Source organism: Ixodes scapularis, unplaced genomic scaffold, assembly GCF_016920785.2.
Source record: "Ixodes scapularis isolate PalLabHiFi unplaced genomic scaffold, ASM1692078v2 PGA_scaffold2__306_contigs__length_199485367, whole genome shotgun sequence".
NCBI classification, from domain to species: Eukaryota; Metazoa; Arthropoda; class Arachnida; order Ixodida; family Ixodidae; genus Ixodes; species Ixodes scapularis.
In genome coordinates, this window is record NW_024609857.1 from 99,952,714 (window position 1) to 100,024,802 (window position 72,089).

Sequence of the window (72,089 nt, forward strand, 5' to 3'; positions counted from 1 at the left end):
ATGTAGAGTACTTTCGCGTCGTAGAGCGATCCTTTTGTTCGCGCGTCACCGGCCCAGTAGACCTATACACCTTGTCGTCTTCAACTACACCGCTAAAGTCCCTTACATCGTCGGAACTCACAACAGGCTGAGTCTTGTCGAGTAGAAATTCTACTAAAACATAAGACATTGTAGAGCCCGGGCAGGATCGACAGGTTAAAGCAAGCGGGCAAACAAAACGAGTCGAGACCGATCGTTCATGAAAGCTCGGCGAAGTCTCTATGGGCGAAGCGAAGTCGGCAAAGTGTCGTGTTCGGCGCTTCGGCGGGCTTTTGATCAAGGCTGTCGGTCCGTTGCGTGCCATATCTCTAACGTCAGCGGTTTTATGGGCTCACGTCCCGAAATCGTTTTCTCGTGCATAGATTACTTTTTGTATTCATAGATTTGACGAAATAATGGTATCCGAACGAACTTTACGTCCTTTGACCGTACGTCTGTCTGCCCCTCAAAGCTTTTCGACGTACAGTCAGAGACAATCGATGTACAGTCAGAATCGCCACCAAGACATCCTGATGGCATTTCGCGGCGGCCGACTGCCACCAGGAAACCATCAGAAAGCCGACAAGCGGAGTCTGACTGGAGTTTGACTGTAGGTCAGAGTAACTTGTTGGCCAATCAGACATGCTTGACGTACAGTCAGGCACAGTCAGCGGTCCGCTAGAAAACATTGACTGCCAAACAGGGTTACATTGATGGATTTTTCCTTCGGGTAAGAAAGGTAGCGACATCTTCTCCCTCCTCCTCTGACGCGCACACGTGTTTTCTTTATGTTTCGCTCTTTTACACCCACGTGTTTGTAACAAGTATGTAGCGCCCCCCTCCAGTCCGCCCGTCTGCGGCCGCCTGGCTCGGCGGGCAACATTGATCACCACATCAATAAACACCGTTGAGCGCACGCGCTCCGGTCAGACATCGTCCACCCTCACAACCAGGCTGCGTGTCGTCCCTCCTCGGCGGGTGCTTCGGCCCCCTTCGTCCACGTTCGAGAAAGATCGTGACACTGGCGACGAGGAACCGTGGCACTGGAGGCCACCAACGTGCACGGTTCGGCCCACGCCGCCGAGAGAGTCGCTACACCGCACCCCGCTCCTGTCGCCATGCCGCTGTACGGGAGGCTCGAGCCGTTCGACGGAGATGGGTCCGCCTGGCCAGTCTACGAAGAACAAGTCCACGTGTTCTTCCGGGCGAACGACACGCCCGAGGGGAAACAACGGGACATCTTCCTGGCCAGCTGCGGGACCCGCGTCTTCAGCCTCCTGCTCGACCTCCTCAAGCCGGCCACGCCGCACGTCAAATCGCTGGGTGAGCTGCTCGCCACGCTGCGCTCGCACTTCAGCCCGGCGCCGTCCACGCTTATGGAGCGGTTCCGCTTTAACAACCGGAGCCGCCAGGACGGGGAGACCCTTGGGCAGTTCGTCGCTGCGCTACGAGGGTTAGCGAGCACCTGCGCCTTCGGCGACCAGTTGGACTCGCTACTCCGGGACCGGTTCGTCTGCGGCATCAACAACCCTGCCATGCAGACGCGACTCCTGGAGCTCCCCGACCCCTCGCTGGACGACGCGGTGAAGGCAGCGCTGGCGATGGAAGCGGCAGCGAAAGACGCCAGCGAGATAGCGCGTGCGGCCGGCTCACCGTCGACGGAAGCGGCGGTGAACAAGATGGCGACAAGGAGCGGTGCCTGCAGCCGCTGCGGTGCTGCCCACTCCCCCTCACAGTGCCAGTTCGTCCACGCACAATGTTTCACGTGCGGGAGAACTGGGCACCTCGCACGTGTCTGCCGAGGGGGGAGGACGAGCGGCGGCCAGCAGCAGCAGCAGCCTGGTTCAAGCCCGGGTTCCAGTCAAGCCCGCGGCCAGGGTGGTCGTCGCAAGAGAACGCGGCGGGGACGAGCGGCACCAGGTCCGGGTTCGTCTTCAGCCAGGGTCCACGTCGTGGCCGAGGACCCGCAGATTTTCGACGTGTGGCACACCAGGAGAATTTCATCGTCTGTGCCACCATACATGGTGTCTGTCGAAATCTGCGGCCACCCCATCACCATGGAGCTGGACACAGGGGCCAGCGTGTCGGTCATGCCCGGGAAGCTGTTCAAGCGGACCTTCCCTGGCGTGTCCATCGAGGCGTCTGACGTCATGCTGCGCAGCTACTCCGGGCAGCTTTCCCAGGTCCAGGGTCGGGCCCAAGTCAGCGTTCGCCTTGGCGACAGGGAGGCAATCCTTCCCCTTTACTTAACCAAGGGGTCGTCGCCGACGCTGCTGGGCCGAAACTGGATTCACTCGCTGGGTGTTCGGCTGCCGGAGTACCAAGAAGCTGCGCTGCACGTGGTGCAAGACGTCCCGAGCCTCCTGACCGACTTCCAGTCCCTGTTCCAGCCAGGGGTGGGCACCATCGCCGGCACGACGGTTGGCATCCACGTACCCGAGGGAGCCCGGCCTCGCTTCTTCAAGCCGCGTCCGCTGCCGTTCGCCCTGAAGGACGGGGTCACCCAGGAGCTGCAACGGCTGCAGCGAGAGGGTATCCTGGTGCCCGTCAAGTCTTCCGAGTGGGCTGCACCGATCGTTCCAGTCCTCAAGCAAGACGGCCGCGTCAGGATCTGCGGGGACTTCAAGGTCACCATCAACCCCGTCGCTACCGTCGAAAAGTACCCGCTGCCTCGGGTAGAAGATCTCTGGTCGGCTCTGTCCGGGGGACAGAAGTTCACCAAGCTCGACCTTCGAGATGCCTACCAGCAGCTGGTGCTCCAGGATGCCGCCCGGAAGTATGTCACCATTTCGACTACCATGGGACTCTTCCAGTACACGCGCCTACCATTCGGCGTGGCCTCGGCCCCAGCCATCTTCCAGAGAGAGATGGACAACCTCTTCAGGGGCATGAGGCACGTGGCGGTGTACTTGGACGACATCCTGGTTACCGGTACCGACGACGGGGACCACCTGCAGAACCTGCGCAAAGTCCTGACACTACTACAGGACGCCGGTCTCAAGCTGAGGCTGGACAAGTGCGTGTTCCTGACCCCCAGCGTGGAGTACCTGGGACACATCATCTCCCAGGCTGGCCTGGCCCCGGCACCTCGCAAGATTGAGGCCGTGCTCAAGGCGCCGAAGCCCAAGAGCAAGAAGGAGCTACAGAGCTACCTCGGCCTCATCAACTTCTACAGGAGGTTCCTGCCCAACCTTTCGACGCATCTAGAGCCGCTGCATCGCCTACTTCGTGATGGGCAGCAGTGGGCCTGGAAGAAGGAGCAGGACTTGGCCTTCCAGCGCAGCAAGGAGCTGGTCGTTAAGGCTCCAGTGCTGGTGCACTTCGACCCGGCAAAGCCTGTAATCCTCACCGTGGATGCGTCGCCGTACGGGGTAGGAGCCGTCCTGTCGCACCGGGGTCAGGGTGGTCAGGAACGCCCTGTGGCGTTTGCTTCTCGTCGACTTCATGCGGCGGAGCAACGCTACAGCCAGCTCGACAGGGAAGGCTTGGCCCTCATCTTCGGGGTCCAGCGCTTCCATCAGTACCTGTGGGGCCGGCAGTTCGAGGCAGTCACGGACCACAAGCCGCTGCTGGGGCTGCTGGGACCTGACAAGGCGGTCCCAGTGCAAGCCTCGCCTCGTGTGGTACGCTGGGCCTTGACGCTGGCAGCCTACAGGTACAAGCTGGTCTACCGGCCTGGGAAGGACCTGGGACCTGCCGACGCCCTGAGCCGCCTGCCCCTGCCGGAGGTGCCTGCTGCCGTTCCTGAGCCAGCTGACGTTTTCCTGCTGGAGCGGGCCTACCCGGGGGTGCTGACCAGGACTGCGGTGGCGCAGGCGACCAGCCGGGACCCGGTGCTGTTTCAGGTGGTCAAGGCGGTTGCCCGAGGGGAGGAGCTGCGTCACCAGGCATACAGCCACAAGACCGCCGAGCTGAGCTTGGAGCAAGGCTGCCTGCTGTGGGGTTCCAGGGTGGTGATTCCACAAAGTCTCCGGGCCAAGGTGCTGCAGTTGCTGCACGCGGGGCACCCTGGCATCGAAAAGACCAAGATGGTGGCACGGTCGCACGTTTGGTGGCCTGGCTTGGACCAGGACATCGTGCACCAGGTGCAAGGCTGCCAGGTCTGCCAGGAGAACCAGCGAGCCTCGCGCCACGTGGAGATCACCCCCTGGCCGTTCCCACAGAGGCCGTGGTCCCGCCTGCACGTGGACTATGCGGGACCCTTCAAGGGCCACTACTTCCTGGTGGTAGTGGACGCCTTCTCCAAGTGGGTGGAGGCACTGCCAGTCACCAGTCCCTCGGCAAGCGCGACCATTGCGGCTCTGCGGCAGGTCTTCGCGGCGCAGGGATTGCCGGACATCATTGTGTCCGACAATGGTCCCGCTTTCGCTAGCGCCGAGTACCTGGACTGGCTGCAGAGGAATGGAATCCGCCGGATGCTGGTTCCCCCGTACCACCCCGCTTCCAATGGTGCGGCCGAGCGAGTGGTCCAGACCATCAAGGACAAGCTCAAGAAGAGCCAGCCCGGGGATTTCCGAACGCAGGTGGCCCGGGTACTGTTCCAGTACAGGACCACACCCCATGAGGTCACTGGCCGTGCCCCCTGCGAGCTTCTGCTGGGCCGGATGGTCAAGACACCCTTGGACGTCTTGCACCCAGACCTCCGGTCCTCGGCGCTCCTGAAGCAGCTGAAGCAGAAGCTGGCTGCTGACCGAGGGTGCCGTCCCGGGCCTTTGCCGGAGCCGGGAGCGTCGGTGTACGCCAGGAACTTCCGTCCTGGCCCACCCTGGTCTGCCGGACATGTGGTTTCACCAGCGAGCGCCTCATCGCTGCTCGTCCGCATGCCCAACGGGACCACCTGGCACCGGCACGCCGACCATGTCAGGCCTCGCCTCGGGACCTGGCTTCCACCCTCGGCCGTCGCTTCAGAGGACCAGCCTGCAGGGGGCCCAACAGCACCAGTCGTGGCCAGCGGAGCGCCACCCACCCCGGAGGCGACAAGCGTCGCCACTCCTGTGGCACCAGTTGCATCGGTGCCACAACCAAACCCGGTCCCTGCAGCTCCACCGGGTGGAGCGCGACCGGGACAGGCAGCGTCCGGCGTTGCCACACCTGGCCCGTCGACACCAGTGCCCAGGCGGAGTGCACGGCAGCGGAGGCCACCTGACCGCTACTCGCCGGGGTGACCTTCATCGTCGACAGGCCGGGACTTTGCATGACCAGACGCCGAGATGGTGTCGGTCGTGCGCGTTGTTTATTCATTTATTTTGTTTTAGGAAAAACAAACTGGGGGGGAGGAGTGTAACAAGTATGTAGCGCCCCCCTCCAGTCCGCCCGTCTGCGGCCGCCTGGCTCGGCGGGCAACATTGATCACCACATCAATAAACACCGTTGAGCGCACGCGCTCCGGTCAGACATCGTCCACCCTCACAACCAGGCTGCGTGTCGTCCCTCCTCGGCGGGTGCTTCGGCCCCCTTCGTCCACGTTCGAGAAAGATCGTGACAGTGTTGACTGTAGCGCCGCCTGGATCGCTCCAAGATAGCAGATGGCCTTCCTATACTTGAGTCAGAGCGCAGTCAAAGGCTGAAAGACAAGCAAATACATACACACAGGCTAAACGCGCACTGTCACTGTCTACCAACCGCGAAGGATGTGCTCAAAGAAAGACGATGAAAGCCATGACGTTGCACTATCGGCGTTATTTGATTGGCGATATGAGCTTATAGCGCGCACTGCACTCCGACAGCATAGGCATTCCTTCTCCCTTCTCGTCCCTCATGCACACTCTTATTGTTATATTTTGTTCTTTCGCGCTCTCGCGTCGACGGTAGCGCCGCCTGGATCGCGCCAAGATAGCAGGCGGCATTCTTCAAATGATGTCGCTACTTTTCCGTATAAAGGGGCTTTAGCGTGGGAGTCCGGCTACGGCGGTTATATTATTGCAAAGGCCACCGCAGTTTGAGATTTTCAGAGCCAACGAAACCCGCTAGATTTAAAGGCGAGACATCACCCGTCCAGTTTAAGAGGATTTGGTCACGTGACCACATCCCGTTAACAACGGCATCACTTCTACGAAAACGTTTTTGTTTCTGTTTGTTTCGGTCACTTTCTTTTTTTTTTCCTACAAACCCTTCCTTATTTTGTTTATTCCTAAATAAAAATCAAGGTAAGGCAACGGTGGATTTTTTTACGAAAATCATAAGTGAAATACGGATCTGTATGTAACTATATGAAAAAGATCAAGCAGCCAAAAGCCTACTTTAGACGCTTTCGGAAGACGTAGACCGCTCGGATGCCTGGAACAGCTTCGTTAATGCTGGCAAAGGGATGAATCCAGGATTAGAACTACTGTAGTGCACCATGGGCTATTTCGGTGCATATATAAAAACTCTCATTATACTGGGACAAAATACACCCGAGAAAGAGCAAAGCCTCCATCGAACTATAAAAATTCCGCTCTAGTAACCAGATACGATATATTAAAAAAAAAAAAAAAAACAGTCGAGACAATACTGTGGGGCCTTGAGTCAACCCGATTTTCGCTTTATCTCGTTCTCCCGAACAAAAGATTAGATCAACTAGATTCGTGTCACCTGCTAAAACAAAGATAAAAATGCGACGTCATTAAACACTTTCTAAAGAGCTCTTGGAGTAAAAAGCGATTCCTATTTCGCCTTGCTTGCTCAGTAATTTAGGGCGACTTTTGTGAGTCGCATAGACGTGGAAGAAAAACTCATCGTGCGAACAATTATCTTACGCCTTTGCGTTTGCTCGCTAGTTGACAACTTCGGGAACGTTTCTGTTTCCAAAAAAACGATTCTGAAAAAGAATTCACAAATTGGCGGAGGTAATAAAAGCCCCCGGGAAAAATAGGATTATGCAGCAGCGAAATATTACTTTTCCACATTCAAAGGCTTCAACTCGTTCTACAGGTACCGGCGTAATGATTAGCAATCGCAAGTAACGTAAACACCCCGCTCAACTAATAAAGATCACCACTCACTTTCCCAACGCATGCCGTCAGCAAGAAGATGAAACACAAAGTGAACTGTCGTTCTGCTTTGTGACGCTAGGCGACACAAGCCATTTCCACAGCTACTCAAAAGTTTGTTTCTTTATCTTGTTGCGGAGCTATTCAACTCTCGATCAGTAAATACTGTCCCGTACGTTTTGCACTCACACGCGTTATACTATCAGCAGCGTGAGAAGTTTGGCGGTCGGCTACGATCAGGGACACGATGAGGACGTCAGGGAGGTTTTTCGGCAACTTCGGCTCCCGCGCTAGCTTTCCCAATTTGGATATATAGTGGGTCGCGTGGGCTTTAAGCGTGCTCGAGCAGCACAATGCATGACCAAAGGCAACGAGGGCGTGCTGGAGGCTGTGCGTCCCCAAAGTGGCGCCCCCCGACGTTCCCAACTCCGCCACTGACTGTAATGGTTTGGCACGGTGCAGAGCGACGTTCCAGATTCGGTGGAGTTTTGAGGACTATGCCACATCATTGTCATCGTCATCGCTTACGTTGGCATTGTCCTTTATACGTCTGGTCCAGTTTTACCGTTCGCTAAAAAGATATAAATATAGCGCATATATACGCGGAAGAGATTTAAGTTAATTGATTTTAGACGATGATTTAAAAAGCGCAAATGACTAAGAATAGAAGAAGGGGACAGGACAGAGCGTTTGCTTGCAACTGTCAGTTTAAAAGAGCGTGTAGAGAAAGACAAGGTGTAGTGAAAAAGGAGGAAAAAAGATAACAATAAACTCACTGCCGCTACTAAGAAAGCAAATTTAGTTTTAGAAATCGAAATAAAAATAATTTCACTTCACCTAAAAACAGAGTATCTGTCACTTAAAAATTGTCTATAAAACAAAACAAAAACAGTGATAGAAAGAAAAGGACACAGAGCAAACGACTAAAACATCTTCAAGAAAAACACCGCTTGAACTGAAGGTCTTTTTGTGTTTCGTTTTCAAGGAAAACATCGAAGGAACTGAAGTTTTTTTTGTGTGTGTTAGGGTCACTGATGGAACTCCTATGCATTTTTCACCACTGGTGAGGATGACTTGAGCCTCGTACAGTTCTCTAATGTTTTTTGTTTTTTTTTGTCTCGGAACCGCTTCAGAACTTTAGTGTGGTTGAATAATGGTAAGCATTTCCAGTCCCTGACATGCACCGCGAGATGTCCGACTGGTGTTGATTTCAATGTTTGAGCATGTTCTCTTAATCTCGTAATAATACATCGCCCCGACTGACCGACATATACTTTCCCGCAAGTAAATGGTATTTGGTATACCACTCCACTTTGACAGTCTACATATCTGAGTCGATGTTTGGCACTGCACTCTGCCTGTTGATGCTGTTGGCAGTTGATCTTAGGGCAGAGCCTTTTTTAGTTTGCCCGGAGCTGAAAGCACGACTTGGACTTGAAACTCAGTGACGGTTTTCTTCAAGTTGTGGGACAAGCGGTGTATATATTGTCACGAATGAAGGTGACGAAACGACGAACCGTGAACTGAAAATAAAGGTTTAATTGGCGTACTTGTGCCAAACAAAATAAGTAAAGAAAGAGCGTCGAGGCAGCAGAAAAGCGGGAGGTGATTCGGCGGCATCACAGAGAGCAAGAGCGAGACTAACTCGACAAGGTCGCGGGTAGCTGCTTATCTACAGTGCGTCCCTATCTCGAAATTTTGTCAAAGAATGTTCGAGCGTCGCGCGCTCGGGGCAAGGATAAACTGGGATTTTCGGAAACAAGAAAACAGAGGGAAACTTACGTCTGCCGCGAGAACGAACGCGAATCTTCTCGTAGTCCCTGACCGAGCGTTGCTTTCTCGGCCCTGCGGGCGGCAATATGGCAGAACAGTCAGTCGGTGTTTCTTGTATTTTTCCGTGTCACGTTTTTTATTTGGGGTCATTAAGGATTTCGCGACGTCATATGTGATCGAACTGAGTATCCCGATGCTTTCAGTCTTTGTACTTGAGCATTGAAGCTTTCCCCCGCTGAGTGTACGCAAGATTTTTTTAAGAGCTGTACTCAGGCAATGTTTTTTGCAATTCCTCTTTTAATAATTTTAGAATGAGCCGAATCATTATGTAAAAGTCCTTTCTTTGATCGAGGGGAATACATCCAACAAGTGTGGTTGTCACAGAGCACCAGTCTTAGATCTAAATACTGGAGGATGGAGTTCACTGGTGACGCTTGGGTGAACTTGAGGCCCTGGCCATTTTCTAACAAGTTAAATCGAATGACGTTGAATATTTGCGTCTCATTCTCACCTTGGCGATGTTCAAAGAGAACGAGGTAATCATGAACATATCGAAATATATGAGATACATGGCTGTTGCAAAGTATACAGGCTATTTCCCGATCACATTGCGACAAGAAAATATCACATAACACAGATACCACACAGGACCTTATAAAGATACCTTTCTTTTGTAGGAAAGAATTACCATCAAAAGTGACGACTGTAGAAGAAAGGTAGAACCTTTTAAGTTCTAAGAAGGAATCTACTGGAATGCCGGAATTGTTTTGAAAGGCTTCAACACATTCACTTACTGCAGCAAATAATTTGGTGTGTAGTACTGAGTAAAATAGATCCTCTACATCAAGTGAGAATCCAAAGCGCACCTGATGTGGAGGATCTATTTTACTCAGTACAACACACCAAAATGTTTGCAGCAGTAAGGAAATGTATTGAAGCCAATAGAACTATTTCCTTTCAAAACAATTGAGGCATACCGGTAGAGTCCCCCAACTCGTGGCTAAGATAAACATTGGCGGCATATAATCGGCTCAAGATCACCACGTGGCCGCTCGTTCCGGTTGCGAGCTGACTGCGCAGCAGCATGAAAACCGCAGTATATGCGGTTATACGCTCACGCAGTTATCCAAAAATACGTACAAGATGTCTATAATACCTTTTATTTTGTGTAGCCACATATGTCTACGTAAGCTACGAATGAATACTGGATGAAACGAGGGATTTTGATTTTTCTCTCAAAAATATGCTATTCCAAATTGTACACACGAGGCACATCACTCGTGTTTTTCGTGCAGTTCTGTTGATCTTACCTGCAATTTTTTTATATGATTGTTCAGTCGTCTTTTGAGGGAGTAGAAGGAACTTTCTAGGACGCTTTTATTTCTATAAAACAAGATCATTGTAAATAAACACGCCTCTGGTTGACCGAAACGTTCATTTCCGTGCGAAGTAATAAAGAATAAAATATTAAAAAAGGCAGTTGCACTCAATATTTAAAGACTTTAGAAGTTAGATGACTCCTTGTGATGCACAGCCAGCTTAAATCATTGGGTTGTTTACACGACGAACAAAACTATCAGTAAAAGTTTTAATAAAGCGAAATTCACTTCGTTGCTATAAAACACACGCTCGTGTTTTTAACGCCTCCTCTTTAAAACAAGGTATGTTTATCAGAAATGATATTTAAAAACAAGTAAAATATTTACCGACATCGCGCTTCTCTTTCGAAATTCGAAGTAGCCTGAAATTAGCAGCAGCAATTATAAATTTTTCTATATTATTAGAATATAAAAGTTACAAAGATGTTTACAAAAACAAAGTTTGCAATGCTTTTGTGTCAATTTATGACTCATATGACACAATCGGAGCGCGAGGATATTTAAGTTTCGTGATTTCGCGAGTGCGCGGACAAGTTTAATGTTGCCTTTGCTTTCTTTTTTTTTTTTTTTTTATTAACGCTCATTTCTTACTTCTGCTGAGGCGTGTGTTGTACAAACTTTGTTAAAAAATATGTTTCATCAAAATTTAAGCGGCAAAGAAATAAAAAAAAATTGAGAACTCTAAAGTCCAAATAACGGGATAAAAGAAGAGCGCCACAAAGAATGAAAGCAGGACGAAACTTCCCCGTAGCTTACCAGCACGCTCCTATTTGTTGAGTCCAAATACCGCACTTCTTTTTTCGGTTAGGTTTGAACGTTGAAGAGGAAAACAACGTTTAGATTGTACATAGCATTCCATTAGCATCGGAGTGAACGGTTCGCGGGAGGCTGTAAATAATATTACCTATCAGTATAGCAAAGTTCATCACAATGTACACACCGAAACTCGAAAATTAATATAAAAAAAGTAATCTGGTAGAAAGAAAGTAAATATTAATTTCTTCGTGCTCTTCGTTCCCGAGCCTTGCTGGAGTTTTCCAAAAGGCCTTGACGACCAAACACCGGTATTTTTCACGTCTTATCTGTTTCCTGTTACATCTTTAGTGTTTGATTTTTATTATTTTTGGACTGGCTCGTAAGTTTCTAGGGGCACGGAGCAAGGCACTGGGGAATTTTCCACACTTCCCTGACCACAAATGTCAGAGCCTTGAATAAAATTTACTACCAACGAAGACGCCCCGCCCCGCATTCATGCTCACCGAGCAAAATCTTCAAGACAAAGTGTTCGAACAATGTTGTCTTTTGTTTAAATAATGCTCAAGATGCGCTCCGGTGGTTTCAAGTTTGATGGTGTAATGGTCGTGTGCAAACTAAAAAACGAAAAAAAAAATATTGTAATCGTGCACGTTCATGGACTGTCATTATCTAGGTTTTCTAACGCCAGGAATCTAGTTGCCATGGTTGGGAGGAGTTGCGCCTCACTAGGGTTTTCCGCTTTCAAAATCACCCAAACTGGCGTCGCAATTTAATTATTTAAGTTAAGATTATGCTCATATATTCGCCGCTGCGGCGTTGTTTTTTTGTTGTGGTTTTTTTCTGTACGTCCATAACAAACGGAGAGAGAGCTGTACCAGCTGTGGCAGTCGATCTGTAAGTGTCTTGATAGAACTGCTCAACCCTCCAAGTATCACCTTGAAATGAAGGTACACTATGATTTGATTTTGTTACTAACTTCTCAGTTTGTAAAGTGGTCACGACAAAGAGCATTATAAATGTTCAGTGAAACTGCGCCGAATATACGTGTGATTGTCCTTTGCAAATGTTCAGCTTCGGGATGTTACTTGCCGCTGTTCTTTTTCTATAGAAACGGCATAATAAAGCTAATTTGATAGCGTATCTATCCGAATGTTCTGCATGTCGCGGGCGTGTTCATTCGAGTCCGCATTACACCAGCCACGAAACTCGTATGCCTCTAAACTCACTTTTTTTTTTCTTTTTTTTTTTTTGGGGGGGGGGGGGAGGGGGGCGGTGCAACGATAATCAGTACGGATGTTTTCTTTTTCCATGAGCTTACTGGCAGTAGTGGGGACCCAAGTATAGGGGGTACTGTAGAACTTGTAGTAGGTCTAGTTGGTAAACGTTATGAAGCATGGTGTAAGGCGCCAAAAGCAACGGACAAAAGGAAGAAGGCAAACACAGAGGCGCCACTCACAACTATATTTGGAAAGTACCGAAAAGAAATACATATATTGTCACCTTCATCACGTACACGCATGCGTTTGGCTGGGAGATGGACGCTTCATCATCCATTCACAGAATCTTCTAAACAACTGTTATCTCAGCATGTTATAGTGCAATGGATGTTTCACTAACGCATTGTGCGCCCTTTTCTCTGATAAAGTATTCTTCCATTATCTCGCGCGCTTTCTGGCTTTGCCTTTACCCAGGATTTTAGAAGCTTTTTTGTGAATAGATGATAAATCATGTATCCCCCGTCCTAGCGCATGCGTGAAAGTCATGAAGGTGACGAGATATGTATTTCTTTCGTTTCTGCACTTTTCTAATATAGTTGTGAGCGGCGCCTGTGTGTGTGTCTTCTTCCTCGTGTCCCTTGTCTTTTTGTACCTAGCTTACACCATGCTGCATAGGGGGTATTCACTAGAAGCCATATTTAAGCGTGATGTTTAGAGCGCATGCGCAGAACGAACTCACAATAATAGGCCGCCAAGTCCGGCAATCTTGATGGTGCGGAATGCACGTTGTAGAAGAACTGTGGAAGCTCGTCGTCAGCATGCACTCAGCAGTCGCGCACACAGCTGTGGCCCGTCAGTGAATACTCCCTATACTCGCGCGGAACGCCATTGGCCGAGAAACCTCTTTTTTTCTGGTGTAAATGCAAAAATAAAAGCGCACGTAGTTTTCTCCTCTTTTTTTTTTTTGGGGGGGGGGGGGGCGGGAGGGGGGCTGATCTTTTTTTTTTGTACAGCTTTATGTCTTAGTATGGATGTGGCAGTGCCCTCTCTCCCTCCCCCAATTACGATAGTTGACTACGACTCAAAGCTTATACCCGTGCGTTGCGTGAGCACTCGGTTTGTGCTCGCCGTAACTAATAGTTCGACAAGCATTTGGGTATAATATCTCGCGCCCAATCGCTTTACTGACGACAGGAGATGAATCCTAACAATGTCTTCAGCTCACTCCATGTCCCGTGCTTTGCCAGCCCCAGAGCCAGATATGTGATAAACATTGCTGGCATATAATCAACTCCAGTTCATGTGACCGCTTCTTCAGGCAGCGAGTTTAGGGGAAAAACGCTGCTGGTTTTTCTTTTATTTATTTCGCGATTACAATTCCACAGGGACAAAAACTAACACGTGTTTAATGGGTTATAAACGTCAGGAAGTTGTTCTAAGTGGTATTTACGCAAATGCAAAATTCGTTTCACCGCCCCTATCGACGATTCCAAGAAAGGCAACTGGGCTTCACCATATCTCTGCTCGTCTGGGCAAGCCCGTGTAATTGCGAAATTGCCAAAGCTTGCTCAAGCGCAAGCTGCATGCGCATGCACGCATGGGGCACCTGTCGGGGCGCCGTGCTTGCAATTTTCGATAGAGGATATTCACTGGACGCAATATTTGAGGGCGATGTTTTGAACGCATTGTTAGAACGAGCTCACATTAATATGCTGCTAAGACCGGAAGTCTCAATGGTGCGGAATGCTCGCTGCGAAATGACTCTGGAAGCCTGCCGTCAGCACGCGCTCAGCAGTCGAGCAAACAGCTATGTCCGCCAGTGAATGCTCCCTATAAGTTGTGGGAACTACGTGTTTTCCGTCTCTCTATCTAGGCCTAGCTCAGGCAGGCCGTGGGGCGCTGCAATGCCGGAGCGTGTCCCAGACGCGAGGCGAGGCCATATTCCCTTGTGGACGGCTCTCGCTCGCCTTTCTCGGGTGATTTGCCTCAGGTATACCCTTCAGCGCCTGGATATTTCGACGCGTCCACCTTTCTTGGGAGCGACCCCACTACCGACAACCTAGGCGCGTCCATTCCCCCAGGCTATAAAGCCGGCCTTAAAGAACGGCGTGGCGGCTCTCGTTAAGGGGGAAGGGGGGGGGGGGGGGGGGCGGGGTTTGTTTTAGGGGAACTCTCTTTGGGGCTTTTTCCACTTCCGTGACTCTGTCTATGGCGACAGCGCGGAGTTCGACCGGTGATCCTGTCACATTGTGACAGCACCGATACTTCGGACCCTTTGAGGGCAAAGTGTGTTGGCATACCGAGTCAATAAACACGTCGCTCTACGAACCCAAAGGACAACTGTGCGCCACGTGGTAGGCGCACAAAGGGGAAACTCACAAGGTTTGTTGCGGCCGCGTTACACAGCCGTACATCGAGATGGAATCACAATTTGGTCAATATTTGATTGAATATATAATTCAATCAAATATTGACCAAATTGTGATTAATATATAAAAATTTAGACGCGTATTCTGAGCGGAGGTAGCTCGACCAAGGTAAACAACACTTTTTTCAATGCCACATGCCCCGAGGCGCATTGGCAATTAGGCATACTTCGTTTTTGTGGCCGTCAACATGGTAGCAAGGACGCTGACACGCTCCTCCATTTCCACGACGTCATAAGAATACTGTTTTCTTATTGAGTAGCATAGTGACGTAATCACCTGCGAATTTGGGTGGCGAAGCCTCTCCTGCAGTTCCAATGGTGAAGCACGCCGTGAATGGCTTGCCCCGCATATCACCAAAAACGCAGTCAGGGACGGCCTCGTCCCAGCTGCAGTACTACACCCCCATTGCATCCAAGGCGGGACGTGTGCTAAGCGGTGTTGATCGTGCGTCATTCTGCCTGGCTGTGTCAAGTGTTAACCCCGTCCAAGGATGGTTGCCTCTACAAACAGGAGCCACGACCGTCCAGAGTGAGCAAGAGCGTGGTTCTTAGGGTTACCAAAGAACCACGCACTTCTTTTCTTCTATTTTTTTTTTTATATATAAATCGCACTGAAAAACGCGGTGGTGGTCTAGCAATTCTGACAAAGTGTGTTCTTTGTGCAGTAGAAAGTGATTACAGTGTTATCAATTTGGATTATGAAATGCTGTGTATACGTAATAATAAGCATATTTTTGCACCGGTTTACAGACCACCAAACGGCAACGTTGAGTCGTTTATTGAATTTTTTTAATCTTTTTAGTTTTTTTCTTAGTAAATAAAAGTTCATTGTAATATGTGGTGGGGATTTTAACATCGATATGAGTGCTGATACCGCTGTTAAAAGGACTTTAGAATCGCTAATCAGTGCAAATGGCTGCGCAAATGTTATCAATAGACCTACACGTGTTACTCGTTTATCGGAAACGCTAATAGATTTGTTCATTTCGAACAGCTCTGTTGAATATATAAAGGCCGGTGTCATTGGTTGTGATCTGAGTGACCACCTCCCTTTATTTATTTCTCTTAAAAACGTCCCGAAAAAGGTCTGCAAAACGAAGCGGACACTGATTTAAATAATAACTTTGGATTGACTAGACGCCTTCGAGATCGCGGTCTCAAAGACAAATTGGAATAGTATACTTGCAAACTTAGCGCCGATGGTTCTTACAACACTTTTATTAAATTATTTCTTAGATTGCATGAGACATACTTTCCTTTCGCACTTATAAAAACAAATAAACGCCTAAGAAAACCTTGGATAATACAAGAGCTACTTTGTAAAATTAGCACGAAAAACGTCTTATATGGTAAATTCGCAAAGTCAAAAGACCAGAATAATCTATCAATATTCAAAAACTATCGCAACCACTTAACGAAAGAACTACGGCGTGCGAGACAGCGTTATCATATCGATATGTTCAAAGCCACACAGGGTCGTGCAGACGTGTGGAAGCAGCTAAACCCTCTTTATCATCATAATCGCCAACCAGTTCTATTGAAAAAATTATGCATAACTGCACTGAACTTAATGGTTGCTCATTGACAAATGCTTTCAACGAACATTTTGTAAACCTTGTGAGTACATCTGCAACAAATAATCCTGCGGTTTTTAGCGATAAAAGAAACAGTGACACGATATTTTTAGACCCTGTGGTTGAACCAGAAGTGTTGAGTGTATTTTTTCAGCTTAAAAATAGTGGAAGCTGTGACGTAGATGGTATTCAAATAAGGCCTGTAAAGCACGTGATTCATTTGTTAGCACCTGTGATAACTCACATATTTAATATTTCTCTAGCCACAGGAGTATTTCCTAAGCGAATGCAGATTGCTAAAGTCAATTTCCCGTCTCAATATTGACAGTGCTTCCCAAGGCACTCAAAAAGGTCATTCATACCCAATTAACCAACTTTTCTAAGAAGTATGACTTGGTAACAGCGTCGCAGTGGGGTTTTAGAAAGCGCAAATCTACGGAATCTGCCCTACTCGTTCAAAAAAAAATCATTTTGCAAAGCTTTGAAAACAAAATGATGGTCTTGGCGTATTCATAGACTTTACTAAGGCTTTCGACTGTCTCAATCATCAAATTTTTTTTTCTAAATTAGATAATTATGGAATTCGACGGCACGCTTTAGAGTTAATACGGTCGTATCTGGGACATCGGATGCAATATGACAGTATTAATGAAAACTCCTCCACCATAAATCCTATTCTTTCTGGCGTACCACAAGGTAGTATATTGGGTCCTTTCCTTTTTAATATATATGTTGATGATATCACCAATATTAATACAAATGCAAAGTTTGTCAACTACGCTGACGACATAAGTATACTCTTTACTTCAAATAATGCTAATACCTCAATTGATATGGCAGACCTGACCCTGTTTAGATTAGAAATATGAAGCGAGAACAACGCCTTGCAAATAAATGTGAAGAAAACAAAAACCGTGCTCTTTCGCCCTCAAAATAAACTTGTAAACATCACAAAAGGCTTAAATTTAAGTTCTAGCAAAATTGAAATGGTAAACTCCTTTAAGCTGTTAGGTGTTACCTTCTCTGAGAATATGTCGAGGGAAAATCATAAACTACCAATTGTTCCAAAGCTATCCCGGACTGTGCGCATGTTAAATCGTCATTCTTATAATTCGCCATTTTATATAATTCTACTCCCATTTAAATAACTGACACTTAGTTTGGGGAACAACGACTTTTACTAATCTAGAAAAGCTGCATGTGTTGCAAAAGAAAGCACTTAGAGCTATAGGAGATGTCTCGTTTGACTTTCATGCAGCCAGCTTATTAAAAAAATTGCATGTCATAAATGTCCACAAATTACATTATTGCACTCTTGCCACTAGCCTAAAAGTGGAGCAAGTTAGAAATACGAACTTCTTAAAAAATATTGCACAAATCTCGAAACAAATTCAGAGTTACCCTACCCGCGGAGCTGAATGTTGGGAGGTGGTCACACCGAGAACAGAATATGGCACACAAACGCTGAAATACTCTGTTCCTAAATTATTTAATCTGATTTTAGCTAAAGGTGTTGATTGAGACAAGTTGTCGTTGAGTGAAGTGAGGTCACCCTTTTTTCACTGATGATTAGTGTAGTTGTTTTCTTTACTCCGTGCTTAGTTCTTATTACTATGAGGTTGTTTTTTTTTTTTTGCTTGTCATGCCCTATTTGTAACATTGTGATAATCTAAAGTATTGTGTTTAAAATGTTGTGATAGCGATCATTTTCTGTACATTTACATTTGTATTTCTCTTTTGATTGACGTATTCTTTCCCCACTCTGTCGCTGCTGCTGTAGGCGGTCAGGAACCCGTCAATCTGCTCCTCACAGCTTTTCTCCTGATCGCCACCATCATCTTATGGTGGAAATAAACACTATTATTGTTATATTATTGCACGCCGTTGTCACTATGCGCTCAAACTGACGGAGAAGCAAAGAAGTGGCTTGCGAGAATAAGGGTGGACCTTGTAAAAACGGCAACACGAGTGTGCAGTGTACCACGCTGGTGACTACAAAAAGCCGAACCATTACTAATAGAACTTCAATTTTCTTTGGGAGGCGTCGAGTACCCGGTTAGCGTTGAAATATTGCACTGTAAAGAAGCACCATTCGCTAAAGCACAGCCGCTAGATTCTGGTTCCTCTGGGAATGGCCTACCGAGTGCCTATTTTTTACGAAAGTCCTCAGAGCAGCCGCAGTGGCTGGTATTTCTCATCATCATCCTTTTTTTTTTTTTCTTCTTTTTTTTTTCCTTTATGACCTGCAGGGGATATTACACATGGGAGTAGGAATGTATATAAATATAAAACACAATGACCGCAACGATAACTGATGCTTAAACACTGCAGCATAATTTGAGGGGTTAAAAAGGAAGAGTAGTAGCTGCTGAAAATATATTAGCGCTATTTATAGAAATAATGTGGGTGGGGAGTGTATTCCAGTCTTTTATTGCGAGTGGTAATGTAGACATTTGGTAAAAGACTGTGAACGAAGAAATTTCACGCAATTTAAGATAATGGTCAAGTCTGGGGAAAATAGCGTAAGGAGGTGATAGCAAGGACTCTCTCAGATGACTGTTGCGATAAAATAGTAGATAAAGAAAAAGGCGGGATACACGGCTTCGGAGAGAAAGTGTGTCTAAGTTATCTGACTGGCCTTATCCTGATACGCTAGTACAGTGGTTCTCAACCATTCATGTTTCGCGGTTCGCTTGTAAATAGACAGAGATGATGGAGGACCCTGTTCGGGGTGAGGGGCCGGAATAGAAAGGTTTATGTTAATCATGGTAATGATCTAATAAATAAATACAACAACTTTCTACTGTAATGTAGACTTATCTCATTGACATACAAACAAGAAAACGCATCCGAAAACTGTAACGTTTCTTTTCAATGTGAAAAAAGGCAACTTATATATTGCCGGGCTTCACTGGTGAGACAGGGCTTCGCGGACCCCAAGGATTCCATCGCGGACCCCCATTTGAGAACCACTCTGATAGTATATGGAGTTCCATGGTGTTAGTTCGATAGGATTGCCATGAAACCGCGTAGGGGAAGCATATTCTAGTTTGAATCTTACCAATGTAGTGCAGGCTAGTCGTTTCACTGAAGATCGCTGAGGTTACGGCGCACAAATCTGAGAGTACGGTTAGCGACAGTAACGAAGAGGTTATATGAGTAGTCCATGATAGATCAGAGGTAAGATGAATTCCAGATCATCATTAATGATAAACAAGGCGTCACCGCGGCGGTGGCAAGGTGATATGGAAATTTGTTAATAAGTGAACGGCGTAAAAATGAGAGGGAATTACATGTATTATTATATAGAGCCATTTGCCATTTTTGGCACCACTGAGTTAATAATAAGAGATCGTTCTTTAAAGTTAGTTGATCATTGTAGAAATTAATAGGTTTGTAAATTACGCAATCGTCATCAAATAACAAATAACCGCACTGAGGAAGAGATGTCATTATTAAAGTCATTATTTCATATTATGAAGAAACGAGGGCCTTGCACCGATCCTTGAGTGAGTCCGGACGATACCGTACAGGTTGGAGATTTCACGATGGTAATAGAAGAGTACTGAGTGCGATTCATCAGGAATTCAGAGATCCAGTTGACAACAGAGGGGGGAATGTTAATATTTTGAAGTTTTAAAAAATATGTTGATGAGAGACTTCGTTGAATTCATTGGAAATGTCAATGAAAATGGCGTCAGTTCGAACATTCGAGTCAACCTGAATGGATGTCGGTGCGAAATATGTTTCATTTGGTTTCGCACAAATCTGGTTTTTGATATCCATGCTGATGCTCAAAAAGAAAGTTTTTCGAATCTACAAAATATATGCTCCAAGTGTTGAGACGGAACGCTGGTGAGTAAAATAGGGCGGCAGTATTAGCGTGCGAACGAGGATTACGTTACCTGTGAACCTGTGAGCCCTGTGAACGGGGATTACGTTAAAATTTTCCAATCACAAAAACTTTCGGAAAGCCTGAATGACCGTGAGAATATGTCGCAGAAAACAGTTAAGGAGATGTTTATTAGTGTTCATTAATTCTTTCGAGTTAATTTTTCATACCCTGAACTAGACGACGCTTTCGGTTGATCGATTGCCTTCAGTACACTGGCGTGGTCAATTATGATTGCATTCATATGAAAATAAAACCATCGGCATGAGTTAAAAAGGTTTGACAGATCTTCGTTAGCAAAAAAAGAACGAAATAAATTGTTTAATCTAACAGCGCTATGCTCGCCCGAAAGGGAAGGCCGTCGTCGTCTACAAATTAAAATGGAGATGGGAGTGCTGGGTTAATTATTTTCTAAAACTTTCTTGGCTTGCTAGTCAGAATGTTGGAGAGGCCATGTGTGCAAAACTGGTTTTGCGTCATTTAAGACGGATTTGTAAGACTTAGCACAGTCGTGGTAAGCGTTCCAGGAAGCGTCAGTGTTGGTTGGTTTAGCTCTTTTGTAAAGTATTTTTTCCCGGTTGGAGAGAGTATAAAATGTTTTGTTGTAACAAGTTTTAAAGTTATCATATATAATGCGAGTCTATGGAACGTAAAGCTCGACAAGATGGATTCGTTTATCTTTGTATAACGTACAGTTTTATCGAAAGTCCTTCCAAATGCCGTTCATAATAAAGGAGACTAAACCAAAAATACATGAAGTTGGCACGAGACTCAGAAGTGCTGCCATTTCTTGCCGAGGAGATGTCAACTTGATGCCTAAAATTAAATTGATATCAGTCATGTGTTTCTCTGTTTTCCCCCTTGCACTATCGGTAAAAATAATAGTTACAGATTAAAATTTGGAAACACTTGGTTATGGCACTTTTTTATTAATTGAAAGTTCCTATGCAAGTCAGTAAACTTGTTTGCATATGGACCCTGTGTAGTTAAATGCCTACTTCAGGCTATTAATCATTATTTCTAGTCATTTGACTATTTCTCTGTTAGGTCACTTTCAAGTCGTCGTTATTAGCTAAAATTGAGCTATATTGTGTTATTCGTGTTAATATAGGTAAAGTTGGCTTCAAGCGAATCATATTGGTCTGTGGGACCTATTTTTGACCAGATCACTTTGACTTGCCTATGAATAACTATTAGCAACTATTACTGTTACTTCTGAGGCATTGGGATTTATGGGGTGGGATTAAATTCAAGTGGATATTATTGGCTATCAAAATAAGTTCTTGGTCAGATTGATTTAAAATGGCGATACACAACTCTCAGTCGCTATTATTTGACTTTTTATGCAATTAGTCTGTTCATAGATATGATTGACTTCAAGTGGTTATAATTGGCTATAGGCCACTATTACTGACCTGGTTGACTTTATGACTATTATTGCCCGCAAGCATCCATTCCTGACCTGGTTGGTTGGAATTGGCAAGAAATGGATATTAATGCTTATAAATCGCAATGTTCTGCTATTTCCGTACTTGTGAATGAAAATGGCTTCAAGTGGCTATTGCTGGCAATTAGCATCTTCTCTTAACAAAATCGCCTTAAATCGCTTCAGAATGACGATTAGCGACTACTATTGGCAATGTACTATTCATGACTTTGTGAATACGAATGGATTCAGTGGCTACTGTTGGCTATGATCACTTCTTGGACAAATCGGTTTAAAATGGCTGTAGCCATTTGAATTTATGAAATTTATAAAATTAGAGTATGTATGAACTTGATTGACTTCAACTGGCTATTATTGGTTATGAGCGTCTGTTCTTGGCTTAGTTGGCTTGATTTCGCTCTTATTGACTATAGGCTGTATTCCTGACCTGGTTGGCTTGATTTGGCTACAAATGGCTTTAAGTGATTAATATTATAATTTTTATATATATTTCTGTGTCGACAAACATCGTTGGCTTCATGTGGATATTTGTGACTATCCAGAACAACTTACCAGAACAATAAATTCCAGGAATGAACAAAAGATGCGTCGCTCCCAGGAATGAAACCCTGGCTTTTCGCATGGGGGGCAAGCACAATAATTGGTAGGCCACGCGCGCGCTGCCTACTTGGCCAGCTGCGCGCGCTTGGATTGGCTAAAATTGGCTATTGGGCAGGAGATCAGACCGTGGCGCCCCAAGTGGCTAACTTTAGAGCTACACGGATGGGGACAACAAATGACAATGACTCAGCACTCGGCTGGCTTTACCGAACGCCGCGTCAGAGTACGGCTGATGTTCGTGTTCTCCGATCGCCTGAGGGGGAGGGGGGGCTTTTTTGTTAACTTTTCGGCCTACATGAACAATACAGCATGCACGGGAAAAATTATTCTTACACGTCTCGATAACTTTTTTTTTAAAACAGTGCGTGTTAACAGACAATCAGTCTCGTTTTCGATAAGTTAAATCAACTGAAGCTGCCTTGTCATTTCAAAACGAAATTATATTACAAAATATAGAAAAGAGACTTATTACATTAGGTTTATTCATTGCTTTTACTAAATCATTTGATGTTTTAAATCACGAAATGTTGCTTGCGAAATTAAATCGTTTTGGCCTCCGTGGTGTGCCACTGGCTTTACTGAAATCATATTTACAAGATCGGAAACAGTGTGTTGTTATTGATGGTCACTGCTCTTCTTTTCGAAATGTACAGCAAGGGGTCCCGCAAGGTAGTGTATTAGGACTTCTTTTGTTTAATGTCTTCATCAATGATATTGTGAATATTGATAACTAAGCACAGTTTATTATTTATGTAGACGATACAAGCCTGTTTTTCTTTGGTAATGATGCTAATGCAGTAATATGCAAAGCAAACTCTCTTCTAGAAACGTTTCCTCAATGGTCTGAGGAACATCGGCTCAACGTAAACGTAACATAATCTAAGGCTATTTTATTCAGGGCTACCAATAAACGAATCGTGGTAAATCATACTATCCAACTTGGCACTTCCGAAATTGAACTAGTAAATGAACATAAAACTCTAGGTGTATTTTTTTTTCGGAGCACTGTACGTGGGAATCTATCTAGTTGGTAAAATGTAAAACGTAAAAAAATGATCTCAGTTCATGCATCTGTGGACAGGTAGGAAATCTTGCCCAAATGTATTCACACCGCACGATGAGCGCAACACGTCGCTGTGCAAACGCAGTCCAACATGAAGCATAAAAACGGCAGATTTAGGACAACAATTCGGAGTTCATTGTTCAATTAAAACGACGTAATTTTGTTGAAAACGCCCGCAGCTTTTTACTCGCTGTATGCGTCGGTAATCTTCCACATTTTGAAACGGAACGAAGGAATATTTACTTTTAAAAACGCTCGCCGCGTCCTCCTGGACCAGTTTGACTGGATCAGCTGACGACGACGGGATTGAACCCGTTTAACCTCAACCGCACAACAGCAAATTTGCGCTCCGTTTTGGGTGTCTAGTTCCAAGCACTGCACCACACACACCACGAACGTTTCAGTTCTTTGTCGCATCGCCGTGTTGCACCAAACAAAACGAGATAGCCGAAGTCAACGCAGCGCTGCCATGAACGTTGGCTTGTGGTTGCGCACTCGTGGACCCTGTGACTCCCTTCGCCTTCAAAGCACTAGCGACGATTACGAATGATACTTTCCGTCTTCCGGGAACATCACAGGGGCACGCACTTCTCCGGTCACGTCTTCGCTATGTGCTCGCAAACCCCGCAGCTTCTCGTGTACCGTGTTTAGCATGCGTTGTTGCCAGATCTTACCGGAAGTCGAGACGCTGCGTCCTTCAACTCAGCAGCCAAGTCACCAAAAAAGCCAAAAAAGAGCAAATCCAAGAGTGCCGGGGCGGGGCGTAGTTCTCCTACACGGCGGTCGAAACAGAAGGAGTTTCAAATGTGGAGATGTTCTGACTCCGACTAACTTACGTCCTGTGACGTAAAAATTGCTAAAAAAAAATATTTTTGTCGCGGAACATTTGTTTTGTGTCATGCTTGTCCCAATTAGGCTGTTTAAAAAAACACTGTTTTTTTATTTGCAGTTACCTTTAAGAAGTGTTGCTTTTTCTTTTGAACTCCTCTAATGTAGCTTGCCGCCTATAATACAATTTAAATAATCAATAAATATAACAGGCTGGAACTACTGTATTTCATTTTTATGTGGGAAAGTTGAAAAAAGGCAAAAATATTTCCCAATTTGTGAAGACGCGCAATTCGCAAGTCCATTTCAAGCCGTAAAAACACGTTTTTGTACGATATTGATGCTTAAATATAGAACATACTAACAAAATAACACTTTCTCGACTTGATTTTCGTGTAGACAACTATCATATCTACAATTTAACAAAAATTAATTTTTTTTTTTTTTAGAAAATTTATTAAAAAAGTTTTGCTTTTTGGTTTTCGCATAAAATTAACGTTAACGTCCCGCAAAGGATATTTTATACAGCCCAAGTCATTTTATAATATGTATCAAGAGCGTATTTTGGGCTTTCCGTGAACACAAAAAATATTAATACAACCCAAGCAGATCGCCAGTATTTAATTGTCGTATTTCGTCAACAATTGACGGAGGGGGCGTTTTTAACGTTTTTACATAAAAAAAGAAACGTCTAAAATTATTTCATGGTGTTAGAGCGTTTTAAATGTGCTCACAGAGTGCTTGAAGAAAAGTTGATATAATGTGGACTGAAAATCCACGGCGGGAGATCGAGCGAAACATCCGACCCACGACGGATGTGAAAAACACTGCTTTCCGCCGTGGCCTCTTTTAAAATTCGTAAGTCGCGAACAAAAAGTCCGACGAACTTGCGGTTTGTGGCTACTGCGTTTTTACAGACGACGACATAACATATATTTTTTTCAGCGAAATTAAAACTTCAACTCTCTTTGCCTGCACGATTTGAGATGAAATCACCCCTATATATATATATATATATGGGTGGTTTCATCTCAAATCGTGCAGGCAAAAAGGGTCGAATTTTTAATTTCGATGAAAAAAATATATGTTATGGCGCCGTTTCTAAAACCGCAGTCGACACAAACCGCAAGTTCGGCGGATTTTTTGTTCTCGACTTATGAATTTTTAAAGAGGCCGCGGCGAAAAGCAGTGTTTTTCACACCCGTCGTGGGTCGGATGTTTCACTTGATCTCCCGCCATGGATTTTCAGTCCACATTATATTATCTTTTTTGAAGCACTCTGTGGACACATTTAAAAGGCTCCAATACCATGAAATATGTTTAGGCCTTTTGCTTGTTTTCTATAAAAATGTCAAAAACGCCTCCTCGGTCAATTGTTGACGATCTTTGACAATTAATTACTGGCGATCTACTTGGGTTACACCGATATTTTTTATGTCCACGGAGAGCCCAAAACACGTTCTTTATATTTATTATAAAATGCCTTGGCTGTATAAAATATCCTTTGCGGTACGTTTACGTTAATATTATGAAAAAAACAAAAAGTACCATTTTTGAAATTAATTTTCTCAAAAAACCCATTTTTTATTTTTTTTATTTTTTGTTCAAACGTAGATATGATAGTTGTCTACACGAAAATCAAGCCTAGAAAGTGTATATTTTGTTTGTATGTTCTACATTTAAGCATCAATATCGTACAGAAATGTGTTTTTACGGCTCGAAATGGACTTGCGAATTGCGCGTCTTCCCAAGCTTGGAAATAGTTTTTTCTTTTTTTCAACGTTCCCACATAAAAATGAAATACAGTATTTCCACCCTGATATTTTATTGATTATTTAAATTTTATTATAGGCGGCAAGCTAGATCGGAGGAGTTCCAAAAAGAGAAAGCAACACTTCTTAACAGACCAGCAGGTGTCGTAAAGTTTTAACGCGTAGGAGTCCGCAGACGTCTTATTGATTCGGGGACCTCATTGGCCTGCATGAACGTCCCGCCCTTTCGGAGCCAGCAGATGACCACGACCTTTCGCGCTCGTTGTGTTAGATGGGACGGCCCGTGACAGTAAAGCGAGCAGCGCACCCTGTGTCACGAGGAGTGAAATGGTACGATTGTGTCGTTGACGCGGCGAACAGTGACAGCCACCCAGGAGGAGTCTGTCAGAGTATTGCACAAGGGAAATCAAAGGAATCGTTGCCTGAAAGGATGAGGACACCACGGCCTTACAATGTCGACGGTCAACAACTGTTCTGCCAGCCAAAACAACGCCGCGTGCGCGCTAAAACCGGCGGCGCGGGACAGAAATCCCGCAGACGCACACACGAAGATGGGCCGGTTTCGTTAAGGATGTGGGGAAATTTGAAACCAGCCATCCGTGCATGCGTGAAACTATACCGCCTGTTTGCCCTAGCTTCGAGCGCCCTATCCTTACCCTGAAACGGCCGTGCTCTCTCTCTCTCTCCGGGGAGATCCGATAGCACCGAAGGGTTATCTATTACACTTGAGGAAGAAAACGAGAAGGGAGTGTTTAAGTTTAATTATCCCCACCAACCCGCTCGTTCTGTCCTTATAAAGGGTTACCTCTTTTGGAAACAGCAAAGCCCGGAGACTGACATTAAAACGAGGGTGTTGGTAAATATACTTGTGTTTGTATTCTGCCCGGAGACTAGTTGGGTCGAAGTCAGCCTCTAGTCAACTATAACCGTTTGTGAAGAGTGGGCTGCTCCCGAGATGAAACGTTAGCGCCGGCTGACGTGTTCTTTTGAAAAAGGGAAGGGGAAAGAGAAAGTTTGAGTAACTGCAGAAACTACCTCGAAAGCTCCTCTCCCGTTAAGAAGCTTGAAGCATAGTCTCGGTTACCTTCTCGCGCATCGCCTGCTCGAATCTATTCTTCACTTTCTTTCGTACAGCCACTGTTCCGCACAGCCATCGTGGATGTGCGTAATAGAGGGAGGAACAGATTCGAGCATCATCTGGACGCCGTCATCCTGCCAGACTTCAATGTCGTGGGACCGACTCGTGTGTGTTTCTTCGCCCCGCTGAACTTTGTTTCTCGGGTGCGGTTTTTTCTGAACGTTTTTTTTTTTTAATGTTTTCTTACTAACTGTTTGTTAGCACTGTTCAGTTGTTGGGTTTATCTCGTCATGGCGTAGCGGCCTGGCGGTGATGTAGAGAGCGTGTTCGCACGCATTTGGTTGCGTCCCGTTTAGGGAATGCCCGGGGGAGTTGGTTATTGTTATTGCCATGTGCGGCTGAGTTTTCCCGTCTTTATTAAATTATTGATTTTTTTTGTTTTGTTTTACCTTTACGTGCCGTCGACTTCTTTGTCTGACTCTCCACCAGGCGTGGACCTATCGCCTTGCCACCGCTCGAACCTAAATACTTTTTTTTTTTTTTTTAACGCAATTTTCGTTAAGATCGGAGTTGGGCAATTTAATTCCTATATATTTATTTTTATTTCCTACCCCTCTCCATGACACACTCTCTGTGTGTTTCGGAACGTTTCTGTGTCACCACTTTTGTGTATTACGGAAGTGAAAAGACATTTCCTGGTGACCTGTGCGATGTGCGGTGAACAAGCCCCAGTGTTTGGTTTCGTAAAGAATTGTATATAATATATCGACGATGCGGTGACTTTCTTTGTCTTAGTAATATGACAGCTAATAGCTAGTCGTGCTAGTTTACTTTGAAAGGATTATAAATCGAAACAATACAACGTCTGTGCCTTTTGGTTATTGAAAGTCTACTAGGCCTGCTGATTTGGTTAGATAAGTATCTCATGGTTCCCGCTCTTATTAAAACATACATAAATATTCAATACCACGAAATCCGTTTATAATTGATTAAAAAATGCGGAAGAAAATTCAAGAAAACTTTTTCACAATTCATAGAGACGCATGGATCGCTATGTCTGACTCAGGTCTTGCAAAACAAAGACGTCTTTTTCTGATATTGAGGCCTAAGTATAAAACATGCAAACAAAATATACACTTTCTAGGCTTGATTTTCGTGTAGACAACTATCATATCTACATTTGAACAAAAAATAAAAAAATAAAAAATGGGTTTTTTGAGAAAATCAATTTCAAAAATGGTACTTTTTGGTTTTTGCATACTATTAACGTAAACGTACCGCAAAGAATATTTTATACAGCCAAGGCATTTTATAATAAATATAAAGAGCGTGTTTTGGGCTCTCCGTGGACATACAAAATAGCGGTGTAACCCAAGTAGATCGCCAGTAATTAATTGTCAAAGTTCGTCAACAATTGATCGAGGAGGCGTTTTTGACATTTTTACAGAAAAAAAGCAAAAGGCCTAAAATTATTTCATGGTATTGGAGCCTTTTAAATGTGTCCACAGAGTGCTTCAAAAAAGATAATATAATGTGGACTGAAAATCCATGGCGGGAGATCAAGTGAAACATCCGACCCACGACGGGTGTGAAAAACTGCTTTTCGCCGCGGCCTCTTTAAAAATTCATAAGTCGAGAACAAAAAATCCGACGAACTTGCGGTTTTAGAAACGGCGCCATAACATACATTTTTTTAATCGAAATTAAAAATTCGACCCTTTTTGCCTGCACGATTTGAGATGAAACCACCCATATATATATAAATAAATATATATATATATATATATATATATATATATATAAACGAATATGTGCAGATGAATGAACCGTACTTAATCCAATGAATCAAAGAATCGAAGTTTTCAGGAACCCGCCAAAAGCCGAAAAACGGTGGAGCCAGGATTTGAAGTCTGGGCCTCCCAATGTCCGGTCGGGTGTGCTAACCTCTACACCACTCCACCTTGGCTTTCTGGCGTTTCCTACGTGTCTTATTAATGCACAAGAAACGAAATGTGTCCAATCAGAGGTGTTCTGGAAACACATTTCGTTTCTTGTGCATTAATAAGACAGGTAGGAAACGCCAGAAAGCCGATGAACAGGAAGCGCGTTGTCTTCAGTGACAATTCGGTGTTTCGCAACGGTTGTTTGGCGCACCTTTGACGACGTGGAGAAGCACTCAATGGACTCGGCGAGATGGTCACTGAGTTGTCGTCGTTGTGGGTAGACAGGGTTGGGTCGATGTCAAACTGCGAAGGCGGCGTTGTCTTGGGTGGCCACAAAGAGAGATCTTCTGACATTCCAGCGATTCGGGCTGAGTCCGGGACACGGTGTAAGGTGCACTCTTTAGGTAAGGACACGGCAGGGCTGAACGCGCGGCGCGAGGAATCAGATAGTGTTCGTTCAATAGGCATCCCAAAGGCTGCATTATCCCGCGGCCACCGTGCCCGCGGCTGACAGTGTCGCCGGCGGCCAAACGGCGAAGCTGTTTGAGAGCGAAAAAATGAAAGCCGTTTACAACTCCCTGTAACACCAAATTAGAGCACACCTCTTGAGGAGGAGGAGGAGGGAAGGGTACTGAGGGTCACCTGTTCTCGGGGCGGGGGGGGGGTGTCGCGTGATCTCGGGCAGAGGGGTCATGTGACCTTGGGGGGGTCACGTGAACCCCCAGAAAAATTTTTCCGCTAGGTTTAGCGGGGAATTTTTTCCGCTAGATTTAGCGAGGAATCGTTTCCGCTAGATTTAGCGGGGAAATTTTTCAGCTAGATTTAGCGGGGATTTTCTTCCGCTAGACTTAGTGGTGAATTTTTCCTGCTAGATTTAGCGGGGAAATTTTTTCTGCTAGATTTAGCCGGAAAATTTTTCCGCTAGATTTAGCGGACAATTTTTCCGCTAGATTTAGCGGGGAAATTTTTCCGCTAGATTTGGCGGGGAATTTTTTCCGCTAGATTTAGCGGGAAAATTTTTTCGCTAGGTTTAACGGGGAATTTTTTCCGCTAGATTTAGCGGGGAAATTTTTCCGCTAGATTTAGCGCGGAATTTTTTCCGCTAGATTTAGCGGGGCAATGATTCCGCTAGATTCAGCGGGGAAATTTTTTCTGCTAGATTTAGCGGGGAATTTTTTCCGCTAGATTTATCGGGGACATTTTTCCGCTAGGTTTATCGGGGACATTTTTCCGCTAGATTTAGCGGGGAAATTTACACATAATGCACCGCGCGGTTACGCCGACGGCGACGGCGACGGCGACGGCGACGCCGAAGCCGCTCAAGCCGGAAACGGGCGCCTAAGAGCTGCGCTCTAAAAAATGATCTCGTTGCCATGACCACCCCGGTACACCGAGGTCTTTCTGCACGAGCGACAACCTCGCTAGCGCTCTGCGCGTGTGGAGCATGAGGCGGCACGAGCCGTCTTTGCCAAGCCCATAGGTCGACGAGTCACCTGTCGGCGCCGCTTGAAACCATAGTGAGAGAGAGAAAGAGAGAGAGTGAAAAGCGAACTTTATCTGCACTGCGCGAGGAGCGCGCTGTCCTCACCTGAAGAGTATTATCTTACACCGTGGTCCGGGAGTTCCTGGGCGTGACCCACGGCGGCCCCTTTCGTGAGGTGCTGGGCCTCCTGTCGGAAGTTCGTCACGAGTGCGACAGTGTGTCTGTCTTCGAGCTCCGCGACGCCTCTTGCGATGCCGATCCCTCTTCCTAGAAGCAACTAGAGGCTTCCTTCGAGCAAAACGCCGCCGCAGAAAGTCGCATCAAACCCGAGGGGTACGAAAACACTCGACCGCGGCGGTATGTTCACGTCGTTTGCGAGGACTCGTACCGCGGGTGACGTCGCTTTGGGTTTGTCCGGTGGTGGAGCAGGTTTTCGTAGTGTCTGCCGGTTTGCTCCGAGGTCGATGACGGCGCCATACTCGCAGAAAAAGTGCATTCCGAGGATATCGTCCCTCGAACAGTCTTGCAGAAGGACGAACTTGACAGGGCACGTCTCATCTTGGATTTCGACTCGAGCAGTGCACCTCCTAACAGGCGTAATGAGGTGTCCTCGAGCAGTTCGTATCTCCGGCCCCTCCCACAGCGTTGTCACTTTTCGAAGGCGGCGAGAGAGCCTCCCACTCAAGACTGAGTAGTCTGGTCCGGTGCCCACGAGTGCCGATGCGCCGTGGTCATCGATAATAACGTTTAGGTTGTTGGATACCGATGCAGGCGCGTCGTTGTGATGCGGAGCGTCGGGAGAGTGGGAGCGATTTGTCGTTCTTGAAGGCTCTTTGCTTCGGTCGTCTTCGGCAACGCCACCCCCAGGCGTTGCCGCACTTAGTTTTGCCGACGAGATAGGGGCAACGGGCTGTCCCGACGAGAGCGGCGGAAGAGCGAAAGCGCACGTCGAGGTGAAGGCGAACGGGCACCTCGGGTTGGAGTCGGCACCGGGAACAGAGGTCGTCGGAGGTACTCCTTGATGTCCCTTGGTCGCGCCCCAAGGCAGGGTCGCGGGTCGCTCGGCGCAAAGACTCGCAGGCGGATTCGTCGGTACGGGTACTTCCGGTAGACGTGATCAGCCTCGCCGCAGTGATAACATAGCGGCCGTCGATCGGCCGTGCGCCACACATCAGTCTTTCTTGGCGCCGGTTGTTCAGTGCGGACGAACTGGGGTTGCCCTTCCCGACGTGGGAAAGTCTGTGCACGGCCCTGGTGGGACACGTCGAAGTGGCGTCGAATACTGCTGGGCAGCTGGCGCCGGTCTCCGAGCTACCGCGGCGTAGGTCAAATAGGGCTCCTCGGGTGCTGCTATACGCTGGCAGGAGCCTCAGGTTGGAAGGCCCGCTGGAACTCCTCGCGGACAACTTCGGCTATTGACACCGAAGCACGCTGGTGGGCAGCAGGCAGGAGCTTCTTGATTTCCTCCCGGACGACGTACCGCATGATCTCCCGTATGTCCGGAATGTTGCTGCTATATGGCGAGAGGGCAGCGAAACCAGGGAGTCTCCGATAGTGGGAGGCGCGTGCTTGAAGGGCACGTTCGATGTTTGTTGCCTCGGTGATGAAGTCTTGGACGGTGTTAGGCGGGTTCCGCACAAGGCCTCCGAAGATAATTTCTTTCATTCCTCGCATCAGCAACCGCAGCTTCTTTTCTTCAGGAGCGTTTGGGTCAACGCAGTTTATGAGGCGGAGAACGTCCTCGATGAAACTTGTGACGCTCTCGCTTAGCCCTTGGCTTCTAGCTTGAAGAAGTTCTTCGGCCCGCTGACGTCGCTGCTGGCTGGTAAAAGTGCGTCGAAGCTCCGCCTGGAAGACTTGCCACGACGAAATTGACGCTTCGTGATTCTCGAACCAGCTACGCGCAGTGCCCTCCAGAGCGAAGTAGACATCTCGCAGGTTCTGCTTAGGACCCCATTCGTTAAACCGTGCGACGCGTTCGTACTGACCCAACCAGTCGTCCACATCTTCATGAAGATTGCCACTGAAATTCGGGGGCGTCTTTGATGGGGCCTGCACGTACACTGTTAGTGAGTCCCGTGTATTTGGTGAATATTAGGGGTGATAAACACGCTATTTACACAAATTACCATAAATTTACACATTGAGTAACGAATAACTCGTTCAAAAATCATGCGAGGTTGTAAAAAACGTGCTTTCGTTTTGTCATACACGCATAACCGTGTAGCTGACCTCGGAAACACGCACCACCGCCGGCGACGACCGCAGCATTGCCAGCTACCGAAGCACCGGAATGCTTGGGGACACACCTAGAAAGGACCGTGGAGACGAATTCCGTGGAAAGGAACTTGTCTCGGAGACAGATATGCACCAAAAGCAATTACGCCATGTCGCGGGACGGGGCGAACCCCGCGCTTACCGTGCTTGCTGACATTGTTTTGAGGTCGACGATGGCAATGCGGCTTCCCTTATGTCGCCCTTGTTTGTATTTATTTTAGGGGTCTTGATAATTGTTTCTTACACACCACAAATAAAGTTGAGGGTCTAATTACTCGTTCTAAACAGTTACAACGGATATAAAAGGCGTGCCCTTGATTTCAACACGTAACATTGCAATTGGTTTCGTTTTGGCTTCAACCCTTCAACTGCAAGCGAAGGTGCCGCCGCTTCCCATGCATCCTCCTCAGAATTTACGGCGCTCCGTGGTGGCCAGTGTTGCTGCGTCTGTAGGACATCTTTAAGTTAGCGCTGACAGAGAAAATTTGGCAACGGCGTAAAGCCGATGTAAGCTGGAAGATAGAACCGGTTTGCTTTCGTTGTTTTTATTTGGTCGGAGAAAATCTGGCAACAATGCCAACAACGCACGTTTAACATGGCGCCGGTATTCTTTTGGTTGGACAAGAAGGGTTGAACAAGAAGGCTACATGTGCTCGGTTTGCGAGCACATGTAGCGAAGACGTGACCGGAGACGGTGCCCCTGTGATGTTCCCGGACGACGGAAAGCATCATTCGTAATCGTCGTGTGTGCTTGGAAAGCGAAGAGAGTCACAGGGTCCACGAGTGGACAACCACAAGCCAAGGTTCACGACAGCGCTGCGTTGACTTCGGCGATCTTGTTCTGTTTGGTGCAACGCGGCGATGCTACAAAGAGCTGAAGTGTTCGTGGTGTGTGCTGCGTTCCTTGGAGGTAGAAATCCACACTAACATGGAGCGCGAATTGGTTGCTGTGGGGTTGAGGGACTGAACCCGTATACGGGTTCAGTCCCGTCGTCGTCAGCTGATCCGGTCCAGCTAGTCCGGGAGGACGCAGCGAGCGTTTTTAAGAGTAAATCTTCCTTCGTTCCGTTTCAAAATGTGGAAGTATCCCGACGCATACCGTGATTAAAAAGCTGCGGGTGTTTTCAACAAATTTACGTCGTTTAAAATGAACAATGGACTCCGGATTGTTGTCCCATATCTGCCGTTTTTATGCTTCGTGTTGGACTGCGTTTGCACAGCGACGCACACAGCTCGAGCAGATGACTCGGTCCTGCAAACGACCGGTTAACAGATTTCCAGGGAAACTTAAGTCACCACTGATATTTTCCTTTAAATCTCGTGCGAGTTTGTTTGCCCTCATCATGCGGTCTGAATAAATTGGGGCAAGATTTCCTACCTGCCCACAAATGCATGAACTGAGACCATTTTTTACGTGGTGAACATAGTGCTTTTTCTTTATTTTGGAAAGAGGCGTTGGTGCATTTACTATGGTACAATCACTTGAGAGTTGAGAAATTGGAGAGAGCGAGCAAGCTTTCCCAACTTTGTCTGTTTTCTCTGGCACTTCCCTGTTTCAGTTTCAGTAGGCATATCTACAAGCAGGTACAAACTGCTCTAAAGCAGGAAAAAAACGGGGGAAACTTAGGACGGTGTGGACTCCGTGTTTCGCGCTTTTCGTAAGGTGACGAGGTAAATGCTTTTGCGAGGTATGCGGAATATGCAAACGATTTTGTTATGCCCGCCGTTTGCGTCTCTCGAGCAAAACGAATAAGATGATTACAAAGGCGCAATCACAAGCCAAGATTTACGATAGCAGTGCGTTTGCTTCGGTGGTCCGTGTGGTTGTATTTTACCCTGCTCTCTGCAATACCAAGTCATGACGAAGAGCTGGAACGGTCACGGTTTGTGCTGGCCTCCCGGTTGACAGAAACCCGCATCGCCCGCGCCGGCCCCGAATGCGCTTGGGCTGTTGATGCTCACAAGCCACGGATGCTTTCATCCGTGGCTTGTTGCCAGCTGATCCTGCTGCTCAACGGTGAGGAAGCGGCGAGAGTGACCTCTGAAGTGAATTTAGATCCTCGTTCATTCAGTTATCCGGTGTAAAAGTGTGGAAGATGTCTAACGTGTACTGAGGGCGGGAACTACGAGCGTTTTGCCTTGCTTTTATAACCGAAACCAGAGCAACGAGATAACTGCCTTGCGTACTCCAAAATGACGGAAGCAAAGAGTTTCAACAGGTCGAGTACGTCACCGGGGATGTAGGCGAGACGGTGCACACTGTTTGAACGCTTGCAGTATCCACGAGTGGTACCAGGAAAGCGACGTCAACAGAGAAGGAGCTCACGATTCAGCATAATGCAGTGCTACCGGCCCGTGTATCCTCAAAGTTCGGGGTGGTGGCAGTATAAATAAACGACGCATTAGCGCCCCACGCCAGTCATCACGAATAATAGCTGCCACGAACTCCCGAGCCCCGCCGCTCCACTCAACACCGACACGACAGACAACAACAAACTGCATCCACACGACCCAAAAGTGAAGGCGTCTGCTCCCGTGGCTCCCGTACCGCAACTAGCGGAAGTGAAGTGTTGAGCACATGTCTTTCACAAGAATATATAAAAAGTGCTTTGCGCAAGGATCATTTCCATTCATTATTAATTACATAATGATAAAATACCTATATATATATTTTTTAAATCTGAATCAAGCTAGTTGGACTGCTCATAACACTGGTCTAGCATGAAAATAACAAAAATTTGAACTTTTTCATGACCGGTTTAGGATTTATTGTTAATACGTCGTTATTTTTCGCAGCGGACTAACATTATATATTTTGCCTCCATACTTTTTAAATGCAAACAGTTCTTACATTTGGCTGTCCATTGCGCCTTGTTTTGTGTCTTCTTCTATAAATCTGTAACGGTCAGCGACTAAAGAGCTCACCCGCACATGTCAAGCTCATATACGCCGCGGGGAGAAAAGCATGTTGAATAGGAATTGTCGCGCCAATAAAGAAAAAAAAAAGGAAGTGTCGGGCGCAGTATCGGTGTTGTGTTTGTGTATATGTCGGTGATGTGTAATGCGTGGTACTGGTGTTGTGTGTGCTGTATGAAGGGTTCTGTGTACTTGTGATCAGTCGTAGCGTATAAACAAACTCATTTTTTTATTTAAACTGCTAAAAAAACGCTAGGTAGCGCAAGTTACCGCCAGATTTTAAATAGTTTGCTCGAGTTATTTGTCCATTTAAGTTCGCTTTTCTGTCTCGCGGCTCGATCGTAGGTACCGACGCCGCCGACCGCCGACGACGCACGTACATACCTTTGCACGTAGTTATACGTCCGCCGCTTGGAGACTGTTTACTGTGTATAAAAGACATCGAACGAGAACAAACGCCGTCCTGTGTGCTCTCAATTCAGGTGAAAGGCGCGCGGCTCATGTGCTCGTCGCTCGCCTGTTCTCGGCTGCTGGCTGCCATGTTTTATGAGCACGCTCAGCCAACACGCTCAGCCGTGCTTAGCGGAAGAAAAACACGGTGTATCGTGTTAAGTTTACACAGCACCTCATGTGTAGACGAAAAACACAGATGGCTGCGTGTAAAACGAACACGTTTCGACGTGTCCGCTATGGGACAACGGTTTACACGTCTGGGCGTGTTATTTTTAATAACAGTGTAGACAATGGACGTCGGTGGCGTTCCGTCTGGCTGCGACGTGGTGTTCATCGTCGGCTTCGGTAGCTTCTTTGTCCTGTCCGGCAGTGGTCCAAGTTCCGGGGGTAGGCCTAGGTTGCGGCGACTTGATCGGTTCTTGGTCCTCTCTTCGTTGGATCCTCGGGGGCTTGGGGTCGAACTTGCGCTGCGGGCCCTCGTTGGGGTGCGCTGGACGGACCATGCGTACCTCGCACCTCCACCAAAATGTCACGAATGACAATTGATAAGGCGATGATAACTGAAAAAAACTAAACGTTTAATGGGGCGAACTTGTGCCCAAAACAGAAAGGGAGCAGAAGGAAACAGCAGAGCGTCGCGGGCGTTTATGTCGGCGTTACCGCAGGATCGACCGCTGGGGCGAGGCTGACTCGGCTTGCCAGGCGGAGCCCCTTTGTACACGCGTGGGCTTCTAGAGCATTCGGCGTAGAAGGTTCGGTGCGTAGAACGTTATAACCTCGAATTAGCCCCCCAGACGGTTCTCGAATTTACCAGAACATCACATTACAGCGTCAACAAAAATGTGTCGACGCGGCCAGGAACCGAACCCTGGCTTTCTACGTGTAAGGCAAACGCGATAACCGTTAGGCCGCTGGCGCGCTGCCTACTTTGCAAGCTGCGCTTGCGGCAATATCCCACAATTGACACTGTAGGTGTGATGTCATGGGTCCAAACAAATCGTTGCTAGGGTCGTTATTATGGACAAATACATGTGCCTAGGTTTCTTTACGAAAACCTGACCGTTCAAAAATCGGGAGTAGATTTATACTTCTAAAAATCACCGATATAGAGAACTTGATTGGCATATATGTTTCGACAGAAGTGTGCCGGTAATCGCTTGTTTCTAAAATATTTCCGACTGCAACTTCCGGTCCTCAAGATGCCTGCAGCAGACGACGAATGCAAGTAGTATGCTGTCTGCCACACGCCCGCCGGCCAAGCCGGCGCCGGCGTCTGAATCGTGTGAATGAAGACATTATTCTGATATTGCATTTGTTTGAAATATAATGAGTTTCAGACACTTATCAGAACTCATAGTGGGATGCGATGCAAAATATGGTTTATCAAAAGTCCGGGCGTCGATCGAGATGATCGTCTGCTAAAAGATCGCATTGAACCCATGAGAAAAGCACTTCAGGCGATCGGTAGAGACCCCAAATTTTGTTGGCTGATCTGCGCTATGGGAAAGTGCTTCGTACCTGGTTGTAACCATCGCGTGGAAAACGATTCTTGCAGTTTCTTTAGATTTCCGCAAAACCCCGAAACGCGAAAGAACTGGATAAAAAACATAAGGTGAGTTTATTACAGATTGTACTCTCATCGCGGATTCGATGGAGATCTTCATCGAAAGAGCACATTCACAAAATTTGATGTATACAAAAAAAAAGTACTGCGAATTTGCGGTATACATGCAATTCTTTAATAACCTGAAAACCTCAATAATAATAATAATAAATGACTTACCTCGATGGCGTACGATTTGTTTCTCATGCTGGCTTGCACTACACCGGTAATGCACTTCAGGTCGTCGTCGTAAATGATCTGCCTGACGTCGTTTGATTTTACGGCATTTTCATCCCTCTGAACTAAGCTGGGTTCTTCACAAAAAAAAAAAACGCACATTGCGGAGGCCTCTACGGCCACCGCAATGCACTTGTTTTTGTCGCGTGTTTACCGATGCAGACGCCCGCTGCAACAGGGGCCAGCAAATCTATCGTGTCGTCTGCTACCAAAGCAAAGCGGAGTGTAATACTTCAGAAATGGCTTTCATTGTTGCAATACGACACTGAGACGACAATAACACCTTCATAATTAGATATAAGGAAGTTAGGTTGCTTACAAAAAATTATTTACTTACTTTTAAGCAAAAATCTAGCCTCATGTGGAGCCTCCATGCACTAGTCCATAGCAACGTCCCTAGCAACGGTTCGTTTGGACCCAGACGCCATGTTGTGACGTCATCACTTACGAGGTCAATTATCAATTATACTCTTTAGTAGCCATTTCCAGCCACTTAAAGCCATTCCAGTTCGTAAACACTAAAGTAGCCCATAACTACAAACACTAGTTCCTACTATCACTTTGAAGCGATTTCAAAGCAATCTAACAAAATATAAATGTTTATAGACAAAGTAGTTTTTAAGCATGGAAATAGCACTTAATTGTTAATTATCTCATCAATAGACATCAGTAGCCATTTAACCCTTTGATGCCCAAAACTTTAAATACTGTAGACCTAAAAACCCTGACATGGTTTTAGAACGCACAAAATAACAAAAATCTGGTCTGAGAAAAATATTTTCTTTTTTCGTAATTATGTTTCTGAAATATTTTTCGTGAGCAACATTAGGCATTTGCAGCATTTATCTATGTCCAATGACCGGAAGCAGTCACGACCAGGGGGAAGGCACAGGTGCACTTCGAATTTCGCACAGTAAAGACGCTCTTAGCTGGATTTGCAATATTTGCACCTGGTTTTCTGCTCAGAGTTTCGGGGTCATTGGTGCACGCCATTGCACCTCACATCCACTGTCAGCTTTGGGTTTAAAGGACGAGTGATTTGTTTTGAAGATGCAATTAGATTCTCCATTACTAAGCGCAGGTCGCCTCGCCCTTGCGACAGAGGGCACTAAATTTATTGAGGCGCACATAACGTGGGAGAAATTATATTATTCTCGATTTGTTGATCCTGGGCAATACTGGGCATTAAAACGGTTAAAGCCAGTCTGGTCAAAAATGAATACTAAGAGCCAACAATCGCAACTCAAGGCCATTACATTTCGTAAATTTAAAAATTGCTCGAACATAATTATCAATAATTAGATAATTATCGATAGCCATTTGTTGCCATTTGAAGCCGATCTAATCAAAAATAGGTGGCTATAGCCAATAACAGCCACTTGAAGCCATTCTTATTCACAACCAATCAAATAGCAGATAACTGCTATTATACTGACTAACAGCTATTAGTAGCTATTTGAAGCCAATTTGGTCAGAAATAGATCCTAATAGCAAACAATAGCACCTGAAGGCAGTCCACTTCATAAGCAAAAATGGTTGAGTTTTCGAAACATTCATTGATATCCATTTGTAACCATATCAAGCAAATATATATAAAACTGGAGGCTGATAGCCAATAATAGCCAGTTGAAGCCATACTCATTTACAAACAGGGAAATAGGTAATTGTAATTATCTTATCAATACCCAGTGTCTACCATTTAAGGTCAATTTGGTCAAAAAAGATGCCAATTGCCAACAGCACCTACATGAAGCCGCTCAAATGTGTAAACAAGCAAACAAATCACATAATTATCAATACTAACCACGTTTAGCCATTTCGATCCATTTCAAGTCGATCTTATCAAAAAGTTATGTTTACTACCAATTATGGTCATTTAAAGCCAACGACATCTAATAAGACGTGTCTCGGTAGAAATAAAACAAATCAGTCAGCAGGCCCAGAAAAGGTAATCAATTGAGATTGTACGAAATTGCTATGGAAATCCTTACAAGTCTACACAGCACACTCTGTATTTTGACATCAAATGACCAAGCACATTACGAGTTTGTGCTCCCTATATGCGTCGTCCAAAAAGTATATATATTTAATAGAGTATTAATTTCTGTACTGAGTCAGACTCACTTGCTGCATTTCCGGTAAAAATAGTTAGCTGTCCACTCCATGACGCCAGGATCGTTTCCTGTTTCCGCCTCTTATTTCACTCCGGCGTTTCCTGTATTAGTCGCCAAGCTATTTGGTCCTTCCTTCTAAGCCAACAGAAAATGAATGGCAAAAATCTTCGTGTTCTGAGTTGATGGATGCGTAGTCAGCCCTTGTATAATTTCGAATGAATCTACAGTAATTTCATTTATAAGGAACGAGTAGATACAGCACCATCTTATTGACAAGGTGATCACAAATACCAGATAAGTACGTGATACTACTAAATAGTAAAGGGTTTCCTTAAGCACATATTGGGAAAATTGCTACGGTGATTATTAATCTTAGAGGATTGAGTGATGATCTTAAACAAGTTAAAGTTGAAACAAGCTTCAATAAACACTTGACTTGAAGCATAACCAGAAAAAAGAGTAGATAAGTCAATGTTCAGGTAATTGAAATCACCAAAAATGATCTTTACGACTTTAGGGTATTGACCTGTAGGTTCAGAGACGCACTTGTAAAGTTCAATAATAAATTCCTTATTGCTATATGGTGGCAGAAATTGCTGTCTGGTGAATATCTGATACCACTCATCTCAGGGGGTTCTCCCCATTGCAATGTTCTAACTTTTTTTTTTATATACCTTGGACAGGATTGACGAGCACGTCAAAATCACCGGACAGCCACACAAAACTGGTGAAAGAAAGCTTGGCGGGCCCTCTGATTTACACGGCGTGATGGTGACGGAAGGCATTGCAGTGTGACGTTACATACAAGCTACAAATATATTCAGTGAAAACGCACAAGCGACAAAGAGAAGTGAACAAAAAGTAAGGGCGCAAACTAGCTGGTGTACATTGCACATGGTTGAAAAAAAAAACCGAGACTGCGGGTAAACGACACAACACTAAAAAGTCCCTTTTTAGTGTTGCATCGTTTACCCGCAGTCTCGGGGTTTTTTCAACCATGTGCAAAGAGAAGTCCGCCCTTTGCAACTGACTGCTTATCGGCTAAGTCTGCGATCTCATGGGACGCTCCGAGATAATTAAATGGTTTGGTTAAGCCCCTTCCAGTGACGTCGGAGGTGCTCGGGCGATAGGGTTGTGTTTTCCTCCCTTTGCCGAGAATTGTTTACTAGATTTGCTTGAAATGATCGGGGGCATCGCTTTTCAAACGGACTTCCCCTGTTTTCTTATTTCTGATAATGACCCTTGCGGTCTTGCATCCTCCTCGCCCGAAGGAAGCGCGTCCGAAAGTCATCCGCTACAGAACAGAGGGGTCATGTTTCTTCGTTTCTTGAGAGAGGAAGGATCGAGATGGTACATGATGCATCTTTGATTGTGCGTCGGATATTTGCTGTTAGCAAAAATTGTGCAATGTCCTGGAACGTGAAACGCTGAGATAAAACTCTGGATACATTAACGCCTGGTAAGCCCTCTTGAGTAGAGACTTAATCTTATTCATTTAAAAGCAATCTTGTATGAGCGTAAGCGCCGAATCTGCGTAAAACGTTAAATAAACATAACAATAAACTATCGATGTGAGGCTTCAGTAGGTATTGATGATGGGTATTGCATTTCTCTTGATTAGCGAAAACAACGCCGCCATTTGGAAAGTTTTGATTCTCTGGAAATGAAATGTACCAGCCTACACTTTGTTTCGTCTTTAGTTCCAGTCGCAGCCGACACTACGAGAGAATGGAACCAATCGAGCAACGTCAAAAGCGCAAATCCTTAGGCCTTTCGCGTTAATGATTGGTTCAGCGATCCTAAAACACGTGCAAACACATGACGCACACCATGATTGTGCGCTTTTGACGCTGGTTGAGTGGTCCCATCAGCTCGTAGCGTCGGCTGTGTCCGGACTTAAGATGAAATTAGGTATACACATTCTTAGGCATATTTTTATATTACCATGATTTGAGCTCATATAAAAATGCAGCAAGCATTCCAGCCCTACAAATATCTATAAATAATTGCATGTTTTTTTATACGCGACTCGAGGGAAGCTCCTAAACTTTTCCAGTTAGTTTTATTAGTTTTCTTTTGAATACCTATTTCACTAATATGTTATCTTTTTTCTTCGCAACTTCGGATATTCAGATCACCCAAATCCAATTAAAACCTGGCGCTTTTCTCTGCCACTGCGTTACGTATTCGTGCTACACTCATCTCATTTTAAATGCAAATTCTAACGCTTGCTCCTTGTTATTAAATTTCCAAATACAGCGAAGGTTGCTCCGATTACGTACGTCATTGGGGTGGCATCGAAATGTAGATACAAGTTATGAATTTCTTGCTGGTACGCGTGCATATTTCTTTAATCCGAAACTCCAATTTCAAAGAATTGTCCGAAGGGACGTTCACGGGTCATCCAACAAGCAGCGCCTGTTCCCTTCGCAGAAGCGACCGCTCAAAATAGTGTTGAATTTCAAAAGCTAAGATCTCAGCGAGCAAATCAGCGAGTCGGAGAAAGACGTGTGAGAGTTCTTTAACCATCTAGTTGCGTGCAGTGCTGTCGAAGCTTCGGGTGGGAGAGAGAGGAACACCACTTTTGTACAAATTTCTTGTTGCAAGCCTATCTCCGAGGTTTACAAATGTGATGTCTAGGACACCCAAACGAGTGTCCGGGTAAGAGGGCAGTTCGTCCTTCCCCTCTTCTCCAAATGCTTGGATTACGCTCTCGCCCCTGTACGTTTGGTAAGGCCTGTCACGTGCTTCGCCTCCGTCGCTCTGATTCGCTCGCGGGAGTCGTAGTGTTCTCTCTTTGCCAAGTTGCGCTGAAACCAAGTATCGTCTTCAATTTGTTAACAGAGGACGATTTTTCAATTCAATATGCGGTGCGAAGTGTAAGGAATATTCATCAAAGTATCGCGGTTTTTTGTACCGCCAGGATAAGTAATGAAGGCGCCAAAACTTCCGAGGCTGATCAAATTCCAGATGAGACCCGACGATCTTCATATAGCAGGATTTAAATTTGCAAGCATATATATGACTCTATCCCGCAATGGATTGTATCTTCTCTTTGTTTCTCTTTTTTTTCGCTTTTTTTGTTTGAATAGAGGTCGACTTCATGCACTGTCAGTTTATTTGGCCGGATAACCGGCCGTCCAACCAAGCCTTCTTTTTCTTTTTTTAATTTTCAGCCACAGTGTTGTTTGCTGAGGAACCAAAGATTTTATGATTTCAGCGTGTAGAATTACTCGCATTAAGAGTCCAGAAACAGGTATGGGGATCTACCCTAGACGTTCGAGGGTCATTTCTGCCAAACAAAAACATAATTAGCTCTATACATTCGTGCTACGTTTATTCGGGCAAAACAATGGTGCATAATGACCTTCGTAATGATCTGTTATCTCCATTTGTGTTGTTTTCTTTTATCACAGTAAGCATTATATTAGACCATACCACTGTTTTTAGCACCACAGAAAGTTTTTATCATTATTTATTCACATATTTTTTTTATTTACGAACACTGGAAAGATTTTAGGATATGAAAAAAACAATACTGATATGTAGTCGTGTGACTGCCTTTGTTCTCACACAAAAAATTGTGAAATGATGCAGTAAAAAAATTAAAATAATTTGAAACTGGTTTAATTGAATGTCAGAGCAGCTAGGTCTAAATCGTTCCATCTTACGTTTCTTTATTAATAATTTAAATCCTCGTATGTCGCGATAATGTTCACCGGAACATAGTATCGAGACGAAACTGTTTTTGTTTTTGTTTTTTTTTCATTCTACCTTAATAAAAAACATTTTCATCAAAATCGTGCTCTTGGGCGGGGGAGAGGGGGAATATTTAGGCTTGTCGCGAGTGCCGATTGTGAGATTCTTCTAGAATGTACGTTTGTTATAAAAAAAATTATGAAATTCTTCGTATAAAACGTAATCTTGGCCTTTTTGCTGATGTATATCGCCCGCCAAGCGGTTGCGTGGTGCGATTTTTTTCTTAATAAATTGTTACGCTTTCTATGCGAAAGCAAAGGTTTTATTTATTTTTATGTTGCGACATAAATATAAATTTGTTAGAAGATGCCCAAACACTCATGATTTGTTAATATTATTAACGACAAATATATTTCTGATTATGACTGCTCACCCAACAAGCAGTACGCTGTCAACGTCAGCATTACTTGATATTTTGTTAGAAATTAAGAAAACTAAAAGGGCAAGACTGGCGTCATAATTTCTGATATTAGTGAACGTTTACCGATATTTATGTTTGTTGACAAGGAACAAGACTCGTGCAAACGGGGCAATACTATAACATTTTAAAGATTACACCAGTTTCGCTGGATGCATTTAGATATAAGGAAAATTCCCTCAAATTAGGACGATATATTCAAGTCTGTCGACATATAAACTGTACTTCTCGGATTGCGAGTATGCGGCAAAACTACGTAATTGCACCGTGCTCGACCGAAACAACAACCAACTGAGTAGGGAAATAATTGAATCGAAGCATATTGCCAGGCTCGACAATGCATGCGTGAGCGGCACATTTCTCACCTTATCTGCAAAAGAATTAGCTTACCTTTAAGAAGATAATCGCGCAGTATTTTACGGCTTGGTTTTGATGGGGGTAGAAGAAACCAGGGACAAAACAATTTACAGATTTTTTTTTTTTAACAATGTGTAGATGAAAACAAAGACCAAATACAAAGAGTTGTGAGTTTAGCGCTGTGTGTATTTTTTGTGTCTGTAACCGAGTGAGTGCCTGTTTTTGTAAGACGCTTCTGCGCTGTGATGTCGTAACACGTCTTCAGAAACTCTCCTTTAAACGCAGCCCATGAGGCCATGGTGCTCTTCCTGTTTTCATACCACGTCCTCGCCGTATTTTCAAGAGTGAAGAAAACATGTCGAATTTTGTCTTGGTCAGTCCACGGGTTGACCGTAGCAACCGGCTCGAATTGCTCGAGCCATCCTTCCGAGCCTTCGCAAGAGGAGAAACGATAAGTCGGTGGCTTTCGGGTCCGCTGGAGGACGACGGCGGTGGGTGTCGCAGAGCTGTTCATTGCTGCCTCCAAGGCGTCAGCCGATTTCGTGGTCTTGTCGGGAAGGAGACCAAACTCAGATACGAGGCTGGTTGCACCGACTTGTCCGGTCGAGTGGATCAGGTTACGGGCTTCCGTGGCGGCTCCCTGGGGGTGTCCGGTGCATCGACGTCAGTACCCCGCACCTCCATCAAATTAGTCAAGCGCTTTAACGGCGCGCGGCAAGCAGTGTTGTAGACGTTCGTCAAAATAAAGAACGAAAGCTCGTTCCTCGTTTCTTCTGATTTTGGGAACGCGTTCGTCTTACAAGTTGTATATGTGGAAAAGGAACTCATTCCCGTTACAGTTGAAAAAAATGAAACGTTCCCTTACATGTACATTACGTTTGAATTTTGCTGATTACCATATTTAGTTAGATCAAGCAAAGTTTTATTTTTCTTATCTACCCCATCAAATGGCAACATACGAGTTTGAATGATGTGATGGAAGGGCAGCAGGAGAAGAAAACAAGCGGAAGCAGGATATTATTTGTTGATACATTCACCTTAAAAATCTGAGCTTTTAACCATATTTATGCATGTGGTGGGTGATTCAGAGGAGCAAAATGTACTGTTACCGCACATTGCACGAGCCTTTTACAACAACTTCATACGTTTCAGTCAAACAAAGTCCCTTGTTCGATAGATGTTGCTGTCCACATTGCACGAGCAAGTGAAGAAGGGGATAGGGCTTTTGGAACGACAGTCGTAAAAACTGCAGGTCCTTCTTTGTGAAGGTTGGATTCGTTCTTCAGATTGAAGGTGGGGGACAAGGAGAGAAGGAATAAAGGTTAATTTTTGGTTGTCGTTTAAGTAACCAATGTTCGGGATACAAGGGTGAGTCCAATGTATGTTAACCTGTTCTTTTGTTTTAACTGTAGGTTTCCTTGTGGAAGTTCAGTGGCGGTTGCAGTCGGCCTTAGATTTCTGAGTGTATGAGCCATTTGTGGAAGCAAAGAAAGTACCTGAGTTCAAAAAGTCCCTCTTTCTGTGTCTTTTCCTTCGACTAAATTTTTGCTTTTTGTACCGCAGCATCGGGCACTGAAAAAGGAATCAATGTCCACTAGCTCTCCTGCACGCGACTGTTACCATACCAGGACCACACAAAAGAAACCCTAAGATAAGTAACCGAAAAGTTAACGAGATCCTTCTCTCTGTAAATATATCGTTTTTATATGTTTAGTATATCCCTCTTAGAAATAGAATAAAAATTACCCCTTTGAAAACAAAAATAGGAACGCCGTTCCTTTTTCCGTTCCAGCAAAAATGTAACAAGTTCCACTTCCGGTTCCACCCATGAAAAACGGAACGGTGGCGTTCCTTTGTTCCTCCTAAAAGGAACGCGTTCCAGGAACGCCGTTCCGTACTACACTGGCATGAAGTGACGGGCACAACTCATCGAAGAAACTGTTTGTTGGGTAACCTTGTGCCCCACAAAGAAAAGTAACTTTAATCAGCATGGCTGACAAGACCTGAGGCGATCGGCGATTTGAATGCCGATGTGTGCGACCTGGTCTTATTTATGCACAGTCATGGTAAATTCGATTTCTTAACATACGCCCGGAACCTTCGAGGGCTTTCAAATTTATGCACGACCAGTGGCCAACGGCAATAAGTGATAACAGGGGACCTAGCTTAGCGTAGAATAAAAAGATGATAAGAGGCGACGTTAAAAAGAAACATGACAGTCCATACAGAGACAAAGCCAAACAAAACAGGCCACGTGGCAATATTAATGCAATGAAAACAAAAGCTGCTATATTCTGTCTGCGTGGCTTAAATAACAAACTTGGAAACCCCTTAATTTCGGGCTTTTAAACAATGAGTTTTTAAGTGGCATTAAAACACTTGGAGTCACCTTTTAGATAATATATGTAATAATTATGTCAAATATCTTTCTTCTAAGTTAAATAAATCTGTAGGAATTTTAAACAAACACACACATGTTCTCCAAGTGTAAAAAAGGTTTTGTATATTTAGTTGATTTTATATATGTTATAAATTTTGTGAATTCATTAGCTGATAATAAAGGTAATGCTGTCTTGGAGAAATTACTTTTATGGTCAAAACAAATCAACCTTAAAATAAATATTGCTGAAACAAAAGCGATTGTGTCTAGATTAGTAAATAAAGATTGATACTACCCTGCACGTCTATTAGCCGTGAAACACTCAAAGAGTCAATCTCTGTGATCTAGGAAATCAGCTCAGCGAATGATGAGGCGAAACATCCGTAAAAGCCTAAACATGACGTCCGCGTTGTGACATTACGCAATTCAAAGCGTCAGGCTTGCATTGCGTATGCCACAGAGCAGAATTAGTTTTAAGGTCTAAACAGATGTTCTGCCTCATCATTCGCTGCGCTGATTTCGTTGATCGCAGAGAATGGCTCTGCGAGTGTTTTGGAGGGTGAGTAGACGAGCAAGTATTTTTAAGAAAATAATTATGCAATTAAAATTGGTAGCAGACATATTGAAATTGTAAGCGATCAAAAAACGCTAGGCGTCATTCTTTCAGAGTATATGCAATCGGATCAACATATATAATTCCAAACCCTCAAACGGGCAAAGGTGCCTGGCATCATCGGTCACTGTCGCTCTGTATTGCCTACAGAAGTTAAGACCCAAATTTATCACGCTCTGATTCGCTCACAAATCAACTATTGCCATTTAGTCTGGAGCACAACGACAAAGTAATATTAAAAACTATTGATTCTTTAGAAACGAAAATGCTTCGTTGTATCGCAAATGTACAATGCGGCAAAAAAGCCGAACCTTATTTTTGAGCTAGTGTCATGAAAATGTTCAGTGTTTATGACTACCGTTTGTTATTTGCTTACGCCTTTTCAATTTTAGAGTTTATTGTCTGTTTAAATTTTTTTTGGTTTTCTTTTTTTTTTTGCGAATCTAGCAAATTTGTTTAAACGTGAATCAGTCATTATTGATTGTCACAGCGAATTCTGTAACGTTCCATTTCCGTACAAATTATGCACTGCAGTATCTTGCCCATAGCCTACCTACACTGCTCAACAACATTTGCATCACCTGCATTGATATTCATTGTAAGACTTCAAAAAAAGTACGCACTTCTTTTAGTTTACATAATTTTGCATACACTTTTGTAGGAATTTTTCAATTGTTTTGATATGAAATGTTTTGAATTGTATTGTACACTTTTGGTAATATTTAAATAGGTTTCTTTTGAAGCACGCATTCCCTTTACGTGCAAGGACACCGGATCCAGTAAACCTAGCTCTTCGTACCTTTTCGTACTATTTCCTCGGCATTATGTTGCTGAAATAAAGTTTAATTTGATTTGATTTGATTTTATTTATTTTCATTTGTGTTATTGCAATTCCCTTTCGGGTTATACATTTGTTTCAAATCTTAATAAAATGCATATACTACAAAAAGACAATGAGAACTTTAGCAAACGTTCACTACACTCATCCAACACATTCGGTATTTAAATCATACAAAATCCTTAGCGTACACCAATTATATAATTACCGTTTAACCACGGCGTATAAGTATACGTCACAAGGGCACTCAGATATCTTTTTTTCAACTTAGAGATTTTAAGGAATGGGGACAATACTTTTAATCCAGACATTACCAGCCTTGGACAATTTCTAAATTTAGAAATAAATATGGAATGCAGGCATTATTTCACAACTTTCTTTTTTCATTGCACGACTATTTGAATGTAGACATAGCCGAACTTTCAAATAGCTGCATATTCAAAATGTTGATTTCACTTCTTTCATTGCAAATGTGTCAGTCTTTGTTCTTTTATCTGGATGTCTGTCTTGCTACGTCGTAATGCTGAATTAGGGGCCCGTAGATACGTCAAGTTGCATTTCTACAGATTCTTCTTCGGGCCCCTATTCACCGAATGTAATTGTGGCAAAAATTAAAGTCGTATCGTATCCTATGGTATCGGGTCGTATCGTATCGTATCGTATCATATCGTATCTTATCTTATCTTATCATATCGTATCGCATTGAAAAACCGTGCAGCGCTGAGGCATGATTGCAGAAGAGGCAGTATTCCAGTTATATCATTACATCAAGAACAAAATGCATACAAAGACATACAAAAGAAAACATCAATACCACAAGCAGCACATGTCACCAGCATAGAGGTATAGACACAAAAATGTGTATACAATGCACCGAAAACTTCAACAGACAATTCACTATCAGTTGGCACCATACATGCCGGCAGATGGCTGCCATCTATCATAGTTATCTGAAAGAATGGGAACGTTTTTCATTTTGCCCGACATATATTACTCCACGTATATTTTCGCTGCAGTCATTTCTACACCAGATATTTGGAAACAATTTAAGATGTATAGCAGTTAAATTATGCATTATAAATATTCTTTAGTATAATTTTGTACGTCTCTTATCAAGAGGTCATATTCCAGAGCTGAATTTCATTCGTAGAAAACTTGAATGGTGATATTTGTCATATTAGTAGTTGTTTTTATAAACAACTACTAACAAGTTATTATTTTAATATCTGTTCTTGCCCTAATAGACCTTGCGTGCTGCAATTTTAATGCTATTCGTCCAAAGAGCAGGCTGCTCATTCGTATAAAATTATCATACGGTCAGTTTGGGTTCAGGTTTGCACCACAGCTCGCGAGCTGTTCCCGTTTTGTCGCGCCTGCGCCAACCGATTCCCAGTTCTTCATTCGATATCATGAGTAATCAACTTGTCTAGATCTTGAATGTTTCACCCGCCCCTTGATTCCTGTGCTCTCACACTGGACGCTTGCTTAACAGTATTCGTATCCTTTTTTTTTTTTTTGCTAAACATTTTTCAATCGGGTTTGTTTCCGACGGAGCCGCCGCCGAAACTATTTTTTTTTCCGCGAACAGTTAATATTATGCACCCGCCCATAATGTCAATGTACAGTCATTGAATGCCTAAAAAAGGCTTCTTGCACCGTGATTCGCTTCTCAAAATTCTTATCGGTGAATGTCGCAATCTCATTTAACACGAAGCGGTAATAATTACGGGGGCCGAAGTCCGTCCCGTCCTGCGCTTAAGTTGTGAAGGACTATATATTCACTGGAAGCTTGAGTAGCGCGAGGCATGGGTCATTATGTTTACTCTCTTGGCTTCGTGATTTGATTTGAGGCATTCTTATTTCCTAACGCCCCAATCTCATCGACTGTGGAGGAATTACGAGACGCTCGGGTCGCTCCACGACCTGCGTTCTTTAAAGCGTCAGTGACTATACGGCGAGCAAGTTTGTCTGCTCCTTGCAAACCTTGTGCCCTTGTGTACCTCTCCCCCCCCCCCCCCCCCCCCCGCCCCCCTTAATCGGGCCCACGCTTGTGGTACCAAACGCACCACAAGCTATGACTACACGCGCTTGGCTGCCTCGTTATCGGGTGTTCCCTGTGCGGTGACTTTTGATTGACTTGCTCCTCGTTGCGTTCCGGTGTGCCGAAGACGCATTTTGGAACACTTGCTCGCCGTATATAGCAGCCTTCACAACAGACACCTTAAATTTGCATTACCGAAGTAGAGACGACGGGACGTCAATCCACTTCCAAATTGGCACCCGGAGACTATACTTGAGAAGACTTGGCTAGTTTGGTAGTACCGCAACTAAGCGGGTGCCACCAACGTCCATCTTGTATTTATTTATTTGTTTACTTTAAAATACTCTCAGTTCCTCCTGGCACTGTGATTACAGACGGCATATATAGACTTTCTCGAAATATTAAAAACAGCAAAACACACTAGAACAAGAAGAACGAAATAAAGAAATTCGGAAGTCACTTTAGATTGCTTACGTGTAGGAATGCAAAAGTATTCCTACACGCAGCGCGTTCCTACAAGCAGCGCGCCACGTCTACCGTTGTCACACGGCGCGCCGGCGGTAACGTCACGCTCCCCCACTGCGCCTGCGCAGTGGGGGAGCCCGCCGGCTCCACGGCTTCCGGGATGATGCATCTGCGTTGCTCTGCTTTTCTTTGTGTTTTATTTCTGAGGCGAGTCTGATTATACCTTGAGCGGCCCTGCTGGCTTCCGTGAAGAAGCATTTGATACGACGCGTCGCAGCCAGTGGGAATTTAGTGGCCGTTTTCGCTGGACGGACGACGCCGGCTTCTCTCCATGGGACAGTTAATGCTTCCGCATTAAAATTTGATAATAGAAAAAGGGATGGCACGGATGCGCGAAGAAGTGCACGGTATAATAAAAACTGAACCGCATTTCAAGAGACTTTATCCATCTAGCGGATGCCGAGCTCAACGCGGGTCAGTTAGGCTACCGAACCCACCGAAATTAAGTTCTATATACATGCTTTCTTTCTTTTTTTTTAGCTTTCTTTCTTATAGGTCGTCAATCCAATTCGTTCAGGGGAGTTATACGGACAAGGTAGCATTATATAGGAGGCTAATCCTTACAATAATGCGGTTAATGAAGTAAATTTTGTTACTTAGCTTTATACTTGGCATCTATAAATATATGGTTCAAATGAGAATTTTGCTGAGCGCCATGGAAAACCACCAAATCAGTAAATTTTAGAAAGGCATTTGAGGCGTGGGAAGGTGCTTTACTACGCTAAAGTTACCCCTCGTACAACAGTTGCAAAGCTGTCGGTGCCGAAACGCTCCCGCGCGGCTTTTTTTCTTTTAATCTTTTTTTATTCAGGTTTTCGCGTGGCCAACCTTGCGCGTGTTGCATGAGTGGAAACTTTAACGTTGCACCGCGATTCTACGCGCTCAATGTCTTTCTAAAATGTACCGATTTATTGGTGATTGATGACGCTTAGCAAGTTTCTAACTGGAACTATACGTTTATCTTGAGTAATTTAAAAGGTTAATGAAATAGTTCTATTCAATTATTCGACTAACCGCGACCTCTAGACTTCTCAATTATGTCCCTCTAAAAAGTTTAACTCAACTGCTCAGATCGCATAAGTGTAGGTTTAACGGATTTTAAAAGCAAACGAAAAATCTGTAAAGACTAAAAAAAAAAAAAGACAGCCCGAATGAGCAACGGAATGCAGTAATACTGAGCTTTTTGTGTTGCATTAAAAAGAAATGATATTACATACAAAAGCAAAGAAACAAATATATAAAATTTTAGACGACTTTAAACGTCATCCTGATCATCTATTTCACTGCTGTTTCTTGAGAAGCACACCAGAAATTGATTTACTGCGACTGATAATATGGTGCATTAACTATACTTTCTCCCCCTCTAGCTGATTATTACTTACTGCAGAAATAAAACAAATAATGAGGTAGCACCTTGAAATACCGTTCCTTCGCACGTCAGCACATTGCTGAAAATAATAGATCTTCTTTCCTTCTTTTCTTCCCTCTTTTCTTTTTTATTTGGGGGGGGGGGGGGGGGCGAGGATAGGGAAAACGAGAGGTGTCTTAAATGGCGCTATTACATTAGTGCTATTCAGAAGGTCATTTAAGCCACTACATATATATATATATATATATAGAGAGAGAGAGAGAGAGAGACTAGCTGCTGCACTCAAAAGTAATTTACCCGATATTTTTCTGCCTTCAAAAGAACCAGCTTTACGTCGAAAATTAACAATGTGAGTCTTATATAGAAGCACTTCGACTGAAGTCCATACGGAATTGCCACCATTTCGTTTCCGAATCTTCTTAATTCAAACTCCAAGTTTCATTTTCTTGTGGCGATGCAACAAAAATAACCGAAGTTGTGTAATTTTTTTACTTTTTTTTTTTAAATTTTCGGAATTTCGTTTATTCATGAGACGTCGGTCGACGCGTCTAACTGTTTTTTGTTGTATTTTATTGCCCAATTAATGTGTTGTTTTTTTTGTTACCCGGCCGCATAGTTGTGGGACTGAGGATGTAATATAGATTAATTAGAAAAGCGCTTATTCAAATTGGGGGTCATTTGCATACGTATCTCTCTTCGAATAAAAAAGGTTTGAGTTAGAATTGTGTTTATATAACTAAAACAACCGGATTTTTTTTTAACTATGCCATTTGTATTTAACCGTCGCCACGATCAATTTTTACGATAAGAAAATGCTAGATTTCTTTATTTGCTTATGAAGTGAGTAGTAGAACCAAGCGTGTGATAACTTCCAAACGTATACCTCATTTGAGTGTAAGCTAAAGCTACATCTTGTACAGTTGGGTAGTGTGTGTTCTTGTTTTGCCCATGAATTGCCTTTTTAACAATATAAATTATGATTCACAGCTTTTTAAAGTAGCAATAAAATGCAAATAATATTATTTTGTTTCATTATAGTAAACCTTGAGACTGGGAGGAAACAGTGTGAAACATCTAAGAAAAGTTTTTTAAGGCATAAAGTGTTCTATAATTTTACCAGTCCGTCCATTAATTTTCCTCTAAATTTAGCGAGAAAAGTGACGTCAAGTGGACATCACGTGACCTTGAGACAAACCTTGAGAAATTGACGGCCCGTGACTTATACGACAATTCAGTTCACCGCTAAATTTAGCGGGAAAGTTCCCGTCTTGAGACCTATACATCAATTCAGTTTCCCCGCAAAATTTATCGAGGAAATTCACGTCACGTGACTTATGCACCATTTCAGTTTCTCCGCTCAATAAAGCCGAGAAATCGACGTTAGTTGACCCAGGCACCAATCCAGTTTCGCCGCTAAATTTAACGGAGAAATTGACGTCACGTAACCTGCTGTCACGTGGACTATAAAACAATTCAGTGAGAAAATACACGTTCCGTGACTCACCAATTCATTCCCTCACCTATTACTCTTCTCTTTTCCCCCTCCGTTTCTCTCCTCCTAGCAATAACACCTAGACAACCCTAGTGACCTTGCTCCTAGACTGTCTCCCCCATTCCTCTTCTCCTCCCTCACCCCATGCATCTAATTCCTTATCTCTCCCTCCTTCCGCCTCTCCTTATCTCTCCCCAGAGCTGCCAACACGGAAAATCAAAATTTCCCTATCGGACACCTCAAATTTCCCTAATTTTGCCGAAATTTCCCTCACTTGCCCGAAATATTACATAATACTAAGGGCCGATTGCACCAACGTCGCTTACCCCCAAAGCGGCTCTTTCCTAAGTCGGCTTAGCGTCCTAAACCGAGCTCGGATAAGTACGGGTTTAAATTCCGGTGGCACCAACGTTAACCCGGCTTTACGGACGCGCCCCTCGCTAAACGCTGGATTTGCCTTGGGAATGTAGGGACAAATAGAGCGAACTAGGGAACGCTAAGAGGGACGAATACGATTGACGGTGAAGAATCTCGAGATGTAAACAAAAAACCTGCTGTAGTCGGCGTCTGCTTTTCGCTGTATTTCTTCGGTGAGTAAGGAATTAAAGGTCTCCAAATTCAATCATTTTTTTGCTTAACTTTCCCAAACAGGAGTCAACGCTTTAAATAGACACGAATGCTCTTCACATCTGTGATTGTGTGTTTAATATCGGTCAATAAGGCCCGCTTCAGACGGGACAATTTAGCCCAGCAACTTGACGTCGCAACTCCAGCTACACGGGCCGCCCGTGTTAACACGCAGCAACCGAATTGCTACGACTTGCCATCATCATCATGAAATTGGATTTTTCTTACACTATTGAGACGCACAGCTACGCGCTAAAAAGTGTTTTTATATCTTTGATTGGTGTTGAAAATACTAACTCATATTTCTGAAAAGGTTTATCTCCAAAAACGGTCCATTTCAAACCAGAACTAAGTGTATAGCTGTCATCATCACCACCACAGGGGCGACACGTGAAAATATCGCGTCCCTGATTGGCTGCAGCCATTTCAAACGTCTTCGAATTGCTCCGAGTTGCTCGCTCGTTCGAGCCGGACCCGATCTCAGCAATTCGTGTCGATCTAGGGAAAACTATGGAACAACCCGCCAGCAACCTCAAAATTGCTGGAAAAGTTGCCCGTCTGAAGCGGGCCTAACAGAATATTTTGACAGTGACAGTAGTTTTCGTGCTTACATTTTGAAATAAAGGAGCCATCGGGTGCCCCGAATCTCACCGAACGCGAGAAGGACGCTCTACTCGCTACATCGCTGAAGACAAAACATCATCGAGAATAAGTACGCAGGTACTTATCCTAACTACTACTAAAATAAAATCATGCCCGAGACCGATGAAGTTCAAAACAGTGACGAACTCGCCACGGCAGCTGCGAATATGCCCGGAAATCGTCGAATAGAAGTCGTCGCGTTGTCGTCGCCACGAATGAAAACTATAAAGCAAAATATTCCTAAAAAACGCGATCACCAGAAAAGTTGCGGTTATGGAACGATACAGTTTTCTGAAGCCAAGATTCTACTCGCGAGACAAGAAAAATTCACCGAAGATTGTCTCGAAACTCAGAAAACGACAGAAATTCACATTTCGTTGTTTTATAATTTAAGAGCGCCGCAATCTGATGCAAACGGCAGAAGTGTGGACAGTCAGCTGATCGCCGAGATCATGTACTGCCACTATTCAACGCGCTGATCAGATTGAAGGATATGCGTTGCAAGTAGAAATAAACAAAGTGGTAAAGAACAATACGTTAGAATATGCGAAAATCAGTAGAGTAAGTACATACGAATAAGCTCGTTGACAGAATAACCAACGGGAAGACAGACGTGAGCCCCACAGCTCCGTACGTATCTCGGTTAGGCCCGCTTCAGACAAAGCAATTTTGCCCAGCAACTTGACGTCGTAACACCAGCAATACGGGCCGCCCGCGTTCACACGCAGCAACCGAATTGCTCCGACTTGCCATCATCATCATTAAAATTGATTTTTCTTTCTTTATTTAGTAGCCCAGCTATGCGCTAAAAACGCGTTCTTATATCTTTGAACGGCGTTGAGAATACTAATTCATTTTTCTGAAACTGTTTTTTTCCAAAAACGATCCGTTTCAAACCAGAACTAAGTCCCTAGCTGTCATCATCACCACCACAGGGGTGTCACGTGAAAGTATAGCGTCTCTGATTGGCTCCGGCCGCTTCAACCGTCTTCGAATTGCTCCGAGTTGCTCGCTTGTTCGAGCCGGACCCGTTCTCAGCAATTCGCGTCGATCTAGGGAAAGCTAGGCAACAACCCGCCAGCAACCTCAAAATTGCTGGAAAAGTTGCCCAGTCTGAAGCGGGCCTTAGGGCTAACACGCACTGAAAGTGGAGAGCCAACTTGAAAACAGGGGTCGATAAACACTTCACGGGACAATATTTTGCATCCTTGTCACAATCGAAGGTCATTCTGTCGAGACCCTCACGCTGTTGTAAACCTAAAACACTTTGTACAACCAATTTCGTCCACCGTGTCGACCGCCACAAACCAACGTTATTACATTACCCCAGTTACGGAACTGCTCATAGACGCCGCATGCACGAAGAGTACCCCCCATCACTCACCACGACTCGCCCAGCGTCGCTCGACGCGCCGCCAGACGGCTGCTTTGGTAACTGAATCAGGATACGTACGTTTCAACGTTACTAGAAACGTAAAAAACAACGGAAAAATAACTGTTTTTGTAGTAACTTTTATTGGAGTTTAGTACGAAATGGGGGGCGCGTGATGTTTTCTCAAATCTTCAGTTTGCTAGGTTTTGCGGCACAATAATATATTTTTTATACAGCCATGCCTCAGCGATGATTTCAGGTAGCGCGTCCCGACCTAGGCTCATCTTAACTTCGGGGTAAATTTGCGGCGCGTCCGCTGGGGAGACGGGGGTGGCATCCCGGTAACCCTTTCCACTGTGTCTGTTTCGGCTCCCAAATGGCCGATTGAAGCCAAAATAGATGTTAGGTGCAGTTCCTCGAGTGACCTTTGCAGGGTAAATGGCGGCGTTGAGATCGCAATTTGGCGCCTCTTTGAAACGCATAGTTGTGAAACGAAAATATAGATGGCGCTTCGAAAGACGCTTTGCGGATTGAAGTGAGTGAGGGGGGTACCCCCCTCCACGGGAGTTCCTCAACTGAGGTAATCTAAAAATGTTGCCAGAAACCAGCCGCCATGTTTGAAATCCAGGATTAAGAAACAAACAAAAGCAAAGCGCCCAATCTTGAGCGCTTACGATAAGCGTAGTTTAGTGCTAGGTTTAGCGATAAGGCGAGTTTGGTGCAACCGAACGAAACCGAAACTTAGCTTAGGTTCCCGGCTAAGCTCCGCTTTGCGCTAAGCGGCGTTGGTGCAACCGACCCTAAATATTCGTTGTTTTCTGCATCACTTCCATTTTTTACAGTGAGAGATGTATTATATAGCCTTTACGCATCGCGGTATACGTTTCGCAAATATGAGTTTATCGCGCAAAAGCAGTGGTCAAAGCAAATCTAACGAGGGGGAGTGTGACCGGGGGGTTCAAACTGACAAAGGAAACCCTATCTTCGCCTTAGATGTTATGCACGTTATCAAAACATGGTGCTTGGTGGGAACAGCGCAAAAAAAAGACGTAGGACTAGGGCGAAGAAGCACAGAAATAGGGCGCTGTTCTGGTCCTACGTATTCTTCGTCCTGGTCCTACGACTTTTTTGCACTGTTCCCACCAAACCGTTGAGGATTCTTCGTCCTCGTTCTACGTCTTTTTTGAGCTGTTCCCACCGAACAGTATGTACCACCAACTAGCCCAACTGCATGCCTTGGATCAGAACATGATACTGTTTTAATAACTTCTTTATCGCTTTTTTTATAATAGTCAGGGGGTACGACGTTACCACAGGAACTGTCATGTCAACATTCCATTTACTACAAGTACTCCTTGCCGTTGCTCTTTCGGTGGCCCCACCCGCTCGGTTGGCATTCACCGACAGCCGTGAAAACACTGCCACCTGGATTCTTTCGACGCCGGACCAAGTGGCTTCGGAACAACCACAAGCCAGCCCACATCCCAGCCAGCTAAACCTGGCACTCAACCACCTCGGTGTCTGGCAACAGGGGACATCATGTGACCCACGTCCGAGGAGTCTACAGAAGCCCGCGCGGTACGCCTCCCAGTTGGGGCACGAAGTTACCACAGGGACTGTCATGTCAACATTTCATCTACTACTGGTAAGTTGCCTCAACGGTGAGGCTCGTTACCGTAGCAGTAACCGCTATCTTTTGGTGATGTCGTGCCCCTACGACTTGTCAGTGTATAGAAAAAAATTATGTGGTGTCAATTGTGCCTGCCCCGCGATCATCTGCCAACTTTTGCTCTTAATCTCGGGAGACATCGAGACTAAACCTGGCCCTGACAGTCTTGAATACAATACCATTTTGGAAACGCTGGCTCGTATTGAAGCGGGCCTAGCCAATATGCTAGCGGTAATCACATTTTTACAGCGCGATCATCGAGCGGCCGATAGCAGAGCCAGTACTATTGAAAACAGAATTACTAACATCGAGCAAGATATCGCAGCTTTGAAAAGTACGTCTGGTCAACCACTATCACCTCACAATCCCCTTAATGCCATGCCTTCGGAAATGTTCAAGTTGAAAGCTAGGTGCGATGACGCAGAAAAAGCGCCTCCGTCGATCAAACCTTCGTGCTTTTTTTTTTTTTTTTTTTTGAATACCAGATTTTAAAAACGAAACTTGGGCGAAATCCGAAGGAAACGTTCTTATTTCTGCTTACATAATTTGGGAATCCAGCTGGAACCTTCCTATCTTGAACGGTCACATCACTTAGGGCGTTTTACCGACGGCAAAGTGCGCCCTATAATCGTAAGGCTACTTCGTTTCAAAGATAAGGAACTAATCTTGACGGCCGGTCCCAAACTAAAATATATTACTTTCGCTGTTCGAGAGGACTATACTGAATCAGTCCGTCTAACACGCGGCAAGCTCTCTGAGTTTGCAAAGCAGCAAAACATGCCCTTCAAAGTATGCTTTGATAAGATTCACATTCATAACACTCGATACATTTACGATCCGATTAACGACTGTGTAAAGGAGCTTCGCGCATAGCCCAATGAAAATGGGAAGACCCGCGACCCACCACCAATCTGCTGTCGGAGCAAAGGTAAGGTGTTGAAGTCTCACCTTGTTACGTTTAGAAACGTACGAAGTTTCCTGCCAAAAAAGGATTAAATACTCAGCCTTCTCGGTGATAGCAACTCTGATATAACTATGTTTACGGAAACTTGGTTAAAGGCGAAAGTACCTGACGACGAAATATTTTATCCCAGCACGAACTTCTCGGTGTATCGATGCGACTGGCCCCGGCAGTGTGGTGGTGGTGTCCTAGTGGCTATAAAAAAAGAAGTCTTCCTTTTGCGTCCAGCTGAAGTGCGACCTCGAATTTCCTTGTGTCTGTCTTTCCTAGAAATTTAGTAAAACGCTGCTTGCTGTGTGCTATCGACCCCCTGGTAGTGACTGTGCATTTGTCAATAAACTACATACTGCTCTAAATAAAATCACGAAACGTTTCCCCAAAGTGAATCGTTTACTGTTTGGTGACTTCAATTTTCCTGCCATTGACCGGCAGCTACTAACAACTGCATTCCGAGACTCCCAGCACTTCCTCGATGTATGCATGATGTTGAATCTCAGTCAAGTGATCGATATGCCTACCCGCGACGAAAATATTCTTGATCCAGTTCTTGCATTGTCATTTGATCTCGTGCAATCAACAGTTTTTATGCCCTGCCTTAGCGATCATAGAATAATAAATATAGTGATAACTTTGCCTGTTATAGTTAAGACACCTGTGTCTAAAGCAGGGTGTAAGATAGACATGTGGGGAAACGAGAGCCAAATCAGCGACCCTTCGGTTTTCTCTTTTTCTGTGGCGCCATCTATGTGGAGCATCGCGAACTCTCACTCCGGGTGGGCGACCGGTGGCGACCGGCTAAATAGACGGAGATGGTTTCTCGTGGATTTTATATGGAAGACTGTCGTGCTCTCGGTTTATTTTGCGTACTCTCCCATAGAGTTCCGTGCAAATTCGATTCCAATTGGTTTCCTCTCGCCGCAGCGCCATCTGTCGCAAATTGAGGGTACCCGCCAGCAGACGAGTACACAATGCGGTCACGGCGCTGCGGTAGGCTTCTATAGGCCGTTTCCCCACCTGTCTATCTTACACCCTGGTCTAAAGTCATCCGCGGTTTTAACAGAGCTAATTATGACGGTATTAATAATGAGTTCAACATCATCTTTGACGTCTTTCTTTCCTTCTATTCTTAACGGTCCGTTGAGGACAAATGGCCAATTTTTAAGCATAAGTTAATTGACCTCGTCAATTTATATTTTCCCCTGCTCCAAGTTCGTGGGGATATTTCGCAACCATGGTACAACGAAAAACTGAAATCAATTGATAACAAAAAGAAACGGCTTTTTTCGAAAAGTGAAAGCTAGCGGCTCCTCAATAGTGTGGGATAAGTACAACCGCTGCCTACAAGAATACACTACTCTGACTAAAACTTCAAAAATAAAGTATTTTCATCAAGATTTGCCCAACATTTTTCGAAATAACCCTAATACGTTTTGGAAAACAATTACACCAAACCCCGGAACCCAGTCGATTCCACTAATAGACGGTAGTGTCGTGTGCCTGACGAACATGCCCGGATTTAATGAATGCTTATTTTTCCTCTATTTTCACAAATGAGTCCCCAGATAACATCTCTTCCCTCTCTCCCCTTCAACTGTTCACAATCACTGTTCACTGCTGCTGGTATTTCGAAGCTTATAGATAAGCTGAAGATTTCTTCCGCCCCTGGCCCTGATAATATCTGCTCAAAGATACTGAAAAATACAAAATGTATTTCCAGTTCATGTCATCACCTAGTATTTAACCAATCACTGTCCAATGGCTGCATTCCGACAGATGGGAAGATTGGCCGGGTCATTCCAGCCTGCAAAAGCGGCGATCGATCCCATTCCAGTAACTATCGTCCAATATTGCTCAGGTGTATTGCATCAAAACTCCTAGAGCACATCATCCATTCGAATATTATGAATCACTTAACCTATAACAACTTCTTTCATAAGCAGAACGGTTTTCGCAAGGGCTATTCCTGTGACACCCGACTGTTTGAATTTTCTCACACTCTGCACGCTAACCTTAATTCACATTCCCAAACGGACACCATCTTTCTAGATTTCTCAAAAGCTTTTGATCGTGTTCCGCACCTCCAACTCCTTTCAAAACTTTCCTGTCTCAATATTGATTCTTTAATTGTGTCTTTGATTGGCAGCTTTCTTTCATCCATTGTCCAATACACGGTTGTAAACTCGTTAGAATCTAACCTTACCAGTGTCTTGTCAGGTGTCCCACAAGGCAGTGTACTGGGTCCTCTCCCTTTATGGATCTTTATTAACGCCCTTCTAAATTCAATCACCTCCAATATACATCTATTCTCCGACGATTCTGTAATATATCGCCAAATAAACTGTACTGACGATCATATCCTCCTTCAGAATGACCTCGAAAGCATAACCAAATGGTGTGATCAATGGCTTATGTTACTAAACCACTCTAAGTGTACATTTGTCTGTTTCTCCCCCAAGAACTCCTTATCTCTTTTCCAGTATTCTCTGGGCACTGAACAAATCGAGTGTGTAAAATCGTACAAATATCTTGGTGTCCATTTTTCTCCTAATATGTCATGATCTCTACATATTAACACTATATATGCTGAAGCTTCTAGAACCCTTGACTATATCAGACGATGCCTGCACTCTGCCCCTCCTGCCACACGACAGCTGGCCTACGAGACATTCGTCCGCCCAAAGATTGAATATGCTGCTTCCATTTGGTCTCCTCATCAACTCTACCTCACTAACACCTTAGAATCTATTCAAAATCGTGCCGGTCGATTCATCCTATCTAATTATGAACGTTCTGCCAGTTTGTATCAGCCATGAAGGCTGCTCTATCTCTTGTCACCCTCATTACTCGCCGCAGAATTTCACGCATATGTCTCTTCCATAAGATCTTCCATCACTACCCCCAACTCAGACAGTCACTGCTATTAGATCCCCATCGTTCATCCCGACGCCTTTTTAACCTCCTTAGTGTACGTCGCATCCCTGGTTCCACTGTCAGCTTCAACCACTCATTACTTCCTCTTGCTATAATAAAGTGGAATAATCTACCGGATCATATTGTGTACATCAGTGACTCCGATCTTCTTAGAAATGCCGTGTCATCCATATATAATGCCTAACTAGCGACATGTCTTCTTGTGTGGCCACTGTTAGACCACTTCGTATTCCTGTTTGTTTTTTTCTTATAAAACTTTTACCTGTATGCCTTCCGGTACTGTTCCCCCCCCCCCCCTTATGTAATGCCCAAATGGAGCCTTTAAGGGTCAATAAATGAAATGAATGAAAACAAAACGTGTAGCGCAAGCTAGGTTTCTCAAACTCGAACACACGGGGCACGACACACAGTAAGCACCATTTCGTGCGCGGCACTTAGCGAAATATTATTAGTCATGATAGCCTGTATCTTGGACATGGTAAGTGGGTATCTCCAGACATCGCAGTATTTCTTCGTGCTTTCTTTTTCGAGAAGGCGCAGCAGTGCTATCAGAAGCTTAGAGTTGGCTGGTTCCTGCCTCTATAGTTTTCACAAGGGCGATGAAAACTGATTTTGCCGAAAAAAAGTAGTTCGTATGCACCTCAGTGTTGCCAGATGGTCGCACAACAAACCGCCAAACGGATGGAGGGTATAGCACAAATGTAGCAAAAGGCACTTAAATTCGATGTTATCTCGAAAAAAAAATCATAACTGATCTTTTAATTTCCATATAGATACGGTGCCCAAACATTTCCCTCAAACTAGCAAGATTTCCCGTATTCCCAGATGGACCTGAATATTACCTTAATCTAGAAACTTCCTCTCGGGTTGGCAGCCCTGTCTCTCCGCCTTTATGCCATTAAGTCCTTCCTCATTTCCCTCCTCCTCCTTGGTCATATGACACCAATTCAGTTCGTACCCAAAAATAAACAGGGAAATATACTTCAGGTTACACCGATGCCCTCTCCCCTTACTCTCCGATCCTTTCTTTTCCCCTCTTCTAATCTCCTTACCTTCTCTTCCTCCTTCCTCTCCCCCACCCCTTCCCTCTTCGCATTCCTTTCCCCTCCTACCACTGTCCTTCTTCTCCCCTCCCCCCTTATTTGACATTAGTCCCCTTCCCCCTCCATGGTCACGTGGAACAGCAATTCAGTTTCCTCAAAATTTTAGAAAAGTATAGGTTCGTCACTACCGTAAGGACCGCTTAGTGTCTTCAAAACAACAAACCCTTTTTGCAATTTAGTCTGGCCACCTTGATCACTATCATCATCATCTGAAAAATGGCCTATGGGCTGTACTTATGCCGGCCATCTCTCTACTGATGACGAAGCACGTTCAATTTACTTCTAAGCTGAGGCTTTGAGGCTTATACATTCGAGACTTTAGCACGTTACGAAGCAAGAATTGAATGCAAGAGCTGCGTAAGCGTTCAATTCTGTAACTCGGGCCCAGTCAATCTGTTAGTATCCCAGAATATAACTTCAAATATCCTTGATGTATAGGACTTCATCAAGGCGTATGTCTGGGTTGGCACTTCGTTCTTAGTGGTTGCATTTTTCTAGCCTTCGACACTGAAAGAGATGATCGAGAAAAAACTGTATAGTGAAGACCACATTCTCGTTTTTGTTGACTTGCGAAAGTGACGGTGTCCGATAGAATAGTGCAGGCTACAGGTTCATTGCCGCCAGTAGTACGGCAAATGTTAAACCGCCATCAGATGGCACTGAATTTCGGAGAGGGCCCTAAAAACTGCATTGCATAAATTATAGTACTTTGAAGGTAAAATGTCGCTGCTAATTTTTTGTTTAATTAGCCTTAAAATAATGCTTCCTTTGTCTGTAATAGTTTTTATGCGTATTTAATTTCTTTAAGGTTCTACAGTTCTTCAGAAAAAGGGTGAACAGACAACCTCTCGAAATTAAGTGACCGGTTCATTTCGTACACACCTTATATACCCTTTCGTGCCATGTGCATTATTTTCCTAGACACCCCTTTATCCATAGCGTTCAATATACGCCAGCTCGCCTACACTTCAAATACATTTTCATTAAAACGGCGATGCAACGATCTTAGAGTGCAGCTCTTAGGCGCCCGTTTCCGGGTTGCGCGGCGTTGCCGTCGGCGTCGACGTCGGCGTAGCCACGCGCGTTATGAGACATTTCCCCGCTAAAGCTAGCGGGAAAATTTTACCGCAAAATTTAGTGGTGAAATGTTTCCGCTAAGTTCAGCGGGGAAAGTTTTTCGATAAATCATTTCCCCGGCAAATTTAGCGTGACAATTTCCCCGCTAAATTTAGCGTGGATATTAACGTCACAGGGCCTCAACACCAAAGCCATTTTCCCGCTAAATTCAGCAGAGAAAATGACGTCACGACTTCGCGTCACGCCACGCATAAAAAAAAAATCAGCGGCAGGAGGAGAGGAGGGGGAAAGGAGGAGAAGGAGGATGGTAGGAGGAGGAGGGCCATACCCTTACCTGGGTACCTTCCTTTCCTCCTCCTCAAGAGCTGCGCTATATTCTCGCATTACAAAGATTTGTAAACGTCTTTAATTTTTTTGTACTCCAACTAAACCCCGCGTAGAATAAATCCTTCACATTCATAAGCTACAAAAACACGCGTGCGTTAATTTTGTTCTCCGCGCAGAAACAAATTAGAGGAGAAATAACAGTGGTTCAGTCCCTCGACTCGTGGAGAAAGTAACAGTCAACTCGGTCAAGTGCCAATTATATGCCGCCAATGAGCATTACTATATCCACGCGCTGGGTTTGACAGGCGCTGAGCTCCGGACGCTGATAGAATTCGGCGGTTCCCATCACTGCAACGATATTACGCGAGCCGCTAGCCAGATGCTCGTCGCGGTATTGGATTGACACGGGCCCAATTCGAGCGCTCACGCATCACCTGTGTCCAACCTATGAGCTGCAATCGAATATCGTCATCGCATGGTAATTTCCGTGACTGCGACTTCAAAGTCCGCTTTGATCCTTGAAGTTACGCCTCCTCAAAGACGCTTCTTGGTTGGTTAATGACGTGGCGTGCGAGGAAACTTTGGTCACGTATAGTATCGCGAAAATAAGCCTGTGTAAAGTGAGTGTCGCGGTACTCAAGCCGGAAAAGAAGAGTAGTGCGGAAGAGAAATCGATCCCTTGCTTGTCCGAGGGACAGTCGAGGCTGCATTGTCCGGCGGCAAGGCCATCCCCCGGTGACCCACCCTGGCTCCGATCCATGGAAGAAGCTATGCGCCGAGAAACTGAGAGGTGGAGTAGACGAGGGTACGCGGTGATGTTGGAACGCCGAGCTCTGGTTCGAACGATTAGCGGGTAGACCTAAATCATCCTAAAGGTCGTCCTTGAGATCGCCCAAGAGGTCGTCCTCGACGTCGTCCTAGCAAGCATATAAACCGACGCCGCGCATACGCAGAGCGGCAGAACGCACACATTCACATTTGCGCCCAAGCTACGAAGCAATTATCGGTTTGAGTTGAACTAGTTAGTACATGGTCAATGATAGTGGTAAAACACTTGAACATTAAACGATTACACAGATACAGGCCAAGGCACAGACGCGAAGCTGCAATGATGGTGGTCCCCACCTGCTTGAACATTAAACGACTACACAGTGGCAGGTGATTAAATGATTGCACAGAGACGAAGCATTCACTCAGTTTTGAAGTGGCGCGCTGCAGTCGCGCTGACGTCAATGATTGTGTCGTAAACCATTCATAAAATCAAGTGTTAACTCAAAATATGCTTCGTCATATTAACAGTGAACTGAAGCAGAGGCTCATTAGGAAATATATCGCAATTGATAGACATCAAATTATAATAGTTCCAACAGCCAGTTTTTTTTGTTTTTTTTTTTATTATTAACGGGTTTTTAGATTTATGACAACTGCTTCTTTTTTGTTTTTGTATCTAAAGTTTCTTCTAATTTATTTAGTTTTCATATTTAAATGTTTTTCCTCTCGCGTTTTTATGCACTTGTCCTAGGTCTGCTTCCTTTGTCTCACACCCTCAGAGGAACCTGTCAGTGAGAAATATTTCAACCGCATATCGCTGCAGTGTCCCTTTAATGCGTGCAAGTAACACACTGTCGTGTTCAACATGGATGCAGCACGCTGCTAATAAATGTCCCAATGTTTACAAAATCACGGCCTGTTGTGTACATATAAGCTCCCGGACGCAGCCGGCGCCAGTTCGTCACTTTGGCAAGCTGGCACTTTTTGGAATGCACAAACACCGCTGAGGTCGGTACTTTTTAGGACCCCGGTCAACCGCCATGAGGGAGTCGGTTTGTGCGCGGTTCGACGGGTTCATGATTCCCAGAGAGCGTTTCTTTGTCCCGACTACGCGCGAGACGAAGGGTGGGCTTCCCAAGAATAGGAGGCAGAACGCAGAAAAGGCAACTTGAATAAAGCACGGAGCTTTGCGGGATTATCGCTGCAAGCGGTCTCGACGAGCTCGAAAGAAAACAAAACATCGAGAAGGCCGGCATACTTATACAGAACAAGGTTAGAACACTGCAGTTCTCACGTGCCCAGACTTTTGGGGTGTCAGTCCCAATCAAGCCAACAGTATCTATATATGAACATGCATCTCTCTGAGTACACGTGCAGCCGCCCACGCATTCATATGTGGGTACCTGCATTATTTTGTGCGTGCCCATGCGCCTGCGTGTTTGCTTCTTTTTTTTTTCTTTTTTTTTTTTTGCCTTTTAGACGTCTTTTTGAGGTACCTGTGTCTGAACTTGTACTTGTCTGTGCTTATGTCCTGTTGGGAGTGAGCGTCAAGTGCATGCGTATCCGTGTTTTCCACGTGTTTTTGTCCTTTTTTATATGTCTACGTACGACTTCGTGCAATTATATACTGGAGTTTTTTTTCTGGTATTCGTTTTTTATGTGTGTGTCGGGGGGGGATTTCGAGAAACGGGAGAATGGGGGGGGGGGGGGGGGGGGTACTTAATGCAACTTAGCATTAAGGGCATATGTTTGTGAATACATACTATTACACCAGTCGTACCTTACACGCCAACAGTGTGATGCTCGCATGAGATCTGGTACAATCGAACTACAGGCCGCTTCCTAGCTCCTTTGCTGACCTGTCATTGACTGCCCGAGGACAAGGAATGCGCCGAATCGTGGGATATATAAATGACTAACATCTCGGGATCCCACGGGACCCCTGTGGAGCGGGCTAGAACTCCACTCTCTGTCGGCATCGGCGCCTAGATTGCGTCGATGCTGACGCAAGCTACGTCTGCTAGGTGGTATTGCCTGGACACTGCGGCGCTGGCGAAAACCCCACTGGAGCTTCTCGCACGACCTCATTTACCTCGCTATTCACGTCCCGTTCCGCCGCCGTGGCGTGCCTCAATTACACAACGAGGAAAGTGGGCTCCCCACAGAAGGTACGGAGCTCAGAGCACGCCCCGGCGACTTCGAGATGAGCGGCACATCTGGGACGATATGAGCGGCCCATCTGATTTAGCTTTCATCACGGCGAAGATGCCGTTGTGCTTTCTCTCTCGAACCTCGGCTACTTTTTTTTTTCTTTTTCTGTTCGTTATCTTTTTTGTTGAGGTGGGAGTGAGGAAAGATAGTGGATAAGCAGGCGTAACGGAAATATAATATGAAGAGACTGACATAATACAAATATACAAATATATAAGCGTCTCTAATGTGTGTGTTTTTTTTTTCGTAACAGACATGCGTACTGGTAAAACTTCGGTCGTAGCTAAGATGCGCCATCGTATTTCGTTTCTACGAACACGCCGAGTACCAGTATTAGTAAGTCAAAGTCAAAAGTAATAACACTTTTGTTGAATGTGTGTTTATATATAGGGCGAAACTCTTCTTGACGCCACGAATTAATACAACAAGCCCCAAATACATTCTACACGAAATTAGTTGAATAGCGTTCATTTGTAATCTATCGAAGAGTAACTGGAAATCTTACATGTACCGACATCCGAGAGCAACAAGGCACTTCGTCGTTACGTCAGACTTTGTTGAAATGAGCTGCTACTCGTTTGCACTGCAGACAGGTGGTGTTCCGTGTCTTGCATCGACTTGTCGTTCCCGTCCTTCCGCGTGATTGTGTGCTTAAAGGGATACTTCCACGAAATTTAAAATATTCCCGTCGTGTTCAAAAATGGTTGAATATGATCCACAATATCTGTAAATGACAATCGCACGTTTGTTTTTTGAGCCTGGTGGCTGTATTTTTCGGTATAAACGGCCCACTCTGGCAAGCGCTTGGAGAAGGCCCAGCGGAGACCACGTGGCATCCAACGCAATCGTGACGTAGGTCGTCTCAAGACGAGCAAAGCTACGGCGAGGCTGACATCGAGAGGATGGCCTAGTCGTTCCAGCCACCGAAGCGGCTGCTTTTGTACGAATTTTGAGTGACAGGTTATTCTTCTGTAATCTTGTAGGGAGACAATAGCGACTTCTGGGATACACAAAAGGCATTCACGGGATGAGGGGAGTTCCTCCTGCCCCTCTTCTCTCGCCGTAGCCGGAGGCGAGACAACCTCCGTCACTAGCTGTCAAGGTTCCTAGACGAGCAATACAAGCGAGGCGTTCGCGACATCCACCAGTTGCTCTTTGCTAATCGTTTAATTCGTTTTAAAATTTCTTTTCGTGACTTTTTTAACAAGATATTGGTATGTTCGATGTGATGCTGCTCCTTTGAACACATATAGACCAAAAAATGAGCGCCGAAATTTCGTTGTAGTATCCCTTTAAACTCATCACGTGTACACTGTTTTAAAAGTATTTTTTATCATTTTTTTAAATTAAAATGGTGAATGAAGACATATTACCAACACAAAAAAGTATATTCAAACCAGAAGGTGATACTTGTATAGTTTCATTTGTCCGAATGAATCACTAAACGTCAAGAAAAGCTGAGAGAACGATGATGGCATATGTCTTCGTTCCCTTTGCAATGATTCGGCTCCCTATCCATCACTGTAAAGTAAACAGACCTGCCACGCCGAGTGTGACAATGGCGCCACTAACTTCTACATATTTAGCGTAATTTCATGAAGTAAGTATAAATAAGCTAACAAGTATTTAGATGATCAGTGATGTAAAAACTTGTTTTCTTACGTACGAGAATGCAAACCTCCAGACAAGGGTCCTTGGGGATTCATACATACCGCAACAGAAGCATGGTTCCTCGTATTCAAATCATTCTATATGCACTACCATATTTAGTTAGGTTAACAAGCGGAAGTCACTGCTCTTTCAGTTATAAAAGATGCTCTGTAACTTCCAACAACCTCCCACTACAGCCCACTGCGAGAGCTTGGTGACACAATGTCGGAGGCACGCATGCGAGCTCATGTCTTTAAAAGTAAACTGTACGTGTGAACAAAAAAAAAAAAAGCTTTTAGATCTACTTCTTATGCCTGTGCCTTTAATAGCTCTGCCTACATCTTCGAAATGCAACGTAAGAGTGGGAGACAAACTGCTCGAAGCAGATGGCCATCGGGGATGGGGATGTGCATTGTGAGCGTTCACTTGGGAAATCTTTGTCAAACAGATGCGACAACAATAAATTGCAAAGGTGGAGAGGCATAAAAGGAGAGAAAGAGAGAGAGAGAGAGGGAAAGCTGGGGAGAGCAGGGTAGCGCGACTTTGATGTACAACAACGTAGTTGCGTGATGCAGTCAAGAAAATACTTCGAGGATAGGCGTTCTTTGCTAAACACTCCACTCCCTAATTAGAGGGGATCGGTAGAAAAGTTCAGTATTTGTAAACTCAAAGCTGCCTCTTACCCCCTCCACCTCTTCCTTTTTTTGTCTCTTCGTAGTGACTTGACAGCTTCGTAGCGGTATGACTTTCGACCGTATTTATGCCACTGAGATCAACGCTACGATAACAACAAAGTTGGGGCTTCTTCACCAAGGTTCCTCTTCTATGCTCTTCGACATTTTATCGGTGACCTAAAGGCTGACATGAGACTAAAAATTTACAACTGATCGCACGTTAATTCAAGTCGAGGGCTGATGATAATTTTTTTTTTTTTCCCAAAAGTTTCGCGGTGAAGGAAAATACAAATTCACCAGTTTGCGCTTGCGGCATTTTCACTGCAAGATTTTGTACTTTCCCAATGTGAGGTTTTTGTTTTATTGGGAATTCTTTCTTGCAACTTTGTCACAAAGCTCGGGCTATCATAATGGGTGACAAATGTTTAAAAAAAAACGTTGAAACAAAACAAAACAAAAGGGCTATAGAAGCTCTAAAGCATTTCTTTTGGAAAGCAAAAGAAAAAACAAATATTTTGTTCTATGAGCACAAGTATTGTGAATTCCGCCATGGGATGATACGATTATGCGTCATATAGTCACAAATATAGCGCTTAAGTTATGTCTTTATCAAGCTGTGCTCATCCTGGAAACCTGTCGTCTTCATATTGCTCTCGGATTTGCTTTGCTTGCTAGAGATAATGCCTGCCTGCTCCCTATAGAACGGAAGACAAAAGAGAGCGGCGTGGACGTTTCTACAACAACAAAAAAACGAATGCCATGACTATGTACTTTCGCGCCGCTTGATTGGCGGCATCGGAATCGTAACGTAGACTGCGGCCGGTCTTTGAGTGAAACGGAATATTGACCATTACAAAAAAAAAAAAAAAAAATCGCCTTCTGCGCGACGCCATTTTTGTCTGTTGGGCTGTAGAATGTCTTCGGAGCATGCGCTGTTGCTCTGCTGTGTGGTATATCAGACGCTGCGCATGCGTCCACAACTCGGTGACTCAGCATTTTTTGCCCGGGTGATAAGCGATGCAAAGGTATATAGGTAAACTTCGATCAGCAGGGGGAACTCGCCTCATGACAAGAAATATTTAAAAAAAAAACGGTTGCAGACTACAGCGTAACGTGAAACTCAGGATGTAGCGTCATGCCCCCAGTGTCACATCATGAACAAAGTCCGCCTGGTAACCGCAGCGACTATACGTCTTTGCATGGTCTACAAGATAAAAGTTTGTTGTTTGAAGGTTGAGCGATTGTCAAAGTTTCGTTGTCTTGTTTGCAAACACATGGTAGTATCTCGCTCTTTTCGATGTTGTCACACCATGGATTCACATGAAAACTCCAGCGACTTTGTTTCATTTTCTCAAACTTCAGCGAGCTACCGTAACACGACTTCACACTTTTACAACGTTATCTCTATCTCACGCTGTTTTCGTAAGTGTATAATTATACACATGGATTGTGGCGTTCGAGCGAAAGAACGACGCAATGTAATCCACGAGTTTCACGGTCTTGCGCAAGGAAGTTGTTTCGCAAAGTTCTCTCTATTTCGAGAGACACTTTATCGCGACACTAGGACGCGCATATTGTTTCGAAGTTGTGAGCTCAACGCAACTAGCGAACAATTGTTTATCTAGATTGCGTACGAAATTAAATTTTGCGAAGAGACGATCCGAATGCGCGCGGCCATGGTTAAACGCGTTAATCGCCAGACGTTGGTCATGATTTTCACTGCTCGCCGGACGATAAAAGACTATTTACAAGGCACCCTCTGCAGCATGCGGCACGTAAACAAGCAACATGTGATTCATATGAGTGCATGAAAACGAGATCGTCTGGGACCAGTCTTGTACTTGTTACTGAAGAAGTAACCTATTAGAATTGAAATTACCTTACTGATATATGTAACTGATTACATCAGTCAATTACTGCATCAGAAAAGTAATTTAAAATTTACCAGAAAGTAATTGATTACTTTTTACGTTACTTTTTTTACGTTTTATCACGAAATCAAAAATGCATACATATGTTCAAAGTGGTTCCATTTTCTTCTGGTTTTTGTCGTTCACATGTTGTTAAACGTCAACATCAGTTGTCGTTCGAAGTTCTCGTCAGTCATCTTCCCACGTTTTCTGGTGAGAGGATATCTGCCGCGACGCTGAGGACCCTGTCGACGGATGCGTTTGAGGGAAGAGCGGCGATGTAGTGCACAATCACTTTGCGTACTAGTTCGTGGTTGTGCAGTGCTTCGAGGGATGCGTTTGAGTCAGGAACCGAAGCGTTTCAGTGTTGCGACCTCTTGTATAGAAACCGTTTCTAGGGGGAGGCAGTGACGTCCCCATTTAATGTCATTCAGAGCACGCTATGGAAGCGCCACGGGACTAGCGAGCTTCTTCAGTCATAAACATTAGGACATAACTCGCAGAGCAAATAGCTTTAGTTTTCGCCCAAGTGACCTTTTAGAACGATTTG